Source organism: Vicia villosa, linkage group LG7 (genome assembly GCF_029867415.1).
Source record: "Vicia villosa cultivar HV-30 ecotype Madison, WI linkage group LG7, Vvil1.0, whole genome shotgun sequence".
NCBI classification, from domain to species: Eukaryota; Viridiplantae; Streptophyta; class Magnoliopsida; order Fabales; family Fabaceae; genus Vicia; species Vicia villosa.
Window position 1 is genome coordinate 36,670,442 of NC_081186.1, and position 72,089 is coordinate 36,742,530.

Here is a 72,089-nt window from a genome sequence, read left to right on the forward strand (position 1 = left end):
TTGCCCCCTAGAATTTTTTTTTTGAGAACAAACCTTGTAATTTCAAAATACTAACATTTTAGTCCCTAAAGTCAAAATCCGCAAGAAAATCCGAAAGAAAATCCGCAGGAAACCTGCAGATTTTCCTGCGGATTTTGACTTTAGGGGCTAAAAAGTTAGTATTTTGAAATGACAAGGTTGTTTTTCAAAAAAAAAAAATTACAGGGGGGTAAAACCAGAAGAGACCTATATGGCAGGGGGGATAAAATGGTATTAACCCTACAAACAAAATAAATAACTTAAAGCAACACAAAAATTTGTCGAAAGTGTAAATAAATTTACAATAAGCCATAAAAATATAAAAGACAACGATCTACTATGAGAGATATAACAACTCTTTTTAATTCGCTATACTCCCAAACGTCAATATAAAATATTACAAATCTACTATCTAGCCATTAATGAAAGATGTCACCATTCTACCAAAAATGTCCTTCACTCTTTTAAAATTTACAAAACAAAAAGGGTTGTTTTTGTCTTTTCATAATCAAGCCAATATTCCAACATTCAAACAAATGTCCAAGTGACATGTTTATTGACCATTGGATTTTCTTTTGTCCTCGCATTTTCTTCACATGTTCTCTCTCCAATATTTTCACTTTTATTTTAATTTTCCCCTTCAACAATTTTCTTTTTCATTATTTATTCTTCTAAACATAAATAAATTAATAAATTAAATCTTACTTAATGGAACGAAAATGAACACGTAAAATTCACCTCAACAAAAAACATGATTATTTTATGATTATTAAAAAATTGTTGATAATTATTAAAAAAATTATTTTCAAATTTCTACTTTACTGACGGGTCACTATCAACAAAATTCATTTTTCATTTTAGCTATATTTTTTTCACGGGGCATTATCAGCAACATATCTATTTTATTTTAATTAACAATTGTCTTTATTTGAGACACAAAATTCTTATTTTCAAATGTCAATTTTTCTATTTTTGTTACAGGGCACTATCAACACGGTACCTATTTTATTTTTATTAACCATTTTATATAAATACACAAATGAATGACAATTCTATATATATTCATTGCTACATAATATCATTATTTAGCTTTGGTATGATTTTTACAATATCTATCTCAAAATCATATTACATTTTGCTCATTATAACTTTGCACTTGTCTTTAATGTTATTGGACACAACAAGTTAGATCCAATCAACAAAATATGTATAGATGTTAATTTGCACTTGATAAAGTGACACTAGACACAATTAATTAGATCTAGACAAAAAAATACATAAATTGATCCTTTCAATAATGAAATATTTTAAATATTAATATGTATTGCAATTTTTTCATTGTAATATTATTGAAAAACCGATTCATTCTTACTCTAAAGATAATTTATTATTTAATAGGTGTTGGGTTATCACTCATTTGTACATGTCTTTAATGTTGAAAATGTGAATGAAATATTTTATGAGAGTGTCATGGGACATAACAAATTAAATTCTAAACAGTAAAGCATACATAAACTATTTCTCAAATTGCAGTATAATTTTACACTACTAAATAATATTTACCCGTGCGGACGCACGGGTATATTACTAGTATGTTACAAGAAAATAGTCACTCGAATTCCTAAGAACAAACTCAATTTTCTACCTTAAGTATTTCCTATTTTCTCAAACTCTATGTATAAATCATACAAACTCAACGTGTTTAAAAATATTTCTCAATCTTCTTAGATACCTCTAAAAGTTTATAAAATTCCAAGAACACAATTATATGAATTTTTACCATTGCGCCTCTAAGTATCGTATATGATTGACGATTGTCACCTCCCCCTCTCTGTTTTTAAATTACATTCTAAAGATTGTAAGGACAAGAATGATAGATATACATATTTATAATTACTAAAACTAAACGGATCCTTAACGTGGCAAAAAACAAACCCATTAATTGTTATAATAAAAAGATAGTAAAATATTATAATATCCTTTATATTAATTTAGAGTATCTTGGAGTATATCTTAGTATCTCTAAATATCTTAGAGTATTTCAAAATTAATGCAACATATATTTATATTATTATAACATTAACAAACTAATTCAGAATCGAAACGACCAAGTCTAATATCCAAGAATCGCTTAAATCATTCAAAATCGAAACGACCAAGTCTAACACTTAATTCGAACCAAGTAACTCAACATCTTGATTTAAAAGCTCTAAATTGTGATTCAAGCCACACATGTTGAAATGAAAAAAGAGAAATTTATAAGACTATAAAAAGACACTATCATGGATAAAAGACTCTTATTTATTGAGTAATGAGGGTTCTCAATGGTACAACTACCAATAGCCGGGAGCAATTACAGTACAACTCAAATGTGAAAAGAATTCAAACACACGAATATTGTATTATAAACAAATTATAAATAAGTAGGAAAGTTTATAACGAATAAATTCAAATTGGCAAAAACATCCCAACAAGTAAAAGATACCATACGATAACATGACTGCACTTTTAGTCCCTATCAGAAAAGGTGATGTTAGCCCATATTTCTCCACTCGTCCCTGGGGAAGCCATGAGATATTATATTTTTAGCAAGCACATGTCTTGCATATTTCCTTTGAGAGGACCTGGAACTACCTCCACCACTGAAACTTCTGGCTATGGTGTTTGTATTGGAGTCTAGAGTTTTATCGACCATCTACGGAGGGAAGATGGAATGAATGAGGTGTGCACATGTTTGTTTTACCGAGGTCCTATAGTGGGTGCCACTTGTACTAGTAAAAAAGTACATGTGTGTATGGTATCCTTACAAATGTAGGGGATACTTAGAGACTTTAGTAGGTTTATAACAATTTGGGGTGGTTAGGACTTGCCCACGACAGCGAGAAACATAGTATGGTGGTTTTAGAGGACCTGCTCATGTGAGGTGAAAGACTCTATGTATAAGAGTTATGCTTTGGGTGTTATGCAAAAGTTAGGATTTGTCCTTTATCCTATTAAGGAGAAGTATTTGTAGATTCTTTAGGCCTAGGGTTTCTTGGGAAGGGATTATCGCCCACTTAGTTTGATGGTGGACCGTTGAATCCTTTTTTTTCAGGGAGACGTGGACCAACTACTGACTTCTGACTTCTCTCTACCCCAAGGTACGTCCTTTTCTCATGATTTTCCATATCTGGGAGAGAGGAAGGTGCTTAGGGCAAGGCAATGCCTTCATGGAGTGACATATTTTTTGGTAGCCTTCCTAAGGGCTGCATAACTCCTACCCTTATAAAGTCTTTTACAAATATAACATTACAATTATGCTTGATCAATTTTTTGCTAATGTCACCTTGCCTAGGAGTTTGACATCCTGATTTGTGAAGCTCATTCCAAAGGAGGATGGCCCTTTGTCTCTTAGGGAATTTAGGCCTATTTCTCCCCTTGGGCCGTTGTATAAGCTAGTTGAAAAAGTGTTGGCAGTTTGGTTAGCTTTGGTTATGAATAACCTTATTTCTCTAATCATTCTACCTTTTTCAAAGGTAAGTAGCTTTAGATGGGGTTATGGCTATGAATGAGATTTATGATTTGGTTAAGAAATCTAAGAATGACTATCTTGTTTTCAAAGTGGATTTTGTTAAGGCTTACGATTCTTTTAATTGGTCCCTCCTTGAGTATCTGACGAGGAATTTTTTGTTTGGTGGGAGATGGAGAGCTTGGATTAGGCTTGTGTTTTCTTGAGGGTTCTCTTGGTGTTAGTCAATGGGTGCCTGAGTCAGGAGATTAATATTCAAAGAGGACTTAAGCGGGTGGACCCCTTGGCGTTCTTCCTCTTTTTTTGGTTATGGAAGGTCTTAGTGCTATGATGAGGAACTTGGTTCTGCTAAGGGTCTTTTCTTGGTTAAAGGTGAGCACCGATGTTTAGTGATGTTGCATCTCCGGTATGGCAACAATACAATTTTCCAAAGAGAAGCCTCGATTGAAAATATTTGTGGAATTAAGATCACCTTTCAAAGTTTTAAGTTGAAATCAGGTTAAGGGTTAACTTTTCCAAAATTTGTCAATAAGGTATAAATTTGGAGGTTTTTTTTTTGGGAGTTAGCTTAAAATTTCCTTAGTTGTAGAATGGGGACCCTTCGTTTTAAGTATTTTAGGATCCTGTTTAGGGTAAACCCTAGAAGGTAGTATGCGTGAGAGCTTGTTATTGGGCTCATCTAAAATAGGAGTTGCTTAGTGAAACACTAGGTTTATATGCTTAGAACAAAGGTCTATTCTTTAAAAGTTTATCTTGAGTGTTATATCCATTTTTTAATCTTTCATGAAGATGCACATGCCCTCTTAAGTAAGGGGCTGTTTACGGTGATTTCCGATAAACAACCGCTAGTCTTCCAAACTATAATAAATATGATTTGGTTACTCGCAGGATCGACTAGATTGATCCTAGGACATAGTCAAACAAAAGGTTTATTGATGTGATTTGGTTCATACCTGTTTGTTTTGATTTCAAGAAACTTATGTTTCAAATGGTTAATCGTTCGATACAACGCTAATTGCATAAGTTAGTGTAATTTCGAAACATCAATCGTAATAAGAGAAAACATGTAAATTGCGAAATTGTAAATTGCAAGAAATTAAAGTACATGGAAATTAAATGACTTTTGAAAGTAAAGGCATAAACAGGGAAAGAGAAGTAAAGAAATTAAAAGACATTTGATAAAAGTAAATACACATGTATTCAAATTGATGGTGTCATACGTACATTTCTCAGCGAACTCTTTCTCTTAACACTTGATACTTGAGCGATATGTGAGTAATTTGTACAAAATGAAACACACGAAATCCTATCATTAAGACTCCTATTTATACTAAATTCGACCCTAACGGTCGTACAATAATCTAATGCCACGTTATCCACGAGAACCCTGGGGACGCCATCTGTCGATTGTGCAGTTTATGGAAACCGTTTCACAATTCAAATCTTCCCGCTCGAGTCCTTTTCGACGCGTGGCAGTATAGCTATATTCGAAATTGATGCGGAAATACACTAAGCTTCAGTACTTCATGCAATTATCCGCGAATTGTCTAAGTCTCGACAAAAAGTGCCTTTTGTGCTAGCATTAACACTCCTCTCTTTCGTTCCAACTTAGACATTTCTCTTAAAACATGGCCGTCAGTAGCCATTCTTAAATATTCAAATATGGTCTTCAGTAACCATCATTCTTTGAACTCAAGCTTTCGAAGGTTAATCTTCCCAAACGAAATCTCCAGCCAACAAATTGCCCCCAATAAATGCCTGTTTCGATAAATGAAAGAAATAGGCGTTTCTTGCCACGATGGGATTTCGTTTTGCTTTCTTAGAGTCCCAAGACTAATAATTGACGTCATAATCAATTAAAACTCTAATTCCAAAACGTCTTATCACTTTCAGAAACGTCTTCTCAACAGTTGCGTTCCCACGTCTTGACCTTTACTTTATGATCATTACTCCTATATCCTAGGAATAAAGCTGGTGACTGTTCGACCGCCGTTGGATTAAATCAACACTTGCCGCGTGTCCTCCAGTTTTTACCCAAAAGGTTTGAAAGGGTTCCCGTTAAACCTTTAAATACCTAGTCTCTTCCTTTCTTTTTCCTTTCAGTTCCATTCCAACTCTCTCCAGAAAACAACGTACTCAGTTTCTTCAAACTTCTTCCTCAAATCAACATTTTTCAATGGCGTCTTCTTCAAATGTTCTCCAACCAATCCTGAAGCTTCAGAAACCTACACAACTGGGGAATCAGGAATACATACCCAAACCGAATACTGCGGAAGAACACGCTATTTACGCTTCTCAGGTAATTATCCCTTTTGAACTTTCTGAAAAGACTTGTGCTTTCATGGGCCCATTATCAGGAGAAAACAGTTCATCAGATAAATTCTTTCCTGCGTATTATAAAACTAGGCCTCTGGTGAGCAAGATAAAAATAGATGACAAAGGTAATCCCATCTCAGAAGATGTTAACCCTACAGGAGAAGCTTCGACTACGCCTCCCCTAGTCTTAGAGAAAAATTAGGTTAGATTATGTAACCAATTTTGTAAGGTTTTTAGGTCAATCCCTTTAGCAAAAGATCCAGAACTATACTATTCTTTGGTTGAACAAAGTAGAGAAACAAAAGGCCTCTTTCTGGCAAGAATTAGGGATTTATGATCTCATTCAGTTGTCTAAGACTGGTTTAGAGTATAACCAAACCATGTTAGTAGCGTCAATCCATTTCTGGGACGCTTCTCATAATACTTTTCATCTCCCATGCGGAATGATTACTCCAACCCTTTTCGATGTAGCTGCCATCACAGGGCTTCGACCGACTGGTGAAACTTTTGACCCTAATGTCTCCGGGATGTTGATACCATCAACTTCTATGAAGCCACAGTTACTTATACTGCTTTCATCCAGCAATACCATGATCAGACAAATGCTGAGGTCTCTGACGTAGAACATATTGCTTTTTTGGCACTATGGCTTTCGAGATGTGTTTTCTGCTCTCGATCCATACAAGTAGCAAAAAGATATCTATGCATGGCTAATCAATTACACGATGGAAAGAAACTGAACCTGAGCGAATTGATTCTAGGATTTCTTTACGAAAACCTTAGTGAAAGTCGTAGACCTTGTAAAGACTTACACAACAGGATCTCTTCTTTTCGCTGGTCCCTTCTAGTTATTACAACTATGGCTTAATGCCACTTTCGAGGCTCATCTTCCGTTCCGGGGCATCGTTAACGAAGAAATTCCAGAAATCAAAGATCGAACTGTCGAAGGGACTCGATTAGCCTTGCTGACCCCAAAAGAAGAGACTGGGAAACTTCGTGAACCATTTTTTAGCATATATCATGATGTTTGCTAAACGTTACCAGTTCAGTTCTTCAATGGCCCCATTCGTACGAAGAGCTGTGGGTCCTGAATGGTTTTACTCGAGAGTTTCCTGTAACATCTCCGGAACATCAAGCTGAGTCTCTGGCTATTTGGGAAGCTTTCCTTATCCCAAGGTTATTCTATTATCGCCTTCGACCTTCCAAAGGTCAATACATCCTCGTTTGCTATCAGCCAAATCTTGTGTCCAGACAGTTTGGCTTGGTCCAAGTGAAACCCAAGTGCTTGTATGACAAAAGGAACCACATGTGCTTCCGCACTTTATACCTAACCGAAGAGGAATGTGAAGCGAAAATAGCCAAATATACTGATATTTTCAAACTTGCACCTGTCTCTTTTGTACCTGCTTTCTATACCACACCAGATTTTCAACAATGGTGGTCAGATTATTATACCACACACATCTATGATGTCGAAGGCCTTACTCGAGAACTAACTGAAGCTTTTGCTGCTGTGCAGGATAAATTCCACAAAGGTACTTCAACTCATATTAAAGAAATCCAAGCCTTTCAAAAGTTCTTTGAAACTATTTACAGGCCTGATGACCTTAGTCGGACCGTTCGCGAAGCTGCTGTTACTTTACGTGAAAAGTTTTCTGCAAAACTGGGTAAGTTAAAATTGCCCCCCGTCTGTTCGACCAGAACTACGTTATGAAGTGGCATTTAAACTTAATCCTCCAAAATTCCCTCCACTACCAAGTGCTGATTTTGGTGTGGCTTTAAGTCCTCCTTTCCCAGACTGGTTCGTGTGTGGGAATGCTCTCAAAATTCTTCAAGAGAGTACCAAAAAACGCGCTGAACGAGTGGTCCCGACTAAGCATACCCTGGATACTTTCAAAGGGCATCTTCATATAGATCTTAAACACGTTCGTGTCTTGACTCCAATACCCGAAGGTTTGGGTCTAGTTAATTTTAGATTGACTTTTCTATCCCTCACTAAGATAATAATTTCCATCTTTGTTACAGCTGTTGCTCACAGGGAGAAAGGCTAAAACTATTCCTGTGCAGAAAGATTCTGAGGCCTCGAAGAGCAAGAAACCAAGTGAAAGTGACTCTGTCACAACTGACGCAAAACCCACGGTACACACGTCCTTCAAATTCCAATTTTGCACATCTTACGGATAACGCTCATTTCCTCTTCTAATGTATTTTGTTCCCTTCAGAGTTCGAAGCCTCCGACATCTTCGAAGCGAAAGACTCTTCCAACTGCTACTCCAGATGCTGCTTCAGATGGGGACGACAAATCTCCCCCTCGTACCAGACAAGGGACGAAGAAGAAACAAAAAGTTACCACTCCTGTGGGCAAAGGGAAAAAACCTGGATCTTCGAAGATTACCTCTTCAAGTGATAAAGCGCCTTCTGAAGAATCACCTTTGAAAGCCACTAGTAACGCTCTAGTGATGGAAAGCCATAATTCAAGTCCAGCCACTAATGCAGCTAAGGTATCTGGGCCTTTACAACATAATCATTTCTATAAATTTTACCTTGAATGATTAAGTTAATGTCACCTTATGATTTCAGGATGATATAGGAACCGCTACTTCTGACTTCAACTCTTTCAATGCTGCAATTGACCTTGGTAATCCCCAAGGTGAGCCAAGAAGTCTCTTGCTTAAATCAAATAATTCTCCTGCAACTCTCGCACTATAATTACCCATATTTTCTCATTTTGCAGGTGACTCTCAGCACATCTCTCATGTACTTTCACCAGTCCTTGAAGATGTCACTCCTCTCACCACTATCAATACTGCATCTCCTATTGAAGTAAGCCATTCGACTGATGATTCTCCTCCTATTCTCAAAGACACATGTATGGGTGAGGAGGGTCAATTCCTAGGCGAAGATAATGCAGCGGGGTACCATCGATTGGGAGTGAGGACACTGTATCTGATCAAGGTGTCGAAGAGGAAACCTCCAAGTTAGTCGAAACAGACCCCTGTGGAAACTCAAATTTCAACACAGTCGATATTCCTGAAACTACTCCACCCACACCTACTCCTTCAGAATTGGAGCAACTTAAACAAATTGATCCTCTCAGCTTTCTCAAAACCATGATGACCATGGATAGCGCTTCAATTCTCACGTCTGAAGCTTCTCCCACTGTTCAGACCAAATCTGGAGACAAAGAGGATATCTCCAGCCTCCTTCATCAAATAAGAGAAAAATTCTTCGAAACGAACCTCGTCGAATTCTTAAGCAAGGATTCCATGAAATGTCATGACTTGAAGCAACTTTTGAAAAAAGTGGATTTACTCCTGGTTCCGAAAGAGGTTTCAGATGTGATTGTACTCCTGGGCTCATTACTCGACCAGCTTCAGGCTAACATTCTTCGACAGAACAAGGTTAATGAACAGCTTGCTGCAAAAATGGCCTCTCATAGTTCGTCATGGAAAGCTGCCACTGAGGCAACCAACAAGGGTGACGCTCTTAGGATAGAGCGTCTGAAGAAACAAGAAGAATATGATGAGTGTGAGAAAAATATAAAATCTTGGAAGCAAGAGATTAAGAAACTTGAAGAGAAGATACAAGAAGCCGAGTCTCGCCAAGCAACTATTCAACAATCCAATGATCTGAAGATAGCTGAAGTAGCACGACTGGGTATCCAACACTTCGAAGCTGCGCAGAAATTGGTGCCAGAGATCGAAGAGTTAAAGAGGCAACAAGCATTACTCGATCTTAGTATGTCTTCGTGGGAGGCTCAATATTCAAAGATCAAAGATAGCCTTCCCAAGGATTTTAATTAATTGTCTTCGAGCTTTGTATTTTTTCTTTGTAGCACCGATCCTTTGTTTTGTAATCGTTGCTTTTCAGAATATATGCAAACTTGTCTTTCTATGTATTCACATTTTACTCTGAAATGATCAATGGTAAATGTTTGGCCATACTTCACAATATTGCCGATATCTTCTTTTCTCTTTCCGCCATAGTAATCTTAATAAATGCCTCACGTGGCTCGATTACCCTTCGCAACCCTAGACTTGACGTTTCTCCTTCCCTTAGCCGTAATCATCATTATTTGCTGACGTCATTTCTTTTTAAACGTCTCTTTAAGACGTGCGTGCATCAGTTTTATGATTACATTCCAACTTCCAAGGGCGGGAAACGGCAGTGATCATAACTTCCCTCTGAAACACCAAATGCAGTCTAATCAATCATTTAAAACCAAAAACGTTTCCTTACCGTTCCTCTTGTCTATATAAAGGGTTAGTGTCCCTTTCTTCTCTTCACACTCTTTTTACCCCTTCGTTTCAGAACTCTCTTCTTCCTTCTCGCGCTCTTTTCAACTTCAAACTCTTTCAACTCTTAGCATGGCACTCAACAACAACCTGACCTATGCTAACATTGTAACTTTCATCAAAAAAGAGTTCAAACCTTGCCCAGAAGAATTCATCAGGCATCACATCAGCTTTCGTGCCCTTTTCCAGAACCAGGAGATGGGTTTTTACCTATCAATTCTAGAAGGAAACGTTTATCCTAAGATGCTTGCTGATTTCTGGATGTTTGCGTACCTACGCATTGATCCTGAAGGAAGAACTACTATAGTTTCTAACATTCGAGGGGCTGATATATCTATCACGCCTTCCACCATCTCTGATTTGTTGCGCTGCAGTAACACCGGGGCAACCTTTGATGATAACAGTTTCACCATGACCACTTCTGTTCTGTTGGCGAGTCTCATGGAGAATGATCCTTACACCGCCAAACTCATTAGGATTTGGCATCAACTTCTAGTGGGTAACTTCTATCCACGAAGCTGTGATGAAAACCAGATTATGGTGGAGGATTTGGAGTTCATCTCCTGTGCTTTGCGAGGGGAGAAGATCAACTTTCCGTTGTTGATCTTCAGACGGCTTGTGGAAACTGTTGCTTTAACTTCCTCTCGCGAGGGTTCAGTCAGCTGCCTTCCTTTTGGGAGGTTTTTATCTTACTTGTTCCTCAGGAAAGGTGTGGTGCGAAGGATGCGGGACTCGGGTCGTATGAACATGTTCGAAGCATAGGGTCTTCATCCGCTATCTTTGGAAGATTTAGACCAGAGGGTGAACTGAAGGATAGTTCCTTTTTAAGTTATTTTCTTTTTGCTGCTCCACTTTTGTAGTCTTTGATGTCCTACATGGACCAAAATCGCTTGTACTCTTCGCTTTTCAATTAATGAAGATCTTTTGCCGTGTTTTTATTTATAAATGCTTCCTAGTCACAGAGCCATTTTGGCGCAAATTTGACCATTTTGGTTTACGTAGTGTTACTTAAATATCTATGTTTTGGCAATCTTTACTTCGTGCATGCTTGGTTTGTATCTCTTTAGATACTTCCCATTTACCCTTAAGATTCTACGATCTTCTGCTAATTCTTCTATCTCGTAAGCATTATTTGAAAATACTTTCAAGATTCGAAAAGGGCCTTCCCATTGTGGGGACCATTTCCCCAAAGCTTGGTTCTTTCGATCTATAGGTAAAATAACTTTCCACACTAGGTCATTATTAATAAACGTTTTACCTTTCACCCTTTTGTTGTATGCTCTGGATACCCTTTCTTTTTGTCTCTTTATCATCTCCAAGGCTCGAAGTCTATCTTCGTCCAAGTCAACCAGTTCGTTCATCATCAGCTCCCAGTACATGTTAGGAGGAATTTCTACTTGTCTTTGTATCCGGACTGATTGCAAGTATATTTCAACTGGGAGCACCGCATCATGTCCAAATGTCAGTTGAAAAGGTGTAGTGTTCGTAGCTTCTTTAGGAGATGTTCGACAAGCCCAAAGTGCTTGGTCTAAAGTTTTGTGCCAACTTTTAGGTTTTTTCCCTACATGTTTCTTTATGAGACCAATTATGATTTTGTTCGCTGCTTCGACTTGTCCATTTGCCTGAGCATAGTAAGGTGTAGAGGTAAACAACTTGAAGCCTATCTCCTTAGCGAAGTCTTGCATTTTTCGTCCAGTAAACACTGATCCTTGATCTGTGGTTATACTTTCCGGGATCCCAAATCTGTATATAATATGTTTTTGAATAAACTCGATCACGGCTTCTTGATCAACATTCGTAAGTGGTATAGCTTCGACCCATTTTGTAAAATAGTCGATTCCTACTAAAATATACCTTTGACCTCTAGATGATTTGGGATGAATTTCTCCAATTAGGTCTAACGCCCACCCTCTAAAGGGCCAAGGCTTTATTATTGAACTTAATTCATTTGCGGGAGCATGCTGAATACCTGCATGTTCTTGGCATTCTTGACACCCTTTGGCGAACTCTATGCAGTCTTTTAACATGGAAGGCCAATACATCCCGTATCGAAATAAAAGCCACTTCATTTTGTGCCCTGCTTGGTGGGCACCACATGCTCCGCTATGGACGTTCGAGAGGGCTAAGTAAGCTTCCGTTTCTCCCAAACACTTTAGCAATACTCCCTCAGGAGTCTTTTTGAACAACTCATTTCCCATCAGAAAGTATGATAGGGCACGATATTTTACCTTTCTATCAGTGTCTGAAGAAGGGTCCTTCAAATAATTCACAATTGGACTTCTCCAGTCTGTGTCTGCCAACGAGTCTATGTTCAAAACTTCAAATTCTTCTTTGTTAGCAAACCCGATTTGTGAGTTTTCCAAATCACTTGGCGAAAGTTTCGTAGCCATTGCTCTGCCTCTTACTTGGATTAATTCCTTGAATTTGTTCTTCAACACCCTGTATCCTGAGGCTAGTTGTGCCAAATCATTTGCTTCCTGATTTTGCAACCTTGGGACATGGTTCAGATCCACATATTCGAATTTTTTAAGCAACCTATTTACTATGATAAAGTACATGATCAAATTTTCTTTGATGCACTTGTACTCTTTCGTCAATTGTTTAATCACCAATTCGGAGTCCCCTTTAATTTCGACTCTGGTTGCCCCCAATTCTAACAAAGCTTCAAGTCCGGCTATTAACGCCTCGTATTCAGCTTCATTATTTGAACATAAAGGGCCTTCGATTTTATACTTAAGCTTTGTTGGAATTCCTTCAGGAGAAATTAGCAATATTCCAACGCCAGTTCCTTCTTTGTGAGTTGAACCGTCAAAGTATAACTTCCAAGGTGGCAATTCCACATATTGTTGAGAACTTTCCACCACTGCATGATCAACAATGAAATCTGCCACAATTTGCCCCTTCATAGCCTTAAGGGGTTGAAATGTTAACGAGTACTCAGTTAGGGCCAAAGCCCACTTGCCAATTCGACTGTGTAATATTGGTTTTGATAACATGTGTTTAATAACATCACAATGGGACGAAACATAAACATCAACTGGCTTTATATAATATTTGAGTTTAATACATGAGAAATATAAACAAAGGCAGAGTTTTTCTATTGCACTATACCTAGTCTCTGCATCATTGAGTACTCTACTTAGATAATAGATGGCTCTTTCGATGCCATTCTCATCCTCCTGAGCTAACATGCTACCTATTGTTTTCTCCGAAGCTGAAATATACAAGCGCATGTGCTTCTTTCCATTCGGAGGAGCCAATATTGGAGGATGCATCAAGTATTGCTTAATCTTTTCGAAAGCTTCTTGATGTTCAGCTAACCATTCAAACTTTCCTTCTTTGAGACGAAGCAAAGGTGAAAAGGCTTGTGTGCGTCCACTTAAATTGGAGATGAACCTTCTCAAAAAGTTTATTTTCCCCAATAAGGACTGCAGTTGCTTCTTCGTGGAGGGAGGTTTTGTTTCCATAATGGCTTTCGTCTTATTCTGGTTGATTTCTATCCCCTTCTTGTGGACCAGAAACCCTAGGAAGTCTCCTGCCTGCACAAAGAAAGCACATTTAAGGGGGTTCATCTTCGAGCCATGTTTTCGCATTCTCTCGAATGATTGGCTCAGATGATCTAGATGATTGGAATCTGATACAGATTTCACCACAATATCATCTATGTATACCTGCATAAATGTTTCTATAAAATCATGAAATATAGAATTCATTGCTCTCTGATATGTTGCCCCAGCATTTTTTAGGCCGAAAGGCATTACTACCCATTCGTATGTACCTATTGCCCCTGGGCAACGAAAAGCTGTTTTGGACACATCCTCTTCTGCAATGAAAATCTGGTTGTATCCAGAGTATCCGTCTAACATACTCAGATACTCGTATCCTGCTGCTGAATCTATCAGCATTTCTGCCACAGGCATAGGATACTCATCCTTAGGTGTTGCTGCATTCAAATCTCTAAAATCTATGCATACTCTTAAAGAACCATTCTTTTTAATAACTGGCACAATATTAGCAATCCATTCAACATACCTCGTGGTCTGGATGAATTTACAGCGCATGAGTCTTTCTACCTCTGCTTTAATCTTCGAATGGATTTCAGGTGCGAACCTTCTGGGAGTCTGCTTAATAGGCTTTTTCCCTTCTTTGATTGGTAATTTTAATTCGACTAGATCTCGTCCCAAACCAGGCATTTCATCGTAATCCCACGCAAAACAATCTTTGTTTTCTTTCAGCAACGTAATGACTTTAGATTTTAGAGTTGGTTCCAGCTTTGCACTGACATACGTTATCCTCTTCCGATGCCCTTCCCCGAGATTTACTTCTTCAAGTGGGTCTTGGGCTAACATTTTAATATTTGAAGCCATAGGATCTTTTTCGAATCGCAGAGGTTCTTCGTCATAAATTGCATCCAATTTTTGGGTAATTTCTTTCTCCGTGGTGTTTGCCATTCGGACTGGATCTTCAAAGGATTGGGAGGACGCATGTAACTTTGAATCTGATATCGCTTCGTTTTCTGAAACCGACTTTAGCGTTATGTTTGATAACTCGGCTTCGAGAGCCGTGTTTCTTTTATTCTCGGCTATATAAGCCGAAATCTTCTCGAAGAAAGAGGACTCGGACATTATCAACATCGTCGTCCCAGCCTGTTGGCCGTACCGCTGGATAATTCTCTGTTGATGTGCCCTCTTCTGGACCGTCCATTATCTCCCTGTTCCATTGGAAGCCATTTGGATGCAACGATAGATAATACAATGCGTTCTTATTTGGGGTGTATATATCTTCTGCAGCATGACAAGGTCCTATATTTCCCAAGTTCCTATCGAAACTAGTCTTATTGACTTGATTAACTTCAGCCATATAATAACTCTGGTCTCCTTCGATGTTCTCCACTATGCCATCTTGTCTCCAAATGGTTAGTCTTTGGTGCATAGTTGAAGGAACCGCAGCGACTCCGTGGATCCACTCTCTTCCTAACAAGAGGTTATAGTTTGCTTTTGCTGGTATTACCATAAACATAGTTGGTCTGGTAACGAAACCCACTGTCAAATTTACTTGAACAACTCCCAGAGTCTGCCCAATTTTACCTTCGTAGTTTGATAAAACCATGTTATGAGGCCTTATATCTGTGTCGAACATCCCAATTCTCTTCAACATGTATTGGGGCATTAGATTCACTGCTGCCCCTCCATCCACCAGGACTTTGTTAATGCCAACGTTCTCAATCTTAGCCCTTATATAGAGTGGTTTCAGATGATTTCGCATACCTTCGTCAGGCCTTTCGAAGAAAGCGTTCTGCTCCTCAACTGCTCCGTTGTTTAACACATAGTAACACACAGGTCTGTGTTTTGCCATCTCTTCGACGTCAGATTCTTCACACTCCTCAACTTCAGTTTCTTGATTAAACTCGTGAGGGAGGACTGACACTACGTTGCATATCAAGTTGAGGGATGATACTCCATCCGAATCGAAATCATTTGTCATTCTATCTTCTTCCTTCCAGGAATTGGACCGCATCTTTTCTTCTTCTTCTAAAATATTTTCAGCTTCGAAGAGTCTGCGTTCTACCGGAGGTTTGCTTATCTTTGTCCCCTGGTGTTGGACTTGGTTGCTGCTAGACTCTCCAATCTCCCTTGGCTTGTATTCTCTTTGGGCCTTCTTCATTCTCTGGTGCCTCCTCCATTGGGATCTGGACATAGGATTTCTGCCTTTGTAATTCTCGAGCCTATGCATCTCTCGATTTGAGGTCTGGAATTGCTTCCTATAAGCCATTGTAGTTCTTCCTCCTTGTTCCCAACTTCGCCATTTATTGGTTCTTGCGCCAGCTTGCACCCATCTGTCCCTAGGTGTATCTGCAGGGACTTTGAATGTGACCCTTCGTGCTTTAGGGTGAGGACTGTCAGGCCTCTTATACGTAGTTCGATTGTCAAACATATATAAATTAGGATGGAGACCTTGGGTTTCCCGATTCATGATAAAATAACTCCTCTCGAGGGAACGCGCTAGGAGTTCACCATATACAGCTCCACATCTGGGACATAACACCACTTCCGTATTTGCTTTATGGCATCTGACCAAGAAACTCACCAAACTTTCCGCAGTTCTTGGGTATATCCTTAGCAGTAAGTTTCCACCTCTCCAAGGCTGTTCCAATCTCTCTCTTAAGGTCCTCTCGAAGTCAGCTTGGATTCTCCGATTCAGCATTATAGAACATCTTGGGCACATCAGCATTTTTCCTCCATTCTTCTCGTGGCAGTTCCAAAGGTAATCTTTCAAGGTTTCCCCCTTTGGCGAAATATCCACATTTCCCTGTTACCTTGTCAACCATTCCTCCAACTCTTCGATTTCAGACAAAGGTCGTCTGGCATTTACCATGTTGACAACTGCTGGAGGGGCCTCAGAAATTTGAATCTGCTGGAGTTTCATCCTGAGGTCTTCAGTGGCCTCACTAGTTTTTTTCTTCCGGATTGTCGATCATTTCTTGATTGAGGGACCTTTCAACTTCAGTATTGAAAGCCGCGTCATCATTTAGGCTATCAGTAGCCTGCTTTCCCTTTGACCTTGTTTCCGGTTCAGCAAATTCGACTTCAGATACTTCCACCATGTTGATGTCACATGGCTCACACAGGTTGGTATCAGCAATGTTCAAAGGGTTGGTATCGACCTTCATATGGCTCTTAGCCTTGTCAGCGAACTTCAAACGACCATCCTTGAGAGCATTCTGAATTAGATCCCTGAAAAGAAAACATTGTGAGGTCTTATGGCCTAAAAAACCATGATATTTACAAAAACCTCGCTTCTTCCGTTGTTCTAACGGAGGAATTTTAGAGTTAGGAGGTACTATCATTTGGCCATCTTTTACTAACAAATCGAATATTTCGTCACACTTGGTGACATCAAATGTATAAGTTTTCTTAGGGAATCTATCGCTTTTATCATTTTCTATTGGATTCTTCCCGTTAGCAGGGGTAAGTAATTTGCAAGCATAAGGCGGCGCTTCTTTTAATTCAGCTAGGTCTATCTCGACCTCCTCTATGCCATATGGGTCATCAAAGTTTTCGCTATCAGTGTCTTCGACTTCAACGTAGGATATTCTTTCTTTTTTGTAACTTTTGTTCACTTTAGCCTTCTCTGCTTTCAGTCGTTCGACCTGTCGAACCCTATCTGCCAATTGGGCCATGTCTCTTAAATATTGGGTATCTAATTTCTTTCTAATCGAATAGTCTAAACCACCAGCGGCTATTTCGACTAATTCGTGTTTTGGGACGACTGTGAAACATCTCGATTTCAGCAAACGGAACCTGTTTAGGTAATCATCAATAGGCTCTGTAAACTTCCTTTTAATACTAGCCAATTCTTTCAAACTTATCTTTGTTTGACCCATGTAAAATTGTTCGTGGAACAATCTTTCTAGTTGTGCCCATGTATCTATGGAGTTTGGGGGTAGGGTAGTAAACCAAATGAAAGCGTTCTTGGTTAATGAACTAGGAAAATACTTGATCCTTAGATCCTCGTTTCCTGCTAACGTTCCTGCCTCCGTCAAATATCTGGCTATATGCTCCACCGTTGATTCATTAGTATCCCCTGCAAACTTGGTGAATTTGGGCACCTTAATGCCCCTTGGCAACTCACTTTGCATGATGTAATCAGGTATGGGAGATGTATAATTTGGTCGTCGAAATCCAGTATTTAAACCGTTATTAGCCATTATTCTTTCTATCATGGCAGTAAGATTATTTTCTGTTGCCAAATCATTTCTCCTGACTCTATGGACAACTGCGTCAGGATGTTCGTCTCTCCCTACCATAACTACTCTGGGTTGTTGTCGAGGGATAGCCTGTTGGCCAGTCTCCGTTGTTTCGATTTGAGTTCCCATTTTGACCATTGGGTTCTGTCCCATTGGATTTGGCCTTGGTGGGGGTTCTATATTTCGAATTTGTCGGACAATTGGATCTTCTTCTTGGTGGGTTGATTGGTTATTCCTTCGTCTTTCTTGTGGGACTCCCAAAAAATCCGCCATTCGTCCCAATTGTGATGATAACCTTTGGTATGTTTCTGCGCTATCCTGGCTAGATCTAGTAATGCTTGTTACTATTGGATCGAAGATGGTTCCTAATTCTCTAGCAAGGAGTCCTACCATGTCCTGGTTACTTGCATCCATTTCTTGTCGGAATGCTGCTTGAGTACTCGTGGTCATAGGGGGAATCTGAGTCGACGCACCAATATTGTGTGCGCTTCGACCTACTGAACCCACGTTCGGTGAAAACACCGCTGGGTTGGCTGTAGTGTATGTAGGTCCTGCTCCTCGTAGTCCTGCCATATACGAATATGGCATCCCGTATTGCATATTTGGTCTCCAACCATCTACAGTGAATGAAGGCCCTGGGGTGGAAAAATGATTTGCAGCGTTCGTCGATACGGGTGGTATCTCGCTTGCACTTACAGACAGAGGAGCGGTAGTCGATACTGAAATGGGGATAGTCCCAGTTGATGTGGAAGTATTTCCGACCATGGTTTGCGAACTACCCGCTGACTCAGATCCTGTCGAAACTGGTATGGCCTGCGCTCCTTGAGTGGATGTCGAAACATTCGTCGCGTTTGACGCTGCTGTTCCTGATCCTTGTGGGGGATTTTCTTCGCCCCCTGCACTGGTCGTTACGACCATTTTCTTGTTGTACCTTCGTTTAGGAACTGGTTTTGCACTGTTGGTTAATTTACCGTTCCTAAGGTTCATACAAGGTCTTGACAATTTCTAGACAAAACAAAACAATCAATTAATAACACTTAGTTTGACACAGTCCCACTGGGCGTGCCAATTTGTTTACGGTGATTTCCGGTAAACAACCGCTAGTCTTCCAAACTATAATAAATATGATTTGGTTACTCGCAGGATCGACTAGATTGATCCTAGGACATAGTCAAACAAAAGGTTTATTGATGTGATTTGGTTCATACCTGTTTGTTTTGATTTCAAGAAACTTATGTTCAAATGGTTAATCGTTCGATACAACGCTAATTGCATAAGTTAGTGTAATTTCGAAACATCAATCGTAATAAGAGAAAACATGTAAATTGCGAAATTGTAAATTGCAAGAAAATTAAAGTACATGGAAATTAAATGACTTTGAAAGTAAAGGCATAAACAGGGAAAGAGAAGTAAAGAAATTAAAAGACATTTGATAAAAGTAAATACACATGTATTCAAATTGATGGTGTCATACGTACATTTCTCAGCGAACTCTTTCTCTTAACACTTGATACTTGAGCGATATGTGAGTAATTTGTACAAAATGAACACACGAAATCCTATCATTAAGACTCCTATTTATACTAAATTCGACCCTAACGGTCGTACAATAATCTAATGCCACGTTATCCACGAGAACCCTGGGGACGCCATCTGTCGATGTGCAGTTGATGGAAACCGTTTCGCAATTCAAATCTTCCTGCTCGAGTCCTTTTCGACGCGTGGCAGTATAGCTATATTCGAAATTGATGCGGAAATACACTAAGCTTCAGTACTTCATGCAATTTTCCGCGAATTGTCTAAGTCTCGGCAAAAAGTGCCTTTTGTGCTAGCATTAACACTCCTCTCTTTCGTTCCAACTTAGACATTTCTCTTAAAACATGGCCGTCAGTAGCCATTCTTAAATCTTCAAAGATGGTCTTCAGTAACCATCATTCTTTGAACTCAAGCTTTCGAAGGTTAATCTTCCCAAACGAAATCTCCAGCCAACAGTCGTATACACAGGAAAACAAAACTAACACTAAGACTCTGGTCATAACGACCGACTATGCTTTGATACCACTATTGTAACACCCCTTACTAACCCCGCGGCAATTTAAACAAATATTCAGAGTACATGAAATAAGGGTGCCACAATTCATAATAAATAAACATCATTCAGTCATGTCATGCATTCACTGAGGTAATCATCATAAATTAAAACGTTTCATGTTAACACAGCGGAACTTAAATCAAACGGACTAAGTTTAACATCTTTAAAACTTATCCTTCAAAACATCAAAACATAACTAGAGTCATAATCATAAACTCTAAACAATCGCGTCCCCAGTGTTACAACTACCAGAGCATGACACCTGACGCTAACTAAGACACTGACTCATGAGCTAATCCTGACCGAGTCGAACAGCCGCTATCCTCAATCTGAAAATGACAACATGTAAGGGTGAGTCTCATCATAATTAACAAATGTTATAAGGTTATAAAGCAATAACACATCACAGTTGTATCATTCACCCAATTGTTTCATAAACAGACAATCAAACAAGTCAAACAACAATCAACACATCATCAACATTTACAACACTGGAATACCTCCAATCATGTTATAATTTATGCATATGTATGAACTGACACTATGCATGTGGTACCAACATCATTAAATGGGAATAACCCATGACCGATCCAACATCATCAAGATACAACCTTGCCAGCACAGATTCCACACAATGGGAATCATGCCCTTCACTGATCCAACACACCCTTATGGATACAGTATCATCAATGAACATGAATGAATGCAACATATACAACATACTTATACCATCATCTTCATCATCATCAACATCATCATCATTCAAGTATGTTCATATATATTAACATCATTCAATCACAATTCCATCATCATCATCATATATAAAGCATACACGTACTTGCACCAATCATCATCATCAATAAGAAATAGCATACATGTATTTTCATCATTCTAAAAACCAATCATTCATCATCATATAAATTATTCTATAAGGTTCGTTTAGCTCGAAACGGCACATCAAACGGACCAACAGTTAAAAAGTTATGTATATCTAAACTTTTTAAAATGTCCCAAACATCAACAGCACGCGGCACCAGCTTGGTTCGCGGCGCGAACTGAGCGTCCCAAAAATCCTTGGCTCTCTGCCAAGCTATTCGCGGCGCAAACATCTGCACGCGGCGTGAAACGAGAAAAAAGTTACGCCTTCGCGGCGCCAACACGGGTACGCGGCGCGACCTGTGCGTATCACCACATCCTGGCATTCTGCCCACCTGTTCGCGGCGCCAACCCTATGCACGCGGCGCCAACCGGTGATTTCAGAAACCCCAACCTGCAGAAAACAGCATTCTACACATTCCAAACTCACCCAATTCATACCAGTGCGGACCTAGGGAAATGGAATGCATAAACAACACGAAATACACCTCATAATACACCAATTACGCATCAATTGAGACTATAACAACACATACATCATGGATTCAAACATAGGGATCAAACATCATACAATTTGACTCAATCCCTAAATCTATCATATGACTCAATTGACCCGAATTCTACATATATTCAGTATTATCAACCCCTAACCCGATAATAGATGATAATCAGATAAGTCCCCCCTTACCTTAGCCAAATTCTTGAACTCTTCCTCTTTCTCTGCTTCTGCACTTTCACGTTCTTCCTCTATTCTCCTCTTCTGCTCTTTTCACGTTCTTTCTCTAATTTCCTCCTTTTCCTTCTTTTATGAAAAATATTATAATTTAGTAAAAAGGCCTTTTGACTAACACCCCTCCTTTTACTAACACTACATCAGCCCAACTCTATTATTTTCCATAATTTTTAGAGAAATGCCAAATAATTCCAATAAAATAATTTAAATCCCAATTAAATTAAATTAAGGAAAATTACGGATGTTACAGGATAAAAAATATTTCTCCCTATGTCATTTTTGAATAAAAAATATTTGGATCATAAATAACATTTTTCGTATATAAAAATATTTAGATGAATAATAGATTTTTTTTCCTGTATACAGACTTCATTTTTGTTTAGGTATCATTTACAAAAACATTTGGATCAATAGTAAATTTCATGTATAAAAATATTTAGATCAATAGTAGATTTTTTCCTATATACTATTTTTGAATAAAAAATATTTGGATCATAATACTCCCTCTGTCCTAAAATAAATGTCATATTTGGGAAAAAAAATTGTCCCAAAATACTTGTCACTTTACATTACCAATACAATTTTATATTTAATCTTCCAATTGCACCCTCTAATAAATACTCTTAATTTATTGTTTTCTCACCTAATATTAATGTTATTTCAAATACACCAATAGTTAATCAGGATAATTTGGTAAAGTTAGCATTCTCTCTCTTTCATTTATTACTGTTTCTTAATCTGTGTGAAGTGGGTCATTGCGACAAATAATTTGGGACAGAGGGAGTACCATTTTTCGTAAATAATAGATTTTTTTCCTTATACAAATATTATATTTGTTTAGGTATCATTTTTAAAAATATTTTGATCAATATTAAATTTTCGTATATAAAAATATTTAGATCAATAATAGATTTTTTGAATAAATTTTTTTCGTATACCATTTTTGAATAAAAAATATTTAGATCATAAATACTACTTTCCGTATATAAAAATATATAGATCAATACTAATTTTATTTTGGAAAAAAGAAGTGAGAAAGTGATAAAAAAATAGAGAATAGAGAGATATTTGATAAATTTTATAAAATACGAAGGTTGTATTATTTTAATAATATAATTATAAATTTTATTGTCCAAAAACCAAATAAAAACAATTTTATATGATAAATAACCTACATTGCGGAGACTTTTCCACAACCATTAACTTTTTTTATATTATAGATAACTTACTTGATGGAGTAAAAAAAGTGATGACTCAGAATCAACAATTTGAAAATAAAATAAAAATAAAAATTATGGTTAATTCTTTTTTTGACGCTAACAAAGCAGTTTATTTCTGACGTAATAATTAAACTCACAAATTAAATTCTTTTTCAATATCAGTGAAAATAAATAATTTAAAACAAACAAATAAATAATTTCCGAAACTCAACAATTCAAATTTAGTCGAAAGCTGCTACCGCGGAAACAAATCAGATACTTTCCAAGCAATGACTAAATGGTGAACGAAAATCACCACCGCCAAGTAGAGGATCCTATCGCCAACTACTCAGGTCTTTCTCTTTTCCGCTCCGCATTTTCACTCTCATCTTCAAAACCCTACGACGACCTCGACGCCATTGACGAAGTTCTCAGATCCATGGTAACTCCTCTCTCAGCTCCTTTTTTGCTTCTCTCTCGTTTTCGATTTCAGTTTCGAACGTCGCTAGGGTTTATAGTTACAGTGATTTCGAGTTCGTTTTAGTTTCATTGGTGTTAGGTTAGTGTGAATTTGAAGATGATTTTAGTTTTGTTGTTGTTAGGTTAGTGAGAATTTGAAGTTGATTTTAGTTTCCTAATCGTTAGGGTTGTGGAAATAACCTGAATGAATGTCGTTCATCTCTAGTTGAAGACTATGAAGCACAGTCACCGGAAACACGACACCAACACTAACACGTTGACATTGGTAATAATTTGGAAAATGAATGAATTAGACGTAATCAGAGGTGTCGGTGTCGGTGTCGGTTTTGGACGAGTACACACCTTTTATTAGAGGTGTCTGTGTTACATAGGTTGAAGAACATAAGTTGTGGTTTGCACTTTCACAAAATGTAATAATGTAAAAGAAAACTAAGCGGAGAGGTGGATAATTTTTGTCTTTATTTTGTTATTTTAGTTTTAGTTTAGCATTAATTAATCTAGCATTAAAGTAGTAAACTGTAATGATTCAAATTCAGTTTTGTAATTGTTATGGTAATGATTCAGATTCACAAACCTAAGAACAATGAGTTACGAGGTGTGACGTATTAGCACCTAATTTTTTGTTACAAGAAATTGGAGTTTATTTTGGTTTTATTTAGCATTAAGACATTAATTAATCTAGCATTGAAGTAGTAAAATATGATGATTCAAATTCAGTTTTGTAATTGTTATGGTAATGATTCAAATTCACTAAGAACAATGAGTTGCGAGGTGTGACGAATGAGCACTTAATTTTTCGATACAAGAAATTGGAGTTTAATTTTGTTTTAATTTAGCATTAGTTAATTTAGCATTAAAGCAGTAGACTGTAATGTTGATAGTAACTCTGAGCTGTGTTTGTTATGTTTGTATAGGATTTGGGAAATTCTGCTAAGCTTGTAGAGCAAGGCAAGTCTGTATTAGAATGTAATTCGGGATTCAACACGGAAAATTCAACAAAAGATGTTGGAGATGATGATGTTTTTGCTGCTGAAGAGGATGAAGAATTTCGTCGGAAAAACAGGGGACCAGGTTTAGGTCTCAATCGTGTCCGTCCACTTTTTTCGCTTAAGGAGACCAAAAAGTAATGATTATTGGGTGTTTGTGGTCTTTTTATTAGTCTTGGTGCTGATTTTTAGTTTTTTTATTTGTGTAGATGTTTCTCATGTGTTTGATATTTGACAGGCCCTCTGTTGAGGATTTATTACCGGTTCTGGACTTTAAAAACATCAAAGACCCTAACGAATTGTTCATGGCCCATGAACGGTTAGAAAGTATGCGATGTGTTTTTTTTAACTGATTGCACCATGGATGTATTTTTTTTGCTTGATGTTATCTTATCTTCTGCATTTTTTATTTTATAGATGCAAGAAAAGAAATACAAAAGCAGTTGGGTATTGTGCCATCTGAGTCAACTCTGGGTTCAACTAAACCACGGGAACGTCGACCGGGACTTCCAGGGTTTAATCGGAGGTACTGGCCAAATACTTCCTTAACCGTCAGACTCCATTGTGTTTTTATGTCCTTTGTCATTCTCTTTTGGTTGTTTGATGTGTTTTATTGTTATATGGTAAGGCCAATAAAATTCAGACCTAGTTTTTCACAAGAAACTTTGGACAATAATGCTGATGCCCTATCCTCCCAAGAAGCATTTGAATCTGACAATCTAGATCCTGTTGGTGATAACACTGAGAAAGGCAAAGCTTCTTTTGTGTCATTGGATAATGAAGTAACTGGTGAGTGAAAACAGCTCTTTGCAGTATAGCAAGACTTCATAATCCCTGTGCGGATCTTATTTGCCATTCTCCTACAGTTCTTTCTTTGTATTAGTACCTTTTTTGTCTCTCTTATTTTGCATTATTTAAATGACCTTGATTGTGGCAGGTTCATCAGCTGTTAAAGAGAAAAAGGTCAATGACATTTTGAAAGGATTGCTTACTCTTGATTCTGAAGAACTAGAAGGGTTTGGAGCAATGAGTCGTTTGCAGAAGAGGTTACAGATCAAACCCGTTGTTTTTCAGAAATCATCTGTTCCAGATTTCCCAGATAGCCAACCGATGGATCTGAAATCTTCGTATGGAAATTTGTCAAAGCCAACTAAAGCTTCTTCTGACATAAGTAGTTTGTTAAGAGGAATAGACATTAAGACGCCTATTAGGCAGGATGTAGGATACCCTGAGAAGCAATTAGCTTCACCCACACCACCAAAATCTCCATCTGTTTTGTTTTCAACATTGCAGAAGCACATTTCACAGTCAAAACCATCAAAGCCATCAGTGGATCCATTTTCAGCTCATGAAATTGATCATGAATCTACAAAAGAAAATTCACCAACTCATATGCTAAACCGAGAAGTAAATATTGTTGGTTCTAGTAAGCCGTCAGATGAGCTGGGTGCACCTATAATTGAAGGTGTTATTGCAGCTGATGAGACAAATAAAATTCTGGACATTTCTGCACGACCCAAGGAACACAATTCTAGGAAGTTATCGGAACAACTGAAAGCATCTTTAACTGAAAATGAAGTTGCAGTTAGTGAGACTTGTTCAGTTGGCGGTCCTACCAGAACTTGCATCAGCACTCCTAAAAAATCCACGGTGGATAATTCAAGGGAACCTGGTTTTAATGCTAAAGTTGACTCGAATGAACCTCCTGTTGACATGGATCTAGATATTGGAGGCAGTGATGTGGGGAAAAGGGTTATGGATGACACAGAGGGAAGGCAAAATGTCGAGCCAAATGAACCTGATCAATTTGAGGACGAAGTATGTTAGCTCTGAATATTTTAGTTTAATAATATTAAATTGTTGTTGAAGGTTTAACTGAAATCTGAATGAATTGTATTTTGATAGATGCTGGCAGAAAATATGCAGGAAACTTCAGATTCTATACCAACAGATGATTCAAATTTCAACTTGGTGAATCCACTAGGTATGTATATATTCACAACATTTTATAAGAAAAGACCTTACTCTAACTTTATTTTTCAAAAAGATCAATGTTATCTTTTGTCTTTTTTTGGTGAACCATTTATAACAATGCAATGACCTCTGCACATCGGTTTCCCTTTGATCTGAAATTGAAGAATTTGATTTTAAATCAGTGTTCCTGTACCTTTGATGTCACTAACTCACTTATGATATGCATTAGCTGATAAATCAAGTCCAGATGTGCATGAAGACATAGTTGATCAGTCGAATCCAGATGCGCATGAAGACATAGCTGATCAATCAAATCCAGATGCGCACGAAGACATAGTTGATCAATCAAATCCAGATTCACATGAAGACATAGCTGATCATTCAAATCCAGATGCGCATGAAGACAATTCTGCGGACAATAGGTCTAGAAGATCAGATGATGGTCCAGAACAGTGTTCACAGGTTCCTAGCCTTGCTGTTTCTTTTATACCCCAATCTATAAACTATGAGTATCTTAATAACTCAATCGTTTATCAAATAATGGCACTTTAGAATTAAATCTCTGTCTTCTGGTACAGAAAAAGACAGTTGGTTCTGTGGCACCTGTTAGTGGACAAAAGAGAGTTAAAACGCGTGCACAAAAAACGCCCAAGGGCAAGAGACTTCGGCTGGCAATAGGTCATGAAGACAATTCTGCGGACAATAGGTCCAGAAAATCAGATGAGGGTCCAGAACAGTGTTTACAGGTTCCTAGCTTTGCTGTTTCTTTTATACCTCAATCTATAAACTATGAGTATCTTAACAACTCGATTGTTTATCAAATAATGGCACTTTAGAATTAAATCTGTCTTCTGGTACAGAAAAAGACAGTTGGTTCTGTGGCACCTGTTAGTGGACAAAAGAGAGTTAAAACGCTTGCACAAAAAGCGCCCAAGGGCAAGAGACTTCGGTTGGCAATAGGTCATGAAGATAATTCTGCGGGCAATAGGTCTAGAAAATCAGATGATGGTCCAGAACAGTGTTTACAGGTTCCTAGCTTTGCTGTTTCTTTTATACCTCAATCTATAAACTATGAGTATCTTAACAACTCGATTGTTTATCAAATAATGGCACCTTAGAATTAAATCTCTGTCTTCTGGTACAGAGAAAGACAGTTGGTTCTGTGGCACCTGTTAGTGGACAAAAGAGAGTTGAAACATGTGCACAAAAAGCACCCATGGGTAAGAGACTTCGGCCGAGGATGAGCCTTGCAGGTTTGTACCTATTTATCTCATAAGTTTCGAGAATTTGGTTTGTTGCCAAGTTATATTGTGATGCTATTTTTCCAGATGCTGGTACATCCTGGGATTCTGGAGTAAGGAGAAGCAGTAGGTTCAAGACAAGGCCTTTGGAATTTTGGAAAGGGGAAAGAATGGTGTATGGTCGTGTACATGAGAGTGAGTACAATAATAGTACTTTTTTATGTAGAAATTTGGCCTAATAGTAACAGAAGCTATGCTGTTTAAAAATTATCAACACATAATAGCTGATTAAGATACTTTTGATTGTGAAATTACATTGTTTACTGTATGATTAAAAAAATTATTTGTGCAGGTTTGACTACTGTCATTGGAGTGAAGTGCTTGTCTCCGGGAGCTGATGGCAAACCGATTATGAAGGCGAAGTCATTTGTCTCAGAAAAGCACAAAAAGCTTTTTGAGCTTGCTTCACGATATTGAGATTACTTGTCTCCAGATGTGATGGTGTGTGTAATTAAATTTTCAGTACTGATGGTTATGATAAACAGAATTGTCATTATGTGGTTTTATAAGTATTATTCCCCCTGTTGGATAATGGATGTATTGAGATACCTTGTCTCTATCTAATCTTGTAGGAGGATTCTATTTGAATTCAAGATCTTTGGTTGAATTAAAAGAGATCTATCTCATCTCAGTTAAATGCGTAGCTTCCATATTTTTTTTTACAAAGTGCGTAGCTTCCATTTAATTTCATAAACTACTAGCAAAATAGCCATGTACAGGGAAATTTATTTAATATGGTATAAATTTTATTTAGATATTTATATAAATTTGAAATAAATTATTTAATTGTAAAATAAATAATGATAATGTAAATTCAATTGTATTAAATAACTATAAAAAATAAAAAAGGTGTCTGTGAAATGGAAAAAAGAAAAAAAATAAAAATTTTAAACATTTGAAAATAAGAATTTTATGTCTTAAATAAAAATAACGGTTAATTATTGAGTATTATTTAACTTGATAAAAATAAATTGTTAATTTATTAAAATTTATAATAATTATAATATATATTATGAGCTTATAACTTATCGATTATAATAATTAATTATAACTTATTTATTATTAATTATACTATATTTTATGAGCTTATAGCTTATTAATTTGATTAAAGTAAATGTTTAATTTTATTAAAATGTAAAAATAGATCAATTAATTTTTTAATAATATTAATGTATATGCATAAATGTGACTGTAAGATGAAAAATAATTTGTAATATGCATACAATTATAAAAAAAAAAAAAAACTATTTTATTGGTAATTTAAAAAAATTTCTATACAATTATTTTATCTGTTTGTATATTATAACAATTTCAAAAAAATAAAAAGAAAATATGTCTCCATTTTAGAAATATAGTAAAAACAATAACAAACTTTTAAAAAATAACATAAGTTAGATTTATTTATATTTACATTTTGAGATTTTTTTAACTTAGTTGTTTCATTTGTTTGCATTCATATTTGTTCTTTTATTTTTTTAATTTCCTTATATATTTTTTATTTCTTTATTTACATTGTTGATAGATCAAATAAAATTAATAATTATGAAAATGTAAAATATTTATTTTTATTCATCTGTGTTTTTTGTTTTATTAAATGAAAAATTAGTTTTTTTACTATTTTAATTTTTTATAAATAAAAATAATTTTAAAGTGAAGAACAATATAGATAGTTTGCATGTATTTGTTGTTAATAAATATATAAATGATTTTATCGATAAAAAATGTTTTGTTTATACTTTTTCAATCTCAAAATAAATTTTTCTCTATAATACTAATATACTATAAAATTTATTATTATTTCTTATTATTATTTGTTTATTTATTAATTTTTATTTCATTTAATTACTTTACTAACTACCATTAGTAAAGATATTTTAGTAGAAATGTAAATTTTTATTAAAATCAATACATCTAATAGTTTTTTAATAATCGCGCACATTTCAAATACAATATTTTGAATGAAGTAATTTTGTTGGTAGTTCATAAAATAGTTGATAGTGAACAAATTAACTAAATGATTTAATATTTAATAACATTAGAAGTTGAAATGATTTATAATTATATACTGAGTTAAAAGAATATATTTTTCTTATAAAGTTATAAGCTCATAAAATATATATTTTTAATCATATGAAATTATGAATTGTAATAATTTATTGCACTTGTAAAAGGAGTTTTAAAATGGGAGATGAGATGATTTTTAATCTAATATATTAAACCAATCAAAGGGTTATTAATTGGTTGTAACATTGACGGCACGATTTCCACGTGAGTAGTGATGTGCAACATGTGCTCATCATCCTGGGTCAACTGCTTCGCAATTTCCGTGTTGTGCATGGACTTTCCTGTTATGGAGGGCAAGACGATTTCTTCATCCATGCGAAGAGTGGGGAGCAGTTGCTGACATGTCCTCGGGTGAGTAGCACATGGAGAAAGCGCCCTTTACTGGCCCTAATGGATTGGGCCAACACTTTGGGCCGTCCTCGACTTAGCCGCGAATTAGGCTGTGCTCTGCGTTGGGCCAGCCACAGGCCCAGTCCAAAATAGGTAGTCAACAACCTCCTTCAATCAAGGAGGAGCGATTACTACCTCTTAGAGTTTCCTAAGTCTTAGGTCCATAGAACCTATATAAATATCTCTCTATAACGAGAGAAGGGAACAAATCATAACTTACACAAAATACCTTAAACACTACGCTTACATACGGAGCCTGTCACCTCACATTAGTAGGTCCTCTAAAACCACCATACATGGTTTCTCGACGGCGCGGGCAAACTCTTGCCACCTTAAACTGTTATAAACCTACTAAGGTCCTTGAGTATCCCCTACCCTTATAGGGATATCACATACACCTGTACTTTTTGACCAGTACAATGACGTCCACCATGGGGCCTGGTAAAACTAACATGAGGCACACCTTCTTCATCTCAACCATCATACTCATTATTACCCTCCACTCCTATACCTATCCATTCTCAGACATGGTCAACAAGAGAGCCACATCCCCTACGCAGGAAGATACCAGTGGTAGCAGTGATGCCAACGCCCTGACGGAGATGCGACCTGCCATAGATGAACTACGACGTCATAACCAAACACTAGAGGACAACATCCGCAATACCAGACAGGATCGCCAATAGTCCAATCGCCTAGAGGAGATGGAAGTGTTAGACCCCCAAACACTCTCAAACAAAATATAGGAAACCCTTACCCTTGAAGGATTCAAATCCCCACCTCTGGCCAAGTTTGATGTGGGGCCATGATCCTTATGAACACGTCGCCTCCATTAACACTCAGATGACCATCATCGGTGCGCTTGACACCATAAAGTGAAAATTTCTATCTGGAACTTTCAGGGACCCTGCCTTGCGATGGTATATGGGTCTATCCCGAGCTTGCATCGCCATGTAACAGTAGATGGTGAAGAAACTCTACATCGGTCTGTCGCCGACCCTCATAGGAAGATGTCCATGCCAATTCAACATACGACGTGGTCCTTTAGAATCGTTGAAGGACTATCTCAACCGGTTCAATGAAGTCACCATCACGGTTATTCCCTCAAACCAAGAAATATTTGCGGGGGTGTTCCAAAATGGACTCAAGTCAGGATACTTCAACGGGTCTCTCGCCCAAAAGCCAACACTTCCTTTATCGAAAGTGACCACCAGGGTAAAGTGTTACATAAAAGGCGAGGAGAGAAACGCTAAGAAGAAGGCGCGAGACGTCAATGAGCGTGTTCCTAACGTGAAGGTTCGCACTACCATAGGAAGAGTAATTATACCTCTCCCATCAAGGACAAAACCACGTTAAAAAATAGGCAAAACGACATAGAGCTTCACGCCTCTAAACACTCCCTGTGAGCAAATCTGGTGCGAGGTTCTTTAATTTTACAATATCCCTATGCCCCTAACTCTGAAAGCTGACATAATGGTTCACGAACTAGGTAGATGGTGCAAGTTCCATATATTTAAGGGACGTCACACTGAGGATTATTACCAACTCAAGAAATACATCGAGAGGCTAATATAAGAGGAACACCTCAATAAGTCTAACTTGCGAGGGCGAGATGTCGCAGGAAGCCTCAGGCCCAATAAAGAAATGGAGAAATCCAAAGGCGAGGGCAGTAGAGTCGTGCGTCACACGCTTAACACTATTGCAAGAGGATTCCCCGAAGGTAGGGAAATTAGCTATACCCGTAGAAGGTAAAATCGTCAAATTCTAAATATTGAAGACCTCCATAATGTTGAAGGTGAAGGCGAGCCGAAGGCGCTAGAAGCCATAATCACTTTCTCTGAGAAGGACTAAGCCGACATCCACCCTAAAACCCTTCAAGGGCTTGCTAGTTGGATTCTCTGAGGAGCAGGTGCAAGTGAAAAGCTACATCACACTAAAGACCACATTTTGAGAATAGGATCAAGCCATAGATATTAAGATCAAGTATTTGGTTATTGATGCCTTCTCTTCTTATAATATGATTATAGAGCAACCAAATTTTAATAAGTTGGACACCATATTGTCCACTTTGTATTTATGCATGAAGTACCCACTCTCCAATAGGAGAGTAGGAGTTATCCAAGGAGATCAAGAAATTTCTAGGAAGTGTTATGTAGAGAGCCTCAACTGAAAAAGGCCCGCCCTTTAGGCGCTGACGCTAAAAAAGTGGTTCAAGAATAAAGCAACCGGGAGAAAGCCTCTACTGACATTAGCTTGCTTAAAAGAGACCCTTATTGCCTTACGAGGCGATCAAAATGCTTAATTCCCTAAGAGAGATCCTTATCTCCCTATGAGATGGTCAAAATGTTGGATTTCTTAAGAGAGATCCTTGCCACCCCATGAGGCGATCAAAATGCCGGATTGATGCAAGTCGCAAGTGCACGACAATGCGAACTAGTACAATAGATATCGAACCACAACAATGCCATATTTGATTAAGCTATCGAAAAGTTGGACATTCAATGTAAAGAATTAAATTAAAAAAATAATAAAGCAGAACATAGGGTACATGTTAATCTATCTAGACATACCCAATTGACTTTCCAAAATCAAATACAAGAAAACAGAGCGAGTTATAGAAAATTAGATAAAATTATATAGTCCTTACTTTCGTAGCGTGTGTACTCTCTCGGATGAATAACTCACCTTCTTGTGCTTGCTGAAATTATTCATTTGAGATCTCGTATTTTTGGCATAATTATACGATTTTTCTCAATCGATGGAGAGACACCTTGTCACGTGGATGCCTTGAATGCGAATTTCTCAACCAAGATTGAGATGTCTTATCACTAACACCGTAACTTGGTTGTTTAGCAATACGCTCTCCTGAATCATCAACTTAGTTGTCTTTTCTTTTGCAACTGACATTTATGAATTCAAGCTTTCGAATTCTAAAATAACTCTCGCTCATTTTTTCTCGTTATTCATTTACATAGATCCAGGTGAACATAGTGTCATTGTCTGACAATCTGATGGCTAGACGAGAAGTGGTTGCATTAGAGAGTGCGCGTATGAGCTTTGAAGGGTCTCCTATGCTATCATTATTTTTAAAGATAATTATTTATTTTAAAAATAAAATAAAAAATAAATTTAGAGATGAAATGGAATTTGTTCCAAATCCAAGTATAGCTCCTAACTAGCCTTATCCCATGCCATCTCTTGGTGTTGGTGGTGTGCACAGAAACAACAAGAGTAGTACCATTCCATTCCATTCAAATCAAATTCTTATTCCACTTTCCAAACTCTCCATTCTACAAAATGGTTTCAATTTCAAACTCAATTCTAGTCGCTTCTTCTCTCTATTCACCATCACTTCTACCTCGCACCCATAAACTTTCTTTCTCCACAACCTTCTCAAATCAAACCCCTGCATTTCTTCCTCGCCATTGCCGTTTCAATTCTCAAAGGGGTCTTTCATCTGTTTGCTTCTTCAATGCCAGAGACGATTCTGACACCAAACTTCAGAACAAGGTTGCTCCTTTTTCAAAACCCACTTTGTTATTTCTTGTTTTCAGTTTTTGTTAATGCCCTTGAGTTTCCATGAGTATTGTATGTTTGGATTCATGAAAAGGGATAGGATGAAATCAAAACATACTATGATAATATAATTCCATTTTCATGACTGAATTTGAGTCTAATTCAGTAAATCCTATGTGAAAAAGGTGTGTCAGTGTCTATGTCTAAACTAACCACAACACTTAGTAATTATGTTTAATTTATTTATGTTTTCAAATTATTATCGATATCGATGTGTTAGTGTGGTGTTTCCAGTGTTTGTGCTTTGTAACACCTATAGACTATAGATAGAGGTTTTTTTGCTCTTGAGTTTTGTTTGCATGAGTATATGACTGTATTGTTAATTTGAAATTGCATTGTTCTTATTTCAGGATTCTCGATCGGAATCGCCTCTTCTTAGGCGATGGGAGGTGCCTTGGGAGTGGCAAACAGTTTCATTAACCTCTTTTGCTTGTGGATTGGGGTGTGTTTTAAATAGCTCTTATATATTCATAAATAGTTTCATGTTGGATATGTAATAACGGAAATATACTTGAGCAGTAATATCAAATAGCGGCTATTTAGTTCAAAATGTTGTTAAATAGCAACAATAGTGGCGCTATAGCATAGCAGAATTTGAACAAACCACTAGTTTATGCGATTTGCGGCTGAGAGTAGTGTGCTTGGGAAAATGTCATTTAAAAACTTATTACTCATACCATCATTTTTTGTGTTCCTCCACATGGTTTTTGCGTCTTATAATTAACTTCTATGTTTATAAACTTGAGCCGTAAATTTATTCCCAGGCAGTTTTGTGTTGACAGGTTTGGTTGAGGCAACAGCTCTGCCATATCTAGGGATTCGACCTGATGCACTAAGTTTAGATGAAAAGGCAGAGTTACTCTTTTTAGATCAGGGGTATGCATGCCAATTCATTCTACTCGACTATTGTAATTCTTGAAGTTGGTTGGAAAACCGTGAAACAACTTGCACTTTTATGATTTCTCTTCATTTGGTCATTGACTTGATAAGAATATGCGAAGTTAACATTTTGTTATTATTATTTGGCAGCATCACAACTGCTGCTGTACTCGGAATCATATATAGTGTTTTCAGCACTTACCAGCCACTCCCTGAAGACTTCTTCAAATATGGTAATTATGATTTTAGAACTTTTCAAGTATTAGCGATTGGCGTCATACCCTTGTTGGTTTAGTGTTCGGTTTGCAACTGGCTTATATCTAGAAGAATTGGAATTTGTTATGTGCTGATGCTTACTTCCATTCAATCGTAAAAAAATTTGTTGCAGATTTGAGGGAACCGTTTAATCTTCAAAAGGGTTGGCTTTTGTGGGCTGGAGTTGGACTTGTTGGTGCTCTAGTTTCCATTGGATTGACAGGAGTTGCTGTGTCCTTCTTCAGTGGAGAAACCCCACAAAGAGAGGTTAATAATTTATTTTTGATCATTCACAGGCAGAGGTTAATGTTGTTCTTATTTTCTATAAGTTGAAATGTTTTCATCATAGTCTGCGAGGAGAAAATTTAGGTTCACCATTTCTCAAAGATCAGTATAGATTTCATATTTACTTTCGTTGGAAATTCTATCATAATTGCCGTCCACTCCTAACCACCCCCTATTTGCAAGTAAATTTAGGCTGCCTTCCATGTAGCCTCAAGCACCTTCATTGTCCTAGGTATTGTGACGTGAGTTTAGTCCCACTTCTCCCAAAAATATAGCCTCTGTAGTGCTTATAAGGCTTGATACTATTCACATTACTAGTTGATTTTGTGGGATTGAGTTAGACCCAAAATCTAAGATGGCAAAAAAGCTTATCCTAGATCCGTTAGTTAACCCTTTATCGAGTCACCCTGGTTACGTTCCAAATGTCCAGTCATGAGTGTGAGGAGTGTCCGAGTGTATGTTGAGAGTCCTATATTGGATAGTGATATGCCCTAAATATCGAGTCACCCTGGTTACGTTCCAAATGTCTAGTCATGAGTATGAGGTGTCCGAGTGTGGGTTGAGAGTCCTATATTGGACAGTGATATGCCTTAAATAGTGGTTATAAGTGGTGAGATTCATTGCTCTACAAGTTGGTTTTGTAGGGTTGAGTTAGTTGGTGTTAAAAAATGTGGTTGGGGGGCCTAATCCAATCCAACAAAACAGGTTTGTAAGGTGAGGATTGCCCCCACTTATAAACACATTTTCAGGCCATATATTGTCCGATTTGGGACTCTTAACAGTTGGTCTTGTAGGATGGAGTTAGGCCTATAAAATCTATAATGGTTTCTGATCCTATGACAGATCCTTTGTTGGGTTGCCTATCCACGCTCCAGGACCATTACGGTCATCCCCTAGCCGCCTTAATTGGGATAAATTTAGACTGACTTCATTGCAGTCTCCGGCACATTCGATGTGTTGGGTGTAATGGGATGAGCTCCATTCCGTCTTGTTTAGAGATATGGACTCTTTTTAGCGCTTATAATAGTTGAGCAGTTCTCACATTTCAAGCCGGTTTTATAGGTTGAGTCATGTTATGAGTCATGCTTGCTAATTAGCTTTATCGCATGATGAGTATGAATCAATTATCCTAATTATTCTTTTGTATAATACTCTGTCTTAACAAGGGTTATTACTTTCGTTCTATTCAAGATTACTTTACATAAAGGATTTGTTTTTGAGTTTTCAACCTCGTGGAGACCTCTTACTAGCTTTCTATAAACTGCTTTTCAGACCGATGCTCTTGTTCGCTTGCTTCCGTTGATTGGATCTTCAAGTGTCAGGTATTTTAAGGTATCTAGGTTCCTTATTGTATAAATTGTGTGGCTTTATTTGCAGCTATACTCTGACTAAAGAAATTGCAGATAGTTGCAATAAAACATTGCTTACGTGACTGCTGCACGAGCATTTAAAAATAAAAATAGTGACTATATAGTTACAGACTGAAATTTAAAATCACGATTCTCCTATCAATGGAGAAAGAAGAGTCCTCAAATTTCCAGCTAGGTTCCATATCCCATATTCTCAAGTGACTGATTGTGTTTATTGTTTTTTCGTAGCACTGCTTGTTTGGTAGGCATCACAGGTGTTTTTGCTCCACTTCTTGAGGAGACGGTATTCCGAGGATTTTTCATGACTTCCCTTACTAAGTGGTATTGAATGTTTGAGACGTGTTTTCTGAAATATTAAATGTTACCTACATGTACAAGTTTCCTAATTTACGATTAATCTCGTTGCAGGGTTCCTACGCCAGTTGCTATCATCCTTAGTGCTGCGGTGTTTGCCCTTGCTCATCTCACTCCTGGTGAATTCCCCCAGTTGTTTGTTCTAGGAAGTGCTCTCGGGATTTCTTATGCTCAAACTCGCAACCTTCTCACTCCCATTACTATCCACGCGTTCTGGAATTCGGGAGTTATATTATTTCTCACTTTTCTCCAGGTATTTTGTTTAACATTATGTGTGTGCCTATGTACCACCGACACATTAGATTGAAAGTGTGCAACTGTCCAACACGACACTGACACTGAGAAAGTAGGATGGTGTTTGTGTTAGTGCTTCATATGTGAGTCTGTGCTTTCTGATAAAACAATGATTTTACTTAATTCTAAGATCGGTTCCCCTGCTTGTATATACAGTTGCAAGGATATGATATCAAAGAATTATTACAGATGACTTGAAAGGAAATTTCTCTCCTTTGTTATGATGCGGAGAATCGACATGTATCTATAGAAAACAGATCCATTTTATTTTGTTTGTATTTCTATGCTCCCTTTCGCTGTTGTAAAATTTTGGACAAATTGATGTTTGAAACAGTGAAGTAGAAAATGATTATTTGGTCATGGTAGTAAATACTAAATAGATGTAATTCAGTGGTGAGAATTTGAGCTTATAACTTTAAGAAAAAAAAGTGATTTTTTGAGAAATTGTGTAATAATATATCAGGGAAGTAATTTGGGTGGCAGTTGGCATCCATGTGATTCAAATAATAATATTTATGATGATATTGACCAGGCTTGCTTTTAAAGGCAGTCTCTTCATGTTTATTACTAACATTAAAGTTTGAAAGTTAGAACTTCAATGTGTGTGTTGATTATTTAAGTGGTTTATACAAGAGAGAAACTTAGATCTATTGTTGTTTGGTTTCACTAAAAGTGATAACTTATGGAATCCTATCTTTCTTTTGTAATTTTTTTAGAGTTTAGAGTTTATAATGTCATAGGAATTAAAAAGTATGGGTTATCATAATCCATATATGAGTTTTTTTTTTTTGACAGAAATAAGAAGAGATTAAATATGTGTTGAAGTTAATTGAAGAAATCTAAGCGTGTGTGTTTGGTTCTGTGGTGAAAAAAATTGATTTTGAGTGAATTGATTATATAAAATTGATTTTGGATAAAACTGAGTTAAATGTAAAGTGATTTATGTTTGGAGAAATTCTTGTAACAGGGAGTTGAACAATAAATTTCAATGTAAAAATCACGTTATCAAAAACTATAAATCCTAACTTCAAGTAGAATCAATTCTTGAAAACATAATCAATTCTATTTGAGATTAATTAAACACATCAAAATCAATTCTAGGTATTTAGAATTAATTTTGGATGCCTCAAACGTGAAACCAAACATAGACTAAGATTATCGTTGAGATAATTGATTCGACATATTGAAAGGGGACTACCACCACTTCATGTTAGGATTGAACTCCAAACTAAATTAAGCAATCTAGTAAATCAGATACTACGAGTCACCATGCATAATATTATTTAAAAACTATAATAAAAATAGTTTACAACATGCATAATATCATATTATTGTAGCTAACAAGTGGGCAGAGTTTAGTACTCTTTAGAAAGAAGAAAGTTCAAAGAACTAGTCAACACCCATAGTACGTGTATGATGTTGCACTAATTTGAAGCTAATTCTGACATTATATATTCCAATAACAATAAACAATTCTTTTTTTGTTTACTTAATTATAAAATAATCGATTCTGGACAATAAAAGCGGTTCCCTTAACCGTATTAGACTTTAATCACACGTCCGTTTGTTGTTATCTAAACATTGACATTAACGTAACTCTTATTATTAAACTCTTTCTTTCTGACAAACCAGTGGAATAGAAGCTTTGAGGAATGGAATAGAAACGGGATTTTCGGATTCTGAGAACAGAATCAATTAATTTAATATAATTGCTTAACTAGAAAGTTGCAGCTGAAATTATGTATTTGAGCTATATTTTGGAATTCGGTTCAGGTCCACCTACACGTTTTCAAATATATTTCTGAGTTTCAAACACAATGCTTATAAATATAGTATTATTTTCTTGGAACTTTGTTTTGTCTTGGATTGTAGTGCATTTAGGCTATAATTTTCATGAGATTAATATGGTTAAATGGTAATTGAATTATATGATCTTAATCCCTAGAAAGCTCCTTTTTTGTTGTATTGAGATTCTACTTTTGTGTTATCCACATGTCACTGAAAAAATTGTTTGATTATTAGCATTAGAATATGAAGCACTTTTAAGAATAGGCGTTGTCGCGGTCTCGGACACTTATTATATAGCATTCGCATGATACGTATTAGAAAAGTTAAATAAGTGTTAGAAAAATCAGACATGGACTCTTAAAATGTTTGTTTTTTCTTTTCTTCGACATTTTGAGTCAACGTCGAGCACTCATATATATGTTAGATATTTCAGATATGTGTTCCAATGTTTGTTTTTTCTTTTCTTCGACATTTTGAGTCAACGCGTCGAGCACTCATATATATGTTAGACATTTTAGATATGTAATCCAAACAAAAAAATTACTTCTTTTCTTTACTTCAACAAACATTTCAGATATGTTAAACATGTTTAGGTCAATGTTATCAATATAGAATTTAAAATATTAATTTTGATTAAAATATTTTTAACTCTTTTAATAATAGATTGATAAATGAAATTCAAATATTATGTTATATGTAATAGTGTCTGTGTCGGTGTCCTATACTTTTGACATTATCAATGTCGTAGTAATTATGTCCCAATATATGTACTTTGTGTTTGTGTTTTATAATTATATGCAACTGTAGAGATTAATCTCTTCGATCGTGAGGAGCACAATGGACACGGGGCACATGAATGACTTCAAACTTCAAACCCATGCTTCTAATTAAGTCTGAAGAGAAAAGAAATAAATCTCCATTAATCTCTTCGCTTAATTAAAAGCTTTAATGACTTTCTTGGTATATGTTCTCTTTTTAAGAGCCTTGTCCTTAATTTTCTTGTATATGAGCAAAACCAAACCTACGTGATCCTCGCAAAACACACAATCCTTCAAAGACGGCTAAACCTTCGGATTCAGATCCCTTCTAAGGTAGCATATAATCACTTCACACATTGACTCAACTTCACTCTAACCAACTTTCTCTTTCATTTCTTCTCATCAACAAACAACAACTCAAACATATTGCACTTCTTCTAGGGTTTTTCATTCAAATCTTTAAACCTTATAATCTCTTTGAATCTAGAAGAAAACAGTTTCAAGAAATGGAAGAGAGAAATGGTTGTGAGAAACTTGATGAGGTTATGCTTCCAGGGTTTAGGTTTCATCCAACTGATGAAGAACTAGTTGGATTTTATCTCAAGAGAAAGATTCAACAACGCCCTCTTGCTATTGAGCTCATCAAGCAGCTTGATATTTATAAATTTGATCCTTGGGATCTTCCAAGTAAGACTCATAACAGTGCCTTGTTTGGTTCATATGAACTATTTATATTATTAACCCTAACATGACCGTCTTAAGTTTTCAGAGACCCTATGTTCTTATGTAGACTTACTATAGTTTAACTATAGAAAAACAACCTGGAACCTATTTTGCTATGTTTTAACCTACTTTTTAGCCACTTTTTAGTCTGTCTTGTATGCTTTCAAAGACGGCTCTGAACCCTAACGAGTTAGTTACATATGTTGAGCACCGTGTTTTGTTTTAGGGTTTTTGATATCTACTTAACAAGTTAATTATATGCTTGTTATATTATGTGTGTAGAGTTGGCAAGTACAGGAGAGAAAGAGTGGTATTTTTACTGTCCAAGAGACCGAAAGTACAGGAACAGTGCAAGACCTAATAGGGTAACAAGAGGTGGGTTTTGGAAAGCTACTGGAACAGACAGGCCTATTTATTCCTCAGAGGGTTCGAAGTGTATTGGTTTGAAGAAGTCATTGGTTTTCTACAAAGGTAGAGCTGCTAAAGGTGCAAAAACTGATTGGATGATGCATGAGTTTAGACTACCTTCTCTCATTGACTCATCATCATCATCTCCAAAGAAGTATGGAGACAAAACCATTCCTGCTAGTGTAAGTATAGCTTGCTAAATCTATTTTTTTTTTACTTGGAACTTGTTGGTATAGTTGATAAAATCATGTAAGAATGGATATTAGTTGTGTTTATCTCTTACCAATAAATATATAACTTCATTATTCTTCTGGTCGACCTCAGATACACGTTATTGCAGCTACGAGTTACTGTCTACTTTAGGTGTGAGCATCCTCACAGCTTTGTCCTTTAGAAAAGACGTCTCGTTAGGTTATAGTGTATGAGCGTTGTATATAAAATGTGGTTAAATAAAAGTTTATAAAATGTTTGTCACAGTGAAATTGTAATTAAATAGAACCTCTGTCATCTTGGTTAAACTGCGACTGATCTACGCATAGTCTCCAAAAATTTGAGAAGGTTCTGTATAATTATATAATTATGACATTTGACTGATAATTGAGAGTAGGTTATATATAACTTCATTATGAAGTCTTTGACTTACTAATTAATATTAAATGTTTTTGAACTTGTAGGAATCTTGGGCAATCTGCAGAATATTCAAGAAAACCAATGCAACAGCTCAAAGAGCACTCTCTCACTCATGGGTCCCTCCTTTACTTGAAACATCAACTTCCAATGTTCTAACAAATGATGGAAACCACAACCAATTTTGTTCATCAAACATGATGTTAACAAAGAAACCCACCTATGCAAACCAATTTTGTACTACTAATAACCACAATAACACAACACAAAACTTAACCTCTTCTAGTGGCACAACACTATGTCCTTTAGATGTTCCATCTTATCATAACAATAATCCAATCATTGATCCATTGATTTACAAACCCTTATACCGTTTACCGATTTCGAATGATCAAGACCTTAACCCTAGCACCGGCTTAGTATTCTCTTCTCCTCTTGAAACTTCTTGTAACAAAACTTCAATGGATGTTTCTTCCTTGCTATTGGGTATGTCATGTGAAGGAACAACCTCAAACTATGTTGACCATTACAATAATGGATATCCATTGATGGCTAATAGTATTCCTAATGTGAATGAGCAAGAGTTGGAGAGAGTGAGATCCATTGGATTCCCATTTAGTGTGCCTTTCAATATTGGTGAAGCATGGAAGTCAAGTCTTGTTTGGGATGTTGCTTCTTGTTCTTCGGATGAACCCTCTAGCTATTCTACTACCAAGTGTTACACTTAGTGTGAAGTTTATTTAACAAGTGCTCATTGATATTTGAGCTAGATTAGTTGTTAGTAAATCAGGAGTAATGATGGTATTTTAGCTGTTCTTTAATGTTCTTTAGTTTAGTTTACCAATTGAGTTGTTAATTAGGGAGTAACTTTTGGTTGGAGCTAGATCTAGAGTAGTAAGTCTAACATTTTTTTTCAACTTAGATCTTCGTATTATTCATGTGCTTGTAGTATCTTCTGTGTTAAGATTTAGAACTTTGTGTAACTTGAAAGGAAATGTTTTTTATGGCAAAATATCACCAAACAAGTGAATGAGATACCTCAACTGATATATGTTAGTTGAGTTAAATGAATATAAACGGTTGGTTCAGAGTTCAACTTTTAATAGAAACATTTATTCATATTTATGTATAAATATAAATAAGTTGTTGATATTTATAAATCAATAATTTTAAAATAAAAAAGACTAAAGAAAGTTACATGTAATATTAGGAGTATGTTGAATTGTGATTAGATATGGAGAAAAGAGGGGCAAAAACACATGCTAAAAACAAGATCAAACGAAGAAGACATGCCAATAAAACAAGGCCTTTCTTGACCTGCCAAAACCGCTACTACTATAAAAAGTCCACCCGACCAAAGGAGAACAATAGACCCCTCCTTATCAAACCAAGCACAAACTAACCATCAGAAACTACTATTATACCAAGTTATGTGTGGACTAGCCCACTTAGTAAGATTCGAATTCAGAACTTTGAGAGTAGCACACTCTCAAGACCCAAGACTTTGAGAGTAGCACGCTCTCAAGACCCAAGTCTCCACCGCTAGACCAACTCTACTTTCTAGCATATTTTGAGGTCTTAATTTTTCATAAGCCATAAAACCGAATGTCAAATCAAAGTCAAAACAAATCTAAAAATTCTATCCACCTAAATGAAAAAAAGAAAAGCATGTTCACTTAAAAGATACTTGAAGGCATGACTACCTCTCACCCAGGTCGGTCCAGACCATTTAGAGGCTCAGTTCTATTTTAATAATATGGTCCATAATAAATTAAAGTTTAAAAAATGATTTAAATTATAAATAACATAAAAATTAAAAAATTATTTAAAAATATTTCAACAAATGTAACTATAATTTTCGTATCTTTTCTGTCAATAAATTTTCTTTATTATTTTAGAATTGTCACTAAGCCATATAACCGTGAAACCAATTAAATATATTTTTTTTAAAACAAAACATTAAATATTTCTTTAAAATAATAGATAAAATTTTTATTAGGAGGAGTTATATTCACATGCTAAAGTAATAAAAAAAGCATAAATTTTATAGATATTACATTAAATTAAATTATTCAAAAATATTTTAAATTTAATAATTCATTATCTATTTAATTATAATGAATTAATTTAAAATAACAATAAAAATATTAATTTTTAAATATATTATTATAAAATAAAATTAAACAATACATCTTCAAAGATAAAATATATTTGTTTAAAAAATAGAAAAATTAACAAGCCATAGTATATATAATATTTTATCTTTAAATATTTATAAAATTCAAGAGGTAAAACATTACTAATAAATTGTCGCATTTCAATTATATACAGTGTCTATGATAATGAGTGTAAAGCATGTCTAAGAACTTCAACAGCTTCAGTTCATGTTTTGTGATTAAAATAATTTAACTAAAAAGTAAAAAATTGGAATGATTGAACTAGTGACCTTTTGAATACAAATTGAATCTACACCACTTCTTTTATTTGTCATAGTTTGTAAAGTTAAAATATAACCATAATTAAAATTTGGAGGCCCCCAAATATGTGAGGCCCTGTGCTGTGACCCATGTTGCACAGGCACAGGGCCGGGCGTCTCACCCTAACTACCTAAATATATTATATTAGACACTAAAAGTAAAATCGTAAATTGCAAACAAATGATATGAGGCACAGGGCCGGTCGTCTCACCCTAACTACCTAAATATATTATACCAGACACTAAAAATAAAATCGTAAATTGCAAACAAATGATGAGTTGACTCATAGTATAGCACATAACAAGCAGAAGGCTTTGTCATATTTGAATCCTATCATAAAGTAGCGGACAAAAGAATGGCAAGCCCTTGGGGGCAACTCTTCCAAACGAATGGCTGCCACCAACTTGAGCAGACTCTGTAAACACGGAATACACTAAATTAGCAGGGTTCTGAAGAATCATGCTTCCACAACCAGCAATCTTAATGGGAAACATGGCCTCATTAAGTTTCAAAAACATAGACTTTCAAATCCTTCTCCTATACAAAAGGATCTCTCCATTGGCACATTCTGCTATGGAACCTAAAAAGGCCTTGGAAACTCCCTGTGAGGCGTATCCCCAAGTGAGACATGGGAAAGACCTCTAATTCAGCTCGTCGACACCAGACATAATCTAATATAGTAACCATCTATCTAATTTACAAGAATTAGTTAATGAAATATGTACCATTATTGGTGGTTTATTAAACTTAAATGTTTAAATTTTTTTCCCACAATAGTACAATACTAGGTACTAGTTTTATCAATAGCAAATAATAATGGTACATATTTCATTAACTACAATATTATAAAGTTTATATAGAATCCAAAGTGCAACATTAATAGGAATCCAACATATAGAAAATGAAACAATTAAAGCATACTTGGTGTTACTTTAGATTCAATGTGAGTTTGGTAGAAAGGTGTGTAATACTAAAACTAATTCAACAGAATCACAAAGGAACATAATTTCGTTCAACTCCATGGTTAATTGAAATACTGATTTCTAATATGCAAATGCAATGCTTCTTCATTCACACCTAAACTACTCTCTAACAGGACAGTCCAAACTAGCAACTTATCTCAAAAGAATATAACCTGCTTCTGAAATATATTGGTATAAAAGGAACCAAGAGGTATTCTCAGTAGTTAAATTGCAATCAGAAAACAAATTAACCTAACTTCAATAATATTATAAATGCAAACATAAATTCTGAGTAAAACATGAATAAACCATCAAAAGAAAATTGAGACAAACAAAACTGTATCATAGCGGATTAGTTGACAAAGCTAACAGTCCCACTAGAATGAGTTCAACCAAGACAAATGAGCACAAAATTAACAAACGTAGCAGCTCTAATAAATTTTGTGCTTGTACTATAATCTCTCAAACCTAAAATTCCTCCAAAAAGATCTTTATCTCAATTTCATGAAACTCAAGCCTTTGAAGCTTGTTTCTCCTTTGTCTTTTGGATCTTCAAGACCTTTTTGACAATCTTTTGCTCCTCAACCAAGAAAGCTCGGATAATTCTACACAACCAGAGACAAAATCAAGCAATGTCAATGATATTTTCTAATATATATAATAAACAACATCATACATTAATGTAGATAATTTAAATTATACAAAGTATAAAACACACAAAGTTGAGCAGAACAAACCTTTCTCTAACAGCACCTCCAGATAAAACTCCACCATAAGCACGGTTCACAGTCCTCCTGTTTCTAGATAACCTTGATCTCTTGTACTCCGTGGGCCTTAAATGTGGAATCTGCAATTATAATGGATTAATAACCGTTAATTTACATAAAGTTGAAAACTAATTACTTCTCAAACTTTAGGACTCTTGGCAGCAAGCAGCATATGACTGTGTAATAAGAACATCAAGGACTCTTCAAAAGGTCACTCATCCTAGCTCGCTTAATCATACATCTTTCTCTTATGATGAATGTAATTGTTCATTAGTAAATTTCCATTGCAAACCAATGCAAAAATAAAAACCTATTTAGCTGTTATTTTTTTAATATTGTTAACTTAATAACACAATTCTTTAATAAGATGAATGCTTGTTAGACACTTCTAACAACCTTGATGACACCATTCTATAATATAAGGAATGGTTGTTAGACACATCTAGCAACCTAGATGAACAAATATATGCAAAAGTGCATCAGCAAATCATGAAGAGAGGATCAACCAAAATGTAAATCTACACAATAAAAAATTTAAAACCCAATAACAAAATAATAAGAACAAGCATGAAACTGAATTTTATAGTTATCACACTTCCTAACTCAGTCAAGTCAAATGATTAACCATGAAAGAGTGTGGTGCAAATCAACATTCAAAATAAGGTATAGGACACCAATCATATAATCCGTACCAGCTCCACAAAATAAAATTATACAGACAGGGCCTGTTTGGATGAACTTATATGAACTTAAATACTTCCGTAGGTTTTGATACACTGTTTGGGAGATTTAATTAAAACAGCTTATGACATTTTTCATAAATTTTTTTAAACTTACATTTATAAATTCTTCAAGAGAGCTAATGAAAACAACTTATCACATCTATAAAACAAATTTAAACTTATTTTATCTTTTTGTTATAAAAAAAAAATGTATGCGAGCTAATTCATAAGCACTTGTGCTATAAGCTGCAAATTAGCTGTTTATCCAAACAGGCAGTAAAAGTAACTGAAAAATACCAATTTCTCATTGAATAGGGGTAAAACTAGGTTAACAAACAATTCACTTCTTCTCTACTATCACATTAGTTACCATAAGAACATATATTCCCACACAAAAAACCAATTCTTTTCATCGCATATTCACATTCAACAATGTCAAATATCAACAACCGACATCTCAAAAAATCAAAAACTCAAACACTTTGCAATCACTAATAAAAACCAATTATTCACTTAATCAGCTTCACCGGATCAGAAATTAGAAATAAAAAACAAACATACCCCTTGAATCCTCTTTCCAGTAACAGGACATTTTGGTCCACTAGCCCTCTTCTTGGTAGTCTGATAAACAAGTTTACCACCTGCATTAAACAACGCCGATTAATAAACAGAAAGACCCAATTTTTTCGCATGCTAAACAACACAGAGAAGAGAAGTTACCAGGGGTTTTGACAACCCTATGTTGGTTGGACTTGGTGGCGTAGCTATGGCGCCGGCGGTAGGTGAGCCTCTGAACCATCTTCTCGGTGCTTGATTTTCGTGATTACACGGACAAGAATGGTGAATGAATGTGTAATGTGGATGCCGTGAACAAGTAGCGAAAACCCTAGAAAATCTTGGGATGCAAATTAGGAAAATTAAAACGGGCCTGACCCGATTAAGGAACTGTAGGGTTGTTTTTCTTGATAGGGCCCAAAATAAATTGGCCCATATGCTTGAAAAATCAACCTGCCACCCCTAAAAGTAAGTCTGACACTCCTCATTTTTTGGTATTGACAAAATTGTTGTTGTTAATATTTATCTTAAAAAAATTTATATTTTGTTAAAAAAAATTATTATGGACATGTCGTCAAAACGAAATTTTTGGTATCCAAATCGAAATTTTTGGTATTCGTTTCACGTTCTTACCCGAAACTGTGTGTAATTTTCAAAATTTTCAAAGGCGATTTACCGGAAAATTTGGTACTATGCTAGAAAAACAAAGATACCGACAATTTTTGAAATTTCCGGGTAGTAACAAAATATACCAAAAATTTCAGAATTTCTAGTACAGCGTAAATTTTATTTATGTGCTCTAGAATCGGCAGTTTCTTCTATAAATTTCTGTACAGATTTTCGGAGTTCTTCACCACGTATGTTTTCTATGCAACAAATGCTATTTTTAATTGTTTGCCTGTTTTTATGAAACTAATAATTTAGTTGTAAATGATTGACAAATATTTAAGTCTCAATCTGAAGTTTTAGCATGACCAAATGCTACTGGTAAATGGCATGATATTATTGTTGTCACTGTTTGTTCTAACTCTCCTAATGGAATACCTGGGAGGAAGGATAAATTGAATATGGGTTATGAGAGAGGAGGAAATTACACAATAAGGAATGCATCTGAAAGCAATAATTCGTCAAAAGGCATTTATAGTATGAAAGTTAAATGTCCTTTTAGACGGAGATCTGTTCCAAGTGGTATCAGTTGGAAGGTGATGGTTAGGTGTGAGATGCACAATCATAAAATATCTGAGGATTTGGAAGGCCATGACATATTGGAATGTCTAAAAGATCATGAAAGAAAGTTTGTGAATGACATGATGAAGTACAACAAGGCTCCAAGGCACATAGTTGTTGCTTTGAAAAACAAAGATCCAAAAAACCTCAGGAGTGTTACCCAGGTGTATAAAGCTAGATCTACATACAAAATATGCAAGAGAGGTCCACTGACAGAAATGCAGATGTTGTTGAGCCTTATTCTTAAAGAGAAATACATGTGTTGGACTAGAAATAGGGACAACTCAGATGTTGTAGTTGATATCTTTTGGACACATCCTAATTCTGTGAAGTTTTTGAATATGTTTCATTTGGTGCTGATTTTTTTATCGCACATACAAGAAAAATAGGTAAGAATTTTTTATTGCATATTTTGATGTCTGTTGTAGATGTTGAGTTGAGTTTGATTTTATGCATTGTGAGTGTGCAGGTATCGAATATCACTGCTTGAGATTGTTTTAGTTACCTTTGCCTATTCATAACATGAAAGGGAGGAGAATTTTACATGGGAACTGGAGAAGCTCAAAGAGTTGTTCTCTACTGAGAAATTGCTACCGAAGGCTATGGTGACGGGCCGAGAACTTGCATTGATGAATGCCATGGAATCTATGTTCCCAAATGCAACTCATATGTTGTGTTCGTTCCATATTTAAAAAAACTTTAGTATGAAATATAAAGAGTATGTTAAATTAGAAAGAAAAGAACATGTCATGGATCTATGGAACAACATCATGTATTCATATACAAAAGTTGAGTTTATCAAACAATTCAAGCACCTTGAGACTGCTTGTGCTTATATTTCTTTATTTGTTAAATATGTGAATGAATCATGTTTGACACAGTATAAAGAAAGGTTTGTTGCTTTTTAGACTAACAGAGTCACTCATTTAGGGTACACGACAACAAACATGTACACGAAACATGACAGTTTGATGTTATTACATAACTAATCATAAGTTAACATATATTTCTATTTATGGTTTTTAGGGTTGAGTCTGCTAATTGGAGACTTAAAAACATGTTGACTACAAGCCTGAGAGATTTAGGTCGAGGTTGGGATATTGTGAACACCATGTTGAAGTTCCAGCTAGGTTCAATTAGAGAGTCGTTTCAAAAAAAGTATTGTCAATATTGAGCATCAGTATAACACTCATTTCTGTTCCAGGTTACACAGTTTTGTCTCAAGACAATGTATACAACTCATTGGAAGGGAACTTGAAAGGGTAAAATTTGTTGGTTCTAGTAAAAAAGACGTGGTTGCTTCATTAGAACAACACACGGATTACCGTGTGCGTGTCAGCTTGTCGATTTCCAAGTATTAGGCAATCATGTTCATTTAGACTCAACTCATGTATTTTGGAAGAAATTGCATATTGTAGAGCATGAGGTCAGTCATGTTGAGAGAGGTACAAAGTGGGATTTAAAAGTGGAGTGTGAATAGTTAAAGACATATTTCAGTACATTTGATATTATAGGCCAGAAGGTGTTGAAGAAAAAAGGTTTGGGAACTAATACATTCATCGACAACTTCTATGTGTCCACCGTCAGCGAAGTACAAGCCAAAGAGGGGTATTAAGAAGAGTAGAAAAAGTCAAGAGAGTGACATGCATCGTGATCCTAGCCATTGGGAGTATGCAGAGGGCTCGCATGGGAGTCAGACTACAAAGAGATCATGCACAAAACCAACAAGTTAACCGTCAAGTATGTCGATTGGTAGCTAACTGTCCACCAAATCTTCAAGACATCTTTACTTATCACAATTTCCTACTTTCTTACATCTATACATTAATGGCATTATTGATGTTGGTGATGATGGACATTTTGGTTTTTGTTCTATTCCAGATTCACTTGGATGGGGTGAATAGTCATGGCCTTTGATACAAATGCAATTAGATTCTCAAGTTCATCAACACTCTCAATTATTTTCCAAGTTATGCTATGACATTGTCCCTACAGTTAGGAATGTGTTACGAGTAGACCACTTAGGTGTTTAAGGTATGATAAATGGATGAAGATTCTTGATATGGGTTACCCTATTGCATCTAGACACACTCTCGTATTAGTCTCTCTTTCCACGCGACTTAACATCACATATTTTCCTCTTGCCTTAGCTCCACTTAAGTATACGAGTAGGCATAAAATCATTCTTGTTGGTTTGGCCAACAACAATCATTGGGTTTTGGTAAAGTTGAAACCAGATTGCCCATTGCCTCTCGTCACTGAGTGTTAGAGACAAATTTGTACTAATGATGCAAAAACATGGGAATCAGCATATGCATGTCACTTTAGTCACTAGGAAGACGAAGTTAGGAAGTCACCCTAGTTTGTTTTGTATTCTTGTATGTATGATAGTTATTATATGTATATATTTAGTCGGGTAGCATTTTTATTGATTCAATTATTTGAGAAGAATCAAGGAAAAGTGGGAAAAACTTACTAATATTGTACCAGTAATTTCAAATTTTCCAGAAATTTTTGGTAATTACCGGAAATTCCAAAATTATGGTAATTTCTATCTTTTGACGAAAAATTTGAAATTTTCGGTACTAAAAATTTGGGACGGAAAAATGTGGTTGGTATAGCAAATTATAGTTGACGGAAACAAACGTCTGTTGGTATAGTTTTTATATCTTTACCAACGGTTTTTGGACCTTTACCAACGATATTTTGCCATTGTTAAATGTCAAATTTCTTGTAATGATAAATCCCTTTGTGGCCTTTGACTAGGGTTCTGAAATTTCTTCAACAACTACTTCATACTCACACAAATGCAAGAGAAGATAAGTTTTTAGGTGACAAGTTACAACAATGCTATACAATATACATGCACAATGAAAAAACAAAAGATGGTAAAAAAAATACATCAGAAATGGGAGAGTTCTTAATAGAATCGAATAACTTAATAGGTTCATTTTTCCTTTGAGGATACCTAGTGTTGAAAGTGCAACTAAACCACTCACTATAGGACCTTCTACAAACATAACAGCTTCCATCAAATTTTTTAAAAAAAATGCTTGTAGTGTAAATTATTAACAGTGTTGGTGCAATTGCAGAAAGATAACAACATTGCTTGACCCCTACAAATTACATGTGGAAGTTTAAAATAAAAGAGAATGTAACTAATTTTAAAAATAAAGTAGATGCAGTTAATAAATAAACAATTTGGGAGTACATAACCAAACATAAGTGCATGCATCCTAGTTGGCAATTCGATTTGTCTACAACCTCGAAGGGTTCAAATCCCATTACAAACAAAATACTGTTTTATACACATTAATCATTAATTCCTCATAAATTAATTATTAAATAATTATTTAAAGTTTATATAAAAAATAATAATTCAAAGTAATTTAATTAGGCAATATTAATATATGTTATTTTTAATAATAATATTTATTAATATTATTGAATCTATTTTTTAAAAATTAGAATTGACTAGGAATTAAATTTGATCAATGTGGCAAGCACACACCATCACTATCAATGTCATGTCATTAAAATTTTGTCTCAATTTGGAAAGGGGGTTAAAATCCAAAAAAAAAAACCTTTTAAAAGGGACTAAAATCCCTAATTTTAAAACGACGAGATAAAAAAATAAGGACCAAAATTGCAAGTAAGCTTATTTAAAAAAAAGTTGCACACATCATCACACAATTGCTTCTTTTCAAAACAAAAGTTTGGCAAATTGGTTATTAACTTTATATGAACCGATTTGTTTAAATGGTTCATGTGAATATGGGTTATTCTCGTCTCTTTTTTTTTAAACACAAACCAAAAGGTTTTAGCTCTTATTGACATATTGCCAATATTCAATACAATCATATTTTTATCATATATAGCCTTATTGGCTAAAATTATTAGGCCTTAGTATTGTTAGTTCTACTAAAATGTTAGATGGCCCAATTGGTGAAATGGTCAAACATAGTCCCAACTCGGTTGATCAGTTGGCCATTGTAAGATCTATCCTCGTAAACCCTAGCCACCAACATGTCTTTGTCGTCTTCATCGTACACTCTCTTCATGTTCCATTTATTTTTCTCAATTCTTTCCACAATCGTGTTACTATCAGTGTAGATTTTGAGATCCTTAACTTGCATGTCTCTAGCAACTTCAAGTGCCTTGATGATCGCTTTGGTTTCTGCCGCTAACACATTGAAGAAACTCCTTTCATTCCAAGTCGTCGGGGCTAAGGCTACATTGTGGTGCATTGTGAACCATGTAACATCCCAAAATTTCTTATTTAATTAATTTAATTAAGTTTTAAATTAATTAATTTGAATTAGCATTTTATTGGAATTATGTTGAGAGAAATAATAAAATATAGTGTTGGGCCATTGGTGGAGTTAGTAATGTGGGGGTGTTAGTGTGAAGGAGCCCATTACTAAATTATGTTATGTTTTCACAAAACAAGAAAATAAAAGGAATTGGGAAATAGAGGAGGTAAACCTAAGAGGGAGAGAAGGAGAACTCATGGGCAAAAGCTATTTCCGCAACCCTTTGGCAGCCTTCACAAAATGGGTCATAACTTCCTGCTCGTAACTCCAAATCAGGTAATTCTCGAAGATTCGGATTCTACACGAATTTCCTTCGATTTGATATATTAATTCGTGTCAGGGAAGTTCTTGATGAGGGAGATAAGCGAGTTTGAAGATTGGAGATTCTTGCTGAATTTGGAGAAAAAGGGCTTACGGGTTTAATGGAGAAGAAGGGGAAAAATCCAGATTCTTGGCTAAGGTAAGGCGGGACTCTTCCGATTAACCTCTATTATCGGGTTGTAGATGATAGGATTAAGATTTGTATGGTATTGATTCAATAGAGGAGTATGTTCTAGGTTGGGGTTTTGATATTTAGGTTCAAATTGATAAATTATGTGTTAATGCTTGTTGTGATGTTTGATTATGTTTGGATGTGTTGTTGAGGCATGAAATAACATGGAATGATTGTGAATTGATTCTGTTTTTCGTGTATGGTCGAAATGATTCGATTTGGGTTGTGTTGGATGGAAATAAGTTGTTGTCAAAAGTGCTTTTTTTGCTGTTACAGGTGATGTAACCGGTTACGGTCGGGCTTGTAACCGGTTACGGCTGTGAAAAATGGGGTTTTGGGACTGGTTACGAGTTCGTAACCAGTTACGGTGTTTTTCGTAACCGGTTACGGCTGAAACTGTTTTAGAAAATTATTTTCGTAACCCGTTACGCTTTTTCGTAACCCGTTACGGCTGAAGTTTTTTTTTGAAAAATTATTTTCGTAACCCGTTACGCCTTTTCGTAACCCGTTACGCTGCAGCTTTTACGAAAAATATTTATTTTCAAAAATTTGTATCTTTGAACCGTAAATCCGTTTTAGACGCCGTTTTGGATGTTGTTCCTTAAATTGAATGCTCTACCATATGAAATAAATAAAACAACAATAACTTGATTTTATTTTGAAAAGTATCGTCTTCTCCAAATGTGGTTTATTCTTGTTTTGCATAATTGATGAGGTGCAATGAATTGTTGGTTGCATAATTGAATATGTGCAATGATGTGTGTTGTTATAATATGATTGCTCCTGCTTGTTATGCAAATGGATGTTGTTCATGGTAAATATGGTTATCATGTGTTTTGATGAATGATGGCGTAAATGCTCTGTTGTCGTTGTGTGGATTTGATGTACTTGGTACATAATTGTGGAATGTAGTATTGTTGTATGCATTGTGTGATGAGTCGATATATGATAATGTTGTTCATATGATTGAAGTGGCGATGTTGTGATAAAATGATTATAATGTTGATAATGTGATCATGTGGTGATTGTTTTGATGTCTAGTGATGTTATTGTGATTGAATGATGCATATATATAAACATACTTGATGATGATTATGATGATTATGATGAAATGAGTATTTGATGATGTTACTCATTAGACTTGACGATGGTATAAGTATGTTCATGTATGTTTGCATTCATTCATATTCATTGATGATGTTGTATCCATGATGATGTGTTGGATCAGTGAAGGGCATGATTCCCATTGTGTGGAATCTGTGCTGGCAGGGCCGTATCTTGATGATGTTGGATCGGTCATGGGTTATTCCCATTTGATGATGTTGGTACCACATGCATAGTGTCAGTTGCATTCATATGCATGACTTTTATAACATGATTGAATGTATTCCAGTGTTATAAATATTGATGATGTGTTGGTTGATTGTTTATGATGATGAAACTTGCCTGAATATATGTTGATGTTGGGTGAATATTATGAAGGATAGAAAAACACTTAGAAAGGGGGGGGGGGGTTTGAATAAGTGTAGTCTAAAAACTTGAACGATAACAACAATATGCACAGTTATTTTTATCCTGGTTCGTTGTTAACTAAACTACTCCAGTCCACCCCCACGGAGTGATTTACCTCACCTGAGGATTTAATCCACTAATCGCAACAGATTACAATGGTTTTCCACTTAGTCCGCGACTAAGTCTTCCAGAGTATCCTGATCACAACCTGATCACTCCAGGAACAAATGCTTAGACACAAGCTAAGACTTTCTAAGAGTATCCTGACCACCACGTGATCACTCTAATTACAACTGCTTAGACACAAGCTAAGACTTCCTAGAGTATCCTGATCAACACTTGATCACTCTAGTTCCTTACAAATTAATGTAATCAATTCTAAGAGTATTACAAATGCTTCTTAATAGCTATAATCACAACAGTGATATTTCTCTTAACGTTTAAGCTTAATCTCACTAATATATTACAACAGCAATGTAGTGAGCTTTGATGAAGATGAAGTTTCTGAGCTTTTGATTTGAGCAGCGTTTCAGCAAGTCTTTCAGAATAATTTCGTTCAGAATTGGTAACCTTGCTTCTCATCAGAACTTCATATTTATAGGCGTTTGAGAAGATGACCGTTGAGCGCATTTAATGCTTTGCGTGTTCCGTACAGCTTTGCATTTAATGTTTCACGCTTTTGTCAACTACCTCAAGCCTTGTTCACGCTGTGTCTACTGACGTTGCCTTTAATAGCTTCCAACGCTCCTTTTGTCAGTCAGCGTAGCTTGCCACCTGTACTTTTTTCTGATCTGATGTTTGTGAATATAATATTTGAATATCATCAGAGTCAATCAGCTTGGTGCATAGCATCTTCTTGTCTTCTGACCTTGAAGTGCTTCTGAGCGTGATACCATGAGAACTTCAGTGCTTCTGCTTCTGATCTCAAGTTCTTCTGATGCTTCCATAGACCCATGTTCTGATTCTGCCTTGACCATCTTCTGATGTCTTGCCAGACCATGTTCTGACGTTGCATGCTGAACCTTCTGAGACAAAGCTTCTGAGCGCTGATTTGTGCATACTCTTTATATATTTCCTGAAAGGGAAATTGCAATGTATTAGAGTACCACATTATCTCACACAAAATTCATATCCTTGTTATCATCAAAACTAAGAATATTGATCAGAACAAATCTTGTTCTAACAATCTCCCCCTTTTTGATGATGACAAAAACATATATAAATGATATGAATTTGCGATCAGAAAGAGCAGACGGCTAAGGACAAATTACACAGCTATAGCATAAGCATGTGAATATGTCTCCCCCTGAGATTAACAATCTCCCCCTGAGATGAATAATCTCCCCCTGAAATAAATACTCGAAGAACTTTAATAATAAAATACTTCCCTGATTATCTCGGTAGAGACGATCACATAAGCTTCTGTCTTTTGAAAATTCATAGCTTCTGACTTCTGCTTCCATTGGACAGCTTCAGAACTTGAATTTCTTTAGATCCCTAGAACACTCACAGCTTCTGATTCCTGCTTCCATTTAGGACAGCTTCAGAACTTGAATTTCTTTGATCTTCAGAACATTCACAGCTTCTGATTCATGCTTCCATTTAGGACAGCTTCAGAACTTGAATTTCTTTGATCTTCAGAACATTCACAGCTTCTGATTCATGCTTCCATTTAGGACAGCTTCAGAACTTGAGTTTTCTGGATCTTTAGAACTTTCACAGCTTCTGATTTCTGCTTCCCTCGGATAGCTTCAGAGCTTTGAATTTATTCTTACATCACTTCATGCTAGATTGTATCAGAACATTGTTGAATGTACCAGAGCATCATCAGAGCATCTCTACATCCTGAAATGTTACAGAACAAAACTAAACGATAAAAGTCAGCATGAATGAGTTAGAACATAAGATGTGTATCAGAACACAAAATATGTATCAGAGCCATATAAGCCATATAGAATATATCAGATCCAATAGGCAATGTATCAGAGCAAATAGACAATGATTTGGATCATATTCTATTATCAGAATTTTTTGATCATTCTTCCTTCTTGCTTCTGATTCTGAAGCTTCCTAGCACTCAGCTTGCTTCAAGAATCCAAGAGCTATTTCTGATCATTCTTCTTTTCCTGCTTCTGATTCTGAAGCTTCATAGCACTCAGCTTGCTTCAAGAATCCAAGAGCTTGATTCATCTTGTTGCTTCTTCTTATGATGATCTTGAATCTTTGATTCCTGCAACAACACAACTTAAAAACATATGAAGCTTGCAACTTCTGTTAGTAAAGCAACTGATTAAATCAAATCATTTATCACATATTTCTCCCCCTTTTTGTCATATCATCAAAAAACAGAAAAGATTCAGATACAAACAAAAAGAAACACACGGAGGAAAAAGGATGATTTCATTGAAGTTCAAACAACAGTTGCAGAAGTACACGAAGAGAAGGAAGACAAGATGCACAAAAACAGATGCAGCAAAAGCAAAAACAAAACAACACAGACTCAATCTAAGACGACCCTAGCCTTGACAAGATCTTGGCCATCAACTCTTGAACCCATTGTTGTACTCATTCTGCTTCTCTATGAAAGCTCTAAACTCATCCTGGTTCTTCTGAAGAACTTCCAGAGTTCTTGCAAGACGGGAAGGTTCATCAGAAGAAGCTTCACCGCTTCTAACCACAGGAATAGCATTGTGATCTGTAGCTTCCATAGATAGATTATTTGCAGGGATTTCCTCAACAGGAACTGATTCAGCAACATGATCTTCTACATCTGCTTCTTGCATAGAAGCATCTCCATATTCTGCAGCAGGAATTTTTGAATCTCCATTCTCAAGTGCCTGAAGAATGGCAGCAAGATTCCTGGGAGCAGAAGGACCTTCAACTTCTGGTGGGTCAACAACTTCTGGAATGACCAAGCTTGGGTCTTTCTCAGAAGGGTTTTCCCTCAGAAAGTCAAAGAGGGTCTTGAAATCCCCGAGCAGAACTGGATATTGAGGTATCCATACCACAATTTCCCTGCAAGGATTAGCTTCCATTGCAGCAGCAAGCCTTGCTTGTTCCAATTCATCCAAAAAGGGCTTTTCTTCCAAAAGATGTCTTCCTCTGAGACGAACAAACCAGAAGTCTTCATAGCTTCTCAGAATTCCACGAGGCCGTGGGGCAGCTTCTATACAGGCTTCCTGAAGTTCTAAAAACAGAGCATCTGATTCTCTGCGTAAGATCCTCCAGAAGTTCCGCATAGCAACATCATTCAAGCCAGAACTTTCAGCAATTCTGAGAGTATCAAAGATACTTCTGAGATTCCTCTTTACTTTTTCAAAAATTTCACCAATAGGGTAGATGGTTTGGGATTTTAATTGGGTTTTTGAAAAGGCAGGGTTGGGAATGAAGTACGGTTGAGGTTCTCTATTTAACCTATAAGAAGATTCTGCTTCAGTATTAGAATCTAACACTACCACTTCAGCTTCAGGACGAGGCTTGGGAGTGTAGTTGCAATCACGGAGCAGCTGTTCATGTGATGCAGAGGTTGGAAAAATAGAGTCACTATGGTTATTTAGAGAGGTAGAAGGAATAGGTTCAAAGATGGCATGGGGAGGAGGTTGAGAGATGGAGATATTTGTGTGTGGTGGAAATAGAGTTTGAAGGGGTGGTATATCCAGAACAGGATTGATGGTGGGTGGAGACGAAGGAATGGTTACAGGAGAAGATGGAGGTGTAAGAACATGGACAGTTATAGGTGATTCTGATGTGGCTTTTTCTGGTTCAGGGGTAGGGGCAACCGTTATTGGTGTAACTTCTGAAAAATCAGCAGGAGCAGAATCAGGTTCAAAAATACAGATACCTTTGGATGCTTTCTGAAGAGCTTTGACCACAGCCTCAGTCTTCTTCTGCTTCTTACTCTTCGGCTCTTCAACAATTTTTGTTTTGCCACTAGAGATCTCTTTCCTTCTGACGCTCGCCAGATCTTCCTATTGATTCACAGCCTCTTGAACAACATTTTCTTCATCAGATTCTTGAAGAATCATCTTTCTTTTTCTGGTTTTCTTCTTCTCAACAACTCCAACAATCTCAGCATTGTTATTTGACTTCTTCTTCTTTTTCTCAGCTTCCTTCTTTTTCTTCTCAAAATCAACAGAAACAGCCTTAACAACCTTTGCAATGACTTCTTCTGGGACCACTTCTTTCTCGGTGGTAGCAGCAGGATGATCAAACTTTCTTTTGGTCCTTTCTTCCTTCTTGCGATTCACTATAATTGGAGCACCGTTCTCTTGATCCTTAAGACTTTTATCCTCTTTTTGTGACTTCAGATACCTAGTTCTGACTTCTGGTACCTCACTATTGAAGAAGGTTTTAAATTCAGCTAAAACTGGTTCTCTTCTGATTCTTGTTCCAGCAAGAGGTTGAGGAGTCTTACTGATAGCCTTAATCACTTTCATCTTCTTTAAGGTGAAGGCATTCAGACAGGCCCCAGTTGTGACAGCAAGGTTCTTGATAGTGCCTTCAGTTTCCAGTTGCTCAACAATCTTGGAATGAACCAGAAGATTGGTGATAATTCTGCCAAACGGAATGATGGTACAATTTTTCTCTCTGAAGGCATTTCTGGACTCCTTCACGGCCTTCCACATATGGTTGAAGATAATGTAAATAGCATCAACCTTCTTCTTAGTGGCAATGCAATACAGAATGTATTTTTGCTCATTGTTGATGAAGTCAGAAGCATGTGTCCCTTTCCTGTGATAGAAACACCCAAGAAGAATCTTGGTCCAGATTTTGTAGAGATCTCTCAAATCCTTGACATTCTTTGTTTCATTTATGTCTGGGTAGAGAGTAGATAGAACATCTTCCCAATTTACCCTTTTATCGATTTCAAAAGCTCCTTCAGCGTTTCTCAGGTCAAACATCACCCTTAGGATGTTCTCAGTCACTACCACAAACTTTCCATGGACGAAGGACAAGATTGACTTAGGGGCGACAACTGCATGTACCCAGAATTCCTTGACAAGATCTGGGTAGACTGGTCCACAGAACTCAGCAAACAACGAAGTCCATCCTTGAAAAATTATATCTTCTTTGAGATGAAATTCGTTTTCTTCAATGTTATCAAAATCAACCACGAGTTCACATAGAACTTCTAATTTATCCTTAGGAATGGAACACGCAACAACTGGAGTGAGTTCCTGATTAACTTCATCTTGAATATGGAGAAGAGTAGATGAACCAACATTTTGAGATGAAGAGGCAGCCATTGAAACAGAATGAACAGCAAGGAAGAACAAAATTCTGGGTTTTCGGTTAGGGTTTTAGAAACGACTAAGAAGATTTCAAAAGAAGGTATGCAAGAAGAAAGAGAGACTCGGAGCGAAAAAGATATAAGAGATGTTTTGAAAATAATATATAGAGACAGATTTTAAAAAAAATGCAATAAGATTAGAAAATGAACAGTTACGGAATCAAGAGAAATCAATTTTCATTTATTGATAAGTGACGTTAGGTGAGAGAACGTGGTAAATGAAATGATTTAACACAGTTACCTAGGTCGGCGTCTTTTTAACTGCACGCTTTGTACTAACCGTACAGACACGTGTTCACCATCAGATAATAGATGACAACTGTAAAATTTTCAATAAACTTTACGCCTTCTGATTCTGATCACTGCTTCTGATTGTCATTCTTAAGAAATGATCTGGTTCTGATAGGATCATCTTTCTTCCCAAAGATCACATCTTCTGAATGAGCTGAAGCAAGTCTAGGTGATCTTCTGATGGTTGGTTCTTCAGAAATTCTCAGATTCTCTAAAGATGCAGCAACTTGATCTTCTGATCCATTGCTTCTGAGACTGCCAGCTTCTGCAGCTTTGCTTCTTGGTTCTTCAACTTCTTATATATCAATATCAAAATCTGCAAAATTCTCAAACTGCTTTGGTTTTTCAAGACCAAGCTTATCATCAAACCTGATATTGATTGATTCTTCTACAATCAATGTTTCAGTATTGTATACTCTGTAGCCTTTAGAGCGTTCAGAATATCCAAGAAGGAAACACTTTTGTGCTTTAGAATCAAACTTACCAAGATGATCTTTAGTATTCAGAATAAAACATACACATCCAAAAGGATGGAAATATGAAATGTTGGGCTTTCTGTTCTTCCACAATTCATAAGGAGTCTTATTTAGAATAGGTCTGATAGAGATTCTATTCTGAATATAACATGCAATGTTAATTGCTTCTGCCCAGAAATGCTTAGCCATATTGGTTTCATTGATCATGGTTCTGGCCATTTCTTGTAGAGTCCTATTCTTTCGCTCTACAACTCCATTTTGCTGTGGAGTTCTAGGACAAGAGAAATCATGGGCAATACCATTTTCTTTGAAGAATTCCTCAAAGAATCTGTTCTCAAATCCGCCACCATGATCACTTCTGACCTTTATGATTTTACACTCTTTCTCAGATTGAATCTGAGTGCAGAATTCAAAGAATACTGAATGAGACTCATCCTTGTGTTTCAAGAACTTTACCCATGTCCAGCGGCTATAATCATCAACGATGACTAATCCATATTTCTTCCCTCTGACAGATGCTGTTTTGACTGGGCCAAACAGATCAATGTGCAAGAGTTCTAACGGCCTTGAGGTAGAAACAACATTCTTATACTTGAATGCAGGTCTGGAGAACTTGCCCTTCTGACATGCTTCACAAAGAGCATCTGATTTATATTTCAGATTTGGGAGTCCTCTGACCAGATTTAGTTTGTTAATCTGAGAAATCTTTCTCAAACTAGCATGGCCTAATCTTCTGTGCCAGACCCATTGCTCTTCAGAAACAGACATAAGACAAGTCACCTTCTGCTTCTCAAGATCAGAAAGATCAATCTTATAAATGTTGTTCTTCCTCTTGCCTGTAAATAGGATTGAGCCATCCTTTTGACTTACAGCCTTGCAAGACTTTTGATTGAAGATTATGTCATAACCATTGTCACTTAATTGACTTATGGACAATAAGTTATGAGCTAATCCTTCAACAAGAAGTACATTAGTTATGGAAGGAGAGTTACCAAGACTTATGGTTCCAGAGCCAATGATTTTGCCCTTCTGATCTCCTCCAAACTTGACTTCTCCACCTGGTTTAAGCACCAGGTCTTGGAATGTAGACCTTCTTCCCGTCATGTGTCGCGAGCACCCAGAGTCCAGGTACCATGACATTTTGCTTTTTGTCCTCTTTTCCGCCAAGGATATCTGCAATAGGAATAATCTTTTCCTTAGGTACCCACAATTTCTTGGGTCCTTTCTTGTTAGTTCTTCTCAAGTTCTGATTGAACTTGGGTTTAGCAAAAATATTTAACAGGAGGAACAGTATGATACTTCTTATTCTGAGTTCCATGATATTTCTTAGGTTGTGTCACATGCTTCTTGGTGTGTGTTATGTGAAAACTTTGTGCATGTGATGTGTGCTTAATATCATGGGAATGGCCAAATTTAAATTGGTTATACAGAGGCTTGTATGATATTTTCATATCATCCACAGATTCAAGCTTGTATGGGATTTCACCCTCATAACCAATGCCAACTCTCTTGTTCCCAGACACAGCATATATCATAGAAGCTAGCTGACTTCTGCCAATACTTCTAGATAAGAACTTCCTGAAACTTAAATCATATTCTTTCAGAATATGATTCAGACTGGGAGTGGATTTTTCTGAATCAGAAGGAGATCCAACATTATTGGATAATTTTAAAACTTTTTCTTTTAATTCAGAATTTTCCAACTCAAGCTTCTTAGTTTCAAATTCAAATTGCTTTTTCAGCTTTTTGTATTTGATACTAAGATGAGCTTTTAATTCAAGAAGCTCTGTTAGACTGGAAACTAACTCTTCTCTAGATAGTTCAGAAAATACCTCTTCAGAATCTGATTCTGATGTAGATTCTGATCCATCATCTTCTGTCGCCATCAGCGCAAAGTTTGCCTGCTCTCCTTCAGAGTCTGATCCTGATTCTGATTCAGAATCATCCCATGTTGCCATAAGACCTTTCTTCTTATGAAACTTCTTCTTGGGATTCTCCTTCTGAAGTTTTGGACACTCGTTCTTGTAATGTCCAGGCTCATTGCACTCATAGCAGACAGCCTTCTTCTTGTCAGATCTTCTGTCACTAGAAGATTCTCCTCGTTCAAATTTCTTTGAACTTCTGAAGCCTCTGAACTTCCTTTGCTTGCTCTTCCAGAGTTGGTTTACCCTTCTGGAGATCATGGACAGTTCATCTTCTTCTTCAGATTCTGATTCTTCAGGATCTTCTTCTCTAGCCTGAAAAGCGTTAGTGCATTTTTTAACATTAGATTTTAATGCAACAGACTTACCTTTCTTCTGAGGCTCGTTTGCGTCCAGCTCAATTTCATGGCTTCTCAAGGCACTGATAAGCTCTTCCAAAGAAACTTCATTCAGATTCTTGGCAATCTTGAATGCAGTCACCATTGGGCCCCATCTTCTGGGCAAACTTCTGATGATCTTCTTTACATGATCAGCCTTGGTGTAGCCTTTATCCAGAACTCTCAATCCAGCAGTTAGAGTTTGAAATCTTGAGAACATCTTTTCAATGTCTTCATCATCCTCCATCTTGAAGGCTTCATACTTCTGGATTAGTGCAAGAGCTTTAGTCTCCTTGACTTGAGCATTTCCTTCATGAGTCATTTTCAAGGACTCATATATGTCATGGGCCGTTTCCCTGTTAGATATCTTCTCATACTCAGCATGAGAGATAGCATTCAGCAAAACAGTCCTGCATTTGTGATGATTCTTGAAATCTTTCTTTTGATCATCATTCATTTCGCTTCACGTGAGCCTTACACCAGTAGCTTTAACAGGATGTTTGTAACCATCCAGTAGAAGATCCCATAGATCAGCATCCAGACCAAGAAAGTAACTTTCCAGTTTATCTTTCCAATATTCAAAGTTTTCACCATCGAATATTGGTGGTCTAGTATAACCATTGTTACCATTGTATTGCTCAGCAAAGCCAGATGTAGATGCAGCTGGATTTGTTGGAATTTCACCAGCCATCTTTTACTGAAGCGTTTTTCTCTTCCTGAATCTTTTCTAAACACGGTTAAGTGCTTGCACCTTAGAACCGGCGCTCTGATGCCAATTGAAGGATAGAAAAACACTTAGAAAGGGGGGGTTTGAATAAGTGTAGTCTAAAAACTTGAACAATAAAAACAATATGCACAGTTATTTTTATCCTGGTTCGTTGTTAACTAAACTACTCCAGTCCACCCCCACGGAGTGATTTACCTCGCCTGAGGATTTAATCCACAAATCGCAACAGATTACAATGGTTTTCCACTTAGTCCGCGACTAAGTCTTCCAGAGTATCCTGATCACAACCTGATCACTGATCGGAAAAATAGCAAGTGTACTATTTTCACCGATGTAGTAATAATGGGTTTTACCCCAAGTATCGATCACGAGGATTGCGTAGGAAACACAAGTTATTTAAGTCAATTAAACAAAAGAGCAAATAGGTGTTTTGTTATAATGCAATAAGTAAATTTAAATAAAAGAAATAATAAAAATAAGCTGAAATTAAAGTTTGACTTTTTAGATGTAATTTGAGGTAATGCCAGGGTAGGTGTTTGATCTTCCTTATAATGACTCTGTAAAAAGATCTCTTCAACAAGTTCATAGACTGCAACTATTTGTTCTTAAGGGTGTTTCCCTAAGTCCTTAGTGGAAAGCCTTTTGGTTTGCAATCCTATTGCCTAAGTCCTTAGAAACAAAGGTTTGCAAACCAAAGATGTAAATAATCAAGAATGTTCAAATAACCTTTCGGTATCCCTAGTCCTAGGTGATAACTACTAGATCAAATTGTTTAAAAACCTTAACAACCGTAGTCCTACAAATTGTTAACCGTAGATCAATCTTTGTTTTTCCGACAAAGAAGGCATAAAAACATTAAACAATCAAATTGCATAAAACTAATACTTGATTAAAGAAATACGGAATTCAAAAGTCATTACAATTCAAATCAGGGACACCCCCCTGGCATTGGGGGGTTTAGCCTCTCATAATATTCAAGAAGGACAAAGTAAAGAATTTAGACATTACAAAGATAATTGGGAACTTTGATCTTCAATGGTGTCCACCGTTGAATCTCTCCGTCTCCGAAACCCTTGATGAAGCTATCTTCTCTCTTCTGTGAATTTCTATCGTATGATGCAAAAAGTTTCAAAATAATTCTCTCAAACTCAATTAAATAGTCTAGGTACAAATCTCAGGCAAAAGAAATGTCTAAAGTACCCTCAAGGTGGAGATTTGGTGAAAAAGCTCTAAAATTGGAAGTTTTTACGCTCACAGCAGCACTGGCCGTGCTTGGACGCACGGGCGGCCGTGCTGCTTTTATTTTTATTTTTGCTCCCAGCCATCCTGACACGGGCCGTGCGTGGAAGCACGGGCGGCCGTGCGTCGCCCCTGGATTTTGTATGGGGGAGAGGTGATCATCTGACACGGGCCGTGCGTGGAAGCACGGGCGGCCGTGTTTGCTCCCAGTATTTGTATTTTTTTCTCTTTCTCTTGCTCCTCTTTCTTTCATGGTTGCTTGGACATTTAAGACGACTCGTTCTGACCTGAAACTTGCACACAACTAACCAAACGGCATAAAAAGCATCTAAATAACTTAAATTAAACAAAATGCAAATAAAACATAAAAATAATCAAACATGAAATACTTAAACAAAAGCAATAAAACATTGATCAAAGTGTTACCGAATCAACAAATTTAGACCGAGTCCATGATAGAAATTAGGTAGAAATGGTGACCGATCACAACCCCAAACTTATCTCATTGCTTGTCCTCAAGTGATGCAAGAGACCAAACAGAGGTCACCCTGGATTTTTCTTTCCACAATACTGCCGATGTTATTCACAACTTGCGTCTACCTTTCTATTAGAATCTCTGGCTTGCCGAACCAAACTTTCTACCACACTTCCACATCAGAGTACCTTTTTACCCTGCAAGCTTTTTCACACTTCTCACCAAATCTCTCAGGGTTAAAGTGTTTTGCACTCACAAAATAAAGTTATGCAATATCAACTCTTAATTTTGAATAAATTCTACCTTCACTACACTAACAAAGTTCACACACTTTTTGAGGTCTTCTGGGTTGAAATGGGGTTTAGGTACGGTGGGATACACAAGGAAATGGATAAACAACTGGTTTTGGGTTCGACATTCATGTTGTGTTTTTCGTAATTGTGCTCAACTTGTTACACTGGGAATTTATTCGACTCAGACTCTTTTGCTTCACTCATTCTTCCGTGAGTGCTTAATGTAACTGAGTCTTTCATTCGGGCAAGTTTTTCTCTTTCTTTCTTTTTTTTTTATGGGACATACATTCATATGTCTCAAAATTTTTATTTTCATTTCATTTTTTTTTTTTTTACTTGCCCTCTTCTTTGATGATTACTACCCCAAACTTAGATTTTAGTACAACTCTGAAAACAACAACATTTATGCCGAGCAAGGGTTGGAAGTGTTTGGCTGCAGGTTACATATATGGTTATAACAAACAAAAGGATATGGCTCAACTGGGGTAACAACGGATAAACATAAAATTTCGATGGCTAGAAAGGCTCAGGTGGTAAAACAAACAAATGCCTCAGTGTGTGTCCTCATATTATGCTGTGTCAGCAGAACATACGCAAAATCAGAATGATAAAGTCATACCTGAATGAACTCTCATGACGATAATCTGTTGTGTTTGGCTTTTTATAACCTCACCATGTTGGGTAAGCTTACAGGTTCCAAAGCACTCCTCGTGTCATGTGGCTTCTTTCTGGCGTAGGTACACCATAAAATCCTCTTTGTCCAGTATCCGCAAGTTGCGTCCAACTGTTACTTTTCTTTCGGCTGTATCAACTTCCAGGGTGCCTCGGGGGAATAGGTTCAGGTTGCACCTTTCATCCACTAAATACCATTCATCATTTATTCGGCATCCATAAGTCGATCTATAACACAATGTCAACATAACACACAAACAAAAACAAAAATGGAAAACAATTAAAAGCAAATGAAAAAGCAAATGAAAAGAACCCCTCCCACACTTGAACCAAACGTTGTCCTCAATGTTTTAGAACAAGCCTTGGAGAGGTTACTTACAGAGGGTATTGCACTCCAATGATCACTTCCGAGCTTTCACTAGAGATGCCCTCTTTTATTTCCTGAAAAATAAAATAAACAAACAGAGAAATAAATTATTAAAACCATGGGTTGCCTCCCACGAAGCGCTTCGTTTAACGTCGCATGGCTCGACGGTCCATTACCCTTTATTATGGAGGGTATTTCCTTCTCCAAACCTTGTTTCTTGTTACTTTCTCCACCAAAAACTCATGGAGATGAAAAGCATGGACCACTTTTCTCTTTAACTCACTTTCAACCTTCATCTTCTCACCTTGGTTTTCTTCTTTCTTTTTCTTCTTAACTTCTATAGCGACCTTAGGACTTTTGATAGAAACATGAGCTAATTCCACCTGAGAAGCTATGCTTGAAACTTTTTCTTGGAGATGTTTAGGGCTTTTGTATTCTCCCTCACTTTCGATCATACCAACAGAAGCTTGATCATTTACAACCGCCATATGTTTCTTAACTCCTAACATCTTCAAGGTTACTTCTTCATCAAAAGATCTCAGTGTTAGTGTCCCTTTTTCAATGTCGAGGTTGCAGCGGCCTGTCGACAAAAATGGTCTCCCAAGAAGGATAGGAGTTTCTTCGTCTTCCGGAATGTCCATGATGTGGAAGTCAACAGGGAATACAAACTTATCAACTTCCACTAGTACATCTTTAGCTACCCCATATGATTTCTTAACGGTGTGATCAGCGAACCTTAATTGTGTCTTACTTTCACTAATCTTTTCCAATTCAAGCTTTTTGAAAATGGATAAAGGCATTAAACTTACACTAGAACCAGAATCGAGGAGTACCTTTTTAAATGCTATATTCTTGATAGTGCATGGTATCGCCACCGGCCCAGGGTCTTTCCTCTTAATTGGGATCTTTCTTGCTGAAGAGACTATACCACACTTCTCGATTTCAGTTTCTGGTTCTCCTCCTAGTGATCTCTTTTTCGCCAACACCTCCTTCATAAATTTCTTATACAAAGGCATGTGCTCAAGTGCTTCAAAAAAAGGTAGATTCACCTCTAACCTTTTGAACAATTTAGTGAACTTCTTAAAGTCTTTCTCTTTTGAATTCTTCTTTGTTATTCTTGAAGGGAAGGGTAGTTTAATTTCCGGTTTAGCACCTTTTTTAATTTTTTCTTCCGCTGGTTTAACCGGTGGTATCACCACTTCTGGCTCTCTTGGGTTCTCTCTTATTTCCAAATCTACCTCTATCACCATAGGGTCATCTAACTCTTCTTTTTCCTTTTCCGGTTCTAACACCTTTTTACTCCTTGTTGTAACAACATTGATCTTCTCTAGATTTTTTTGATCTTTCACAGTTTCGTTCGGAAAGTTTCCTTGTGCCTGTAGAGTGAGATGTTGTGCTATTTGGCCCATTTGAACTTCAAGATTTTTGATTGAAGCCGTGGTGTTCCTGAGGTTGGCTCTTGTCTCTTCTTGAAACTGAGAGTTTTGAGTTGCCACTTTTTCAAGAGCGATCTCCCAATCTTCTTTCTTTGGTACCTGTTGTTGAAATTGTTGAGGATGATATTGGAATTGTTGTTGATATGGAAGTTGTTGTTGTGGAGGTCTGTGTTGTTGTGATTGCGCTGGAGTTTGAAATTGGGTTGCTCCTTGCTTTTGAAAGTTACCTTGTTGATCCTTCCATGCAAAATTAGGATGATTTTTCCAACCTGGATTATAAGTATTGGCGTATGGATTATTTTGCCTCAACATATGAATCTGTTCCACCTGTTCCTGCGTTGCCACACAATGCATAGCAAAATGTGGTCCACTACATATTTCACATACAACTGAGGCCGCTGGTTCAATTTGTGCTACCTTTTGTTCACTAAGATTCATCTTCTTCAGTCTTCTTTCTACTTCAGCTGCAATTTGGTCTTCCATTTTAACTACCTGATCAGCAAGCTTCAAATCAATTTTTCCTTCCGGTTGGCTCATTGCACGGTCATATAACTCGATGTGCTCATTAGCAGCAATAGCTTCTATGATCTTCTTGATACCCGTGGCTGTTGAAAAATTAGTTGAGCCACCGGCAGCCGTATCAATAAGCTGTTTTGTCTTAATTCGGAGACCATTTACGAAAGTCTGCATTTGCTCGGTTGGGTCCATATTATGAGTAGGACATGCAACCAAACATCTCTTGAACCTTTTGTACGCATCCCCCAACGATTCCCCTTCTTTCTGCTTGAAGTTTACAATATCATATCTTTTTCGGATGAAAACTGATGCGGGGAAGTATTCGTTCAAGAAAGCGGTTTCCATCTGTTGCCATGTTGTGATGCTTCCAGCTGGAAGTGAGTAAAACCACTCTTCCGCATCTTCAGATAAGGTAAAAGGAAACATTACAAGTCTCTTAGCTTCTTCAGAATGACCTTCAATCTTTAATGACGTTGTCGTGGTGAGGAATCTTTGTAGATGCTTATTTGCATCTTCATTGATTCGTCCCGCAAACGGCTTGCTCTCCAACTGTCGGATAGTTGAAGGATGAAGTTGGAAGTGTGCAACATTGACCGGTTGGTTTACAATGGTCATTCTTCCAAGCGGTGCATTGGCCCTTCCATAATCACCCAACAGTCTCTCTGGAGGAGGTGGATCAGCTGCCATAGTTTCAGGCTCAGAATCTGACTGCTCGGACTGAATAGATATTACTTCTTCGTCTTCTGATTCTGAAACTACAGGGGAGTCTTCTTTCGATGCCAGTCTTTTTCGCTTGACTTCTCGGAGTCGTGCTCTCAATAGTCTTTCTGGTTCTGCGTTAAAAAGAAGTTCAGCTGAGGCCTTACCTCGCATACAAGATTAGAAATCGATTAGTAGATAAGTTTAAAAAAAATAAAATTAAAATAAGCAAATAAAAATTTCAGCAAAAAGAATTTTAATTGCAGAGCAATAAAATTTGAATTGACTAAAATAAAACTTATATTTTGGCAATCCCCGGCAACGGCGCCAAATACTTGATCGGAAAAATAGCAAGTGTACTATTTTCACCGATGTAGTAATAATGGGTTTTACCCCAAGTATCGATCACGAGGATTGCGTAGGAAACACAAGTTATTTAAGTCAATTAAACAAAAGAGCAAATAGGTGTTTTGTTATAATGCAATAAGTAAATTTAAATAAAAGAAATAATAAAAATAAGCTGAAATTAAAGTTTGACTTTTTAGATGTAATTTGAGGTAATGCCAGGGTAGGTGTTTGATCTTCCTTATAATGACTCTGTAAAAAGATCTCTTCAACAAGTTCATAGACTGCAACTATTTGTTCTTAAGGGTGTTTCCCTAAGTCCTTAGTGGAAAGCTTTTTGGTTTGCAATCCTATTGCCTAAGTCCTTAGAAACAAAGGTTTGCAAACCAAAGATGTAAATAATCAAGAATGTTCAAATAACCTTTCGGTATCCCTAGTCCTAGGTGATAACTACTAGATCAAATTGTTTAAAAACCTTAACAACCGTAGTCCTACAAATTGTTAACCGTAGATCAATCTTTGTTTTTCCGACAAAGAAGGCATAAAAACATTAAACAATCAAATTGCATAAAACTAATACTTGATTAAAGAAATACGGAATTCAAAAGTCATTACAATTCAAATCAGGGACACCCCCTGGCATTGGGGGGTTTAGCCTCTCATAATATTCAAGAAGGACAAAGTAAAGAATTTAGACATTACAAAGATAATTGGGAACTTTGATCTTCAATGGTGTCCACCGTTGAATCTCTCCGTCTCCGAAACCCTTGATGAAGCTATCTTCTCTCTTCTGTGAATTTCTATCGTATGATGCAAAAAGTTTCAAAATAATTCTCTCAAACTCAATTAAATAGTCTAGGTACAAATCTCAGGCAAAAGAAATGTCTAAAGTACCCTCAAGGTGGAGATTTGGTGAAAAAGCTCTAAAATTGGAAGTTTTTACGCTCACAGCAGCACTGGCCGTGCTTGGACGCACGGGCGGCCGTGCTGCTTTTATTTTTATTTTTGCTCCCAGCCATCCTGACACGGGCCGTGCGTGGAAGCACGGGCGGCCGTGCGTCGCCCCTGGATTTTGTATGGGGGAGAGGTGATCATCTGACACGGGCCGTGCGTGGAAGCACGGGCGGCCGTGTTTGCTCCCAGTATTTGTATTTTTTTCTCTTTCTCTTGCTCCTCTTTCTTTCATGGTTGCTTGGACATTTAAGACGACTCGTTCTGACCTGAAACTTGCACACAACTAACCAAACGGCATAAAAAGCATCTAAATAACTTAAATTAAACAAAATGCAAATAAAACATAAAAATAATCAAACATGAAATACTTAAACAAAAGCAATAAAACATTGATCAAAGTGTTACCGAATCAACAAATTTAGACCGAGTCCATGATAGAAATTAGGTAGAAATGGTGACCGATCAATCACTCCAGGAACAAATGCTTAGACACAAGCTAAGACTTTCTTAGAGTATCCTGACCACCACGTGATCACTCTAATTACAACTGCTTAGACACAAGCTAAGACTTCCTAGAGTATCCTGATCAACACTTGATCACTCTAGTTCCTTACAAATTAATGTAATCAATTCTAAGAGTATTACAAATGCTTCTTAAAAGCTATAATCACAACAGTGATATTTCTCTTAACGTTTAAGCTTAATCTCACTAATATATTACAACAGCAATGTAGTGAGCTTTGATGAAGATGAAGTTTCTGAGCTTTTGATTTGAGCAGCGTTTCAGCAAGTCTTTCAGAATAATTTCGTTCAGAATTGGTAACCTTGCTTCTCATCAGAACTTCATATTTATAGGCGTTTGAGAAGATGACCGTTGAGCGCATTTAATGCTTTGCGTGTTCTGTACAGCTTTGCATTTAATGTTTCACGCTTTTGTCAACTACCTCGAGCCTTGTTCACGCTGTGTCTACTGACGTTGCCTTTAATAGCTTCCAACGTTCCTTTTGTCAGTCAGCGTAGCCTGCCACCTGTACTTTTTTCTGATCTGATGTTTGTGAATATAATATTTGAATATCATCAGAGTCAATCAGCTTGGTGCATAGCATCTTCTTGTCTTCTGACCTTGAAGTGCTTCTGAGCGTGATACCATGAGAACTTCAGTGCTTCTGCTTCTGATCTCAAGTTCTTCTGATGCTTCCATAGACCCATGTTCTGATTCTGCCTTGACCATCTTCTGATGTCTTGCCAGACCATGTTCTGACGTTGCATGCTGAACCTTCTGAGACAAAGCTTCTGAGCGCTGATTTGTGCATACTCTTTATATATTTCCTGAAAGGGAAATTGCAATGTATTAGAGTACCACATTATCTCACACAAAATTCATATCCTTGTTATCATCAAAACTAAGAATATTGATCAGAACAAATCTTGTTCTAACATATTATACTGTTGATGTTCTATCGTTTATGAACTGATAACATTGTTTAATTGCGAATGAGACTCACCCTTACTGTTGATCATTTTTAGATTGAGGATAGCAGTTGTTCGACTCAATGAGGATTAGCTCATGAGTCAGTTGTTTAGTTAGCGTCAGGTGTCATGCTCTGATATTTGTAACACTGGGGACGCGATGTTTAGAGTTTATGTTTTATAACTCTGGTTATATTTTGATGTTTTGGAGGATAA

At 36.5% G+C, this 72,089-nt stretch overlaps 5 protein-coding genes across 5 annotated transcripts; 4 read left to right on the plus strand and 1 right to left on the minus strand.

The window, feature by feature from the left end:
* The first annotated feature begins 23,019 nt into the window (after positions 1-23,019).
* LOC131617105 (centromere protein C-like) lies at positions 23,020-28,169 on the plus strand. The gene is made up of 13 exons (XM_058888484.1): positions 23,020-23,226; positions 24,179-24,387; positions 24,489-24,577; positions 24,668-24,776; positions 24,879-25,039; positions 25,188-26,068; positions 26,156-26,234; positions 26,454-26,686; positions 26,803-26,970; positions 27,085-27,252; positions 27,369-27,477; positions 27,553-27,660; positions 27,818-28,169. Exons 1-13 carry the CDS (start codon positions 23,083-23,085, stop codon positions 27,940-27,942), a joined length of 2,583 nt encoding a protein of 860 aa, XP_058744467.1. The 5' UTR covers positions 23,020-23,082; the 3' UTR covers positions 27,943-28,169.
* Positions 28,170-33,141: 4,972 nt separating this feature from the next.
* Positions 33,142-37,537, plus strand: LOC131620443 (uncharacterized). Its single transcript, XM_058891522.1, has 9 exons — positions 33,142-33,489; positions 33,906-33,997; positions 34,324-34,431; positions 34,585-34,667; positions 34,823-34,956; positions 36,247-36,296; positions 36,573-36,665; positions 36,753-36,951; positions 37,149-37,537. Exons 1-9 carry the CDS (start codon positions 33,277-33,279, stop codon positions 37,188-37,190), a joined length of 1,014 nt encoding a protein of 337 aa, XP_058747505.1. The 5' UTR covers positions 33,142-33,276; the 3' UTR covers positions 37,191-37,537.
* A 2,280-nt stretch (positions 37,538-39,817) lies between these two features.
* Positions 39,818-42,315, plus strand: LOC131617106 (putative NAC domain-containing protein 94). Its single transcript, XM_058888485.1, has 3 exons — positions 39,818-40,225; positions 40,544-40,851; positions 41,344-42,315. Exons 1-3 carry the CDS (start codon positions 40,045-40,047, stop codon positions 42,022-42,024), a joined length of 1,170 nt encoding a protein of 389 aa, XP_058744468.1. The 5' UTR covers positions 39,818-40,044; the 3' UTR covers positions 42,025-42,315.
* A 2,706-nt stretch (positions 42,316-45,021) lies between these two features.
* Positions 45,022-47,109, minus strand: LOC131620445 (large ribosomal subunit protein eL34-like). Its single transcript, XM_058891523.1, has 4 exons — positions 46,945-47,109; positions 46,786-46,865; positions 45,473-45,582; positions 45,022-45,340 (listed from the first exon to the last, which is right to left on the minus strand). The coding sequence occupies exons 1-4, from the start codon at positions 47,021-47,023 to the stop codon at positions 45,247-45,249; spliced, it is 363 nt and encodes a 120-aa protein (XP_058747506.1). The 5' UTR covers positions 47,024-47,109; the 3' UTR covers positions 45,022-45,246.
* A 737-nt stretch (positions 47,110-47,846) lies between these two features.
* On the plus strand, positions 47,847-48,496 carry LOC131618865 (uncharacterized). The gene is made up of 2 exons (XM_058890021.1): positions 47,847-48,359; positions 48,476-48,496. The coding sequence occupies exons 1-2, from the start codon at positions 47,847-47,849 to the stop codon at positions 48,494-48,496; spliced, it is 534 nt and encodes a 177-aa protein (XP_058746004.1).
* Positions 48,497-72,089: the final 23,593 nt, after the last annotated feature.

Bases quoted from the DNA above. Each gene is read 5' to 3' on its own strand.
- LOC131617106 (XM_058888485.1), top strand. From the start codon at position 40,045: ATGGAAGAGAGAAATGGTTGTGAGAAACTTGATGAGGTTATGCTTCCA. The intron at 40,226-40,543 runs GTAAGACTCATA...TTATGTGTGTAG, and splicing joins TGATCCTTGGGATCTTCCAA to AGTTGGCAAGTACAGGAGAG. The intron at 40,852-41,343 runs GTAAGTATAGCT...TTGAACTTGTAG, and splicing joins ACAAAACCATTCCTGCTAGT to GAATCTTGGGCAATCTGCAG.
- LOC131620443 (XM_058891522.1), top strand. From the start codon at position 33,277: ATGGTTTCAATTTCAAACTCAATTCTAGTCGCTTCTTCTCTCTATTCA. The intron at 33,998-34,323 runs GTGTGTTTTAAA...ATTCCCAGGCAG, and splicing joins TCTTTTGCTTGTGGATTGGG to TTTTGTGTTGACAGGTTTGG. The intron at 34,432-34,584 runs GTATGCATGCCA...ATTATTTGGCAG, and splicing joins TTACTCTTTTTAGATCAGGG to CATCACAACTGCTGCTGTAC.
- LOC131618865 (XM_058890021.1), top strand. From the start codon at position 47,847: ATGGGTTATGAGAGAGGAGGAAATTACACAATAAGGAATGCATCTGAA. The intron at 48,360-48,475 runs GTGCTGATTTTT...GTGAGTGTGCAG, and splicing joins TTTTGAATATGTTTCATTTG to GTATCGAATATCACTGCTTG.
- LOC131620445 (XM_058891523.1), bottom strand. From the start codon at position 47,023: ATGGTTCAGAGGCTCACCTACCGCCGGCGCCATAGCTACGCCACCAAG. The intron at 46,866-46,944 runs GTAACTTCTCTT...TGTTTAATGCAG, and splicing joins TAGGGTTGTCAAAACCCCTG to GTGGTAAACTTGTTTATCAG. The intron at 45,341-45,472 runs GTTTGTTCTGCT...CTGGTTGTGTAG, and splicing joins GGAGGTGCTGTTAGAGAAAG to AATTATCCGAGCTTTCTTGG.
- LOC131617105 (XM_058888484.1), top strand. From the start codon at position 23,083: ATGGTGAACGAAAATCACCACCGCCAAGTAGAGGATCCTATCGCCAAC. The intron at 26,687-26,802 runs GTTCCTAGCCTT...CTTCTGGTACAG, and splicing joins GTCCAGAACAGTGTTCACAG to AAAAAGACAGTTGGTTCTGT. The intron at 27,661-27,817 runs GTGAGTACAATA...TTATTTGTGCAG, and splicing joins GTATGGTCGTGTACATGAGA to GTTTGACTACTGTCATTGGA.